General features: G+C 46.2%; 2 protein-coding genes across 2 annotated transcripts in view; one reads left to right on the forward strand and one right to left on the reverse strand.

Moving 5' to 3' along the window:
• Nucleotides 1-260: 260 nt before the first annotated feature.
• Whamm (WASP homolog associated with actin, golgi membranes and microtubules) lies at nucleotides 261-31,760 on the reverse strand. Its single transcript, XM_057756317.1, has 10 exons — nucleotides 31,123-31,760; nucleotides 28,254-28,427; nucleotides 25,130-25,280; nucleotides 11,730-11,899; nucleotides 10,587-10,752; nucleotides 7,892-8,079; nucleotides 4,828-4,914; nucleotides 4,602-4,697; nucleotides 2,570-3,038; nucleotides 261-929 (listed from the first exon to the last, which is right to left on the reverse strand). Exons 1-10 carry the CDS (start codon nucleotides 31,747-31,749, stop codon nucleotides 640-642), a joined length of 2,418 nt encoding a protein of 805 aa, XP_057612300.1. The 5' UTR covers nucleotides 31,750-31,760; the 3' UTR covers nucleotides 261-639.
• Nucleotides 31,761-41,608: 9,848 nt separating this feature from the next.
• The window catches only part of Fsd2 (fibronectin type III and SPRY domain containing 2), a 27,499-nt gene continuing 12,908 nt past the window's right edge, over nucleotides 41,609-56,199 (forward strand). The window contains exons 1-8 of the mRNA XM_057756454.1: nucleotides 41,609-42,265; nucleotides 42,637-42,732; nucleotides 46,536-46,766; nucleotides 47,956-47,978; nucleotides 50,092-50,213; nucleotides 50,577-50,732; nucleotides 54,543-54,677; nucleotides 55,542-55,692. Of these exons, the coding sequence (XP_057612437.1) occupies nucleotides 41,651-42,265; nucleotides 42,637-42,732; nucleotides 46,536-46,766; nucleotides 47,956-47,978; nucleotides 50,092-50,213; nucleotides 50,577-50,732; nucleotides 54,543-54,677; nucleotides 55,542-55,692 (1,529 nt within the window). The 5' untranslated portion in view covers nucleotides 41,609-41,650. The remainder of the gene's footprint in view (nucleotides 42,266-42,636; nucleotides 42,733-46,535; nucleotides 46,767-47,955; nucleotides 47,979-50,091; nucleotides 50,214-50,576; nucleotides 50,733-54,542; nucleotides 54,678-55,541; nucleotides 55,693-56,199) is intronic.

Below are 56,199 nucleotides of genomic sequence, written 5' to 3' on the forward strand. Positions count from 1 at the left end.
AGGGTTGATGTCCTGAGAGTTGGGGTGATGAGGTTAAGGGACACCTGGGCAGTCTGAGCAGTGACTAGGCCACTTGGTGTTGGTCCCCTCCCCACTCCTGACCAGTCCGTGGTGAGCAATGCTGTTCCGGTGTCCTCAGCACTTGCTCAACTAAATGCTGAGCTGAAATCCTGGGCAGTTTCCAACCCACCAAGGCAGAAAGAACTTTGCTTTCATAGTGGCCCAGAGACCATTTCCTCATGACACAGACACATTATAAACACTGTTTATTATGAGTTTTTGTAGTGCTGATACACAAAATAAATTTTATTTAAATATTTAAAGTAATTCTGGAATATATGTAATTTATTTGGATTATTGCTAAAATCATGTTCACATTCAAGCCGTTAAGTCTGAAGAACCAGTGTCCAAGCACATGGAAAGTACATTGTCTAATGTATACCACAGGGCTGCACCTCCAGCTCAGACAGTGCCCCTAGAGTGGACACAGTACTGTTCCCATGGCCAGCCTACCCACCTGTGGGCAGTGACAGCCACTATGCCTCCACTCTTCTCCCCAGTGTTAAGCTACAGAGTAGTTTCTCAGGGAAGCCTTGCTGGTCTAGTTATGGACATGTCTGCCTTTGTCACCTGGAGACCCTAGTGGTCCCACGCGCCAGGGTTCTGCTCATCACTGTCGTCTGAGTCAGCAGACACTTTCTTGATTCTTTCCAGGGCCGCCTTGATGCTCCTCTCCAGGTCGCTGGTACTCGTCTTGCTGGGCTTCACTCCTGCGTCTGGGTGGACTTTCTTCAGCTGCACCCCCTGCCTGATGGCCGCCAGAACTTGCTCATTGACTGAGGTGCGAGGAGGGGACAAGGGAGGCGCTTCTACTTTCCGGAGAGAAGCCTTGCCCTGCCGTATGCAGGCCAGCACATCATACATAGAGTCTGAAATTAAGCAGACAGCAAGTATAGTGAAGAACCAGGTTTCCAGGACACACATCAGTTCCTGCCATGATTTAACCCACAGTGCAGCGAGCCACTGCCAGGACGCTAGTCAGCTGTCAGCAGCACCACGATCCCATGTCAATCAGTTTACCACCCCTTCTTCAAATGCACTGTAACTCCGAGCCACGGCCACCCCGAGTTTTGCTGAGATGACTTCAGACACCCTGCAGTGGTATCTCCTCCATCTCCTTCCCACCAAACATCCTGATCATGCACCTGCATTCTCTACTAGTCTTGGTGGTGAGTCAGTAATGACTCACCCTGACAACAGGCACTCAGAGTTCCCACACACAAAGGCTTGAAGTGTGATATACTTATCAACCGCTCTGTGAGCCCAAAGGGAGGCGCTGGCGCATTTCCTGCACAGCGTGTTTAATTCCACCCACCTTACCTGAGTGGCTAAGGGCTCTGTTTCTGAGAGTGAAATGCTGTCAAAACACAAATTAGCTCAGAGTTCTAAGACAGTAGTGAGGAGCTGTTTTTACAACTCTGAGACCCTGAGGGTAAAACCTTTCCTTGCTTAGGAAGGGCATGAACACAGCCACTAACTTAGACGTCTACCAGGTAAGCCTTCAAGATTAATGGTCATTTCTGGTTGGGGACTGAAGAGCTGGGCGATGGCTAACTAGTCTCCTCCATTCTGGACTCAAGGCCTCACCTGATTATAACCCCATTGAGAACTGCTTAGGCAAGTTCCATAATCAAGTCCACCCTTCTTACTCTGCGGTGCTATACAGTGTTTGTGAGTAGATCAGAGCTCCCCCCCCCCCAACTGTGCATTCAACCCAAGCTGAGAATACTCCTGCATCCAAACTCGAATCTAGGCAAACAGGAAATCGCTCTTCATTGCATGGTGTTGCAAGCCCTACCGATGGCTTGCCACCTAAACCTGCAGGCGTTTTCCTTCACAGCATGTTCTGGGCACAGTGAAGGCCTGAACTCAAAATAAGTGGAGTGCTTAATTAACCAAAACCAGCATGTACGTTCCATGGGCTTCGTCCCAGGAATTGTGTGTTCTAGGTGGAGCAACATACTCAGCCAGAGCATAGCATTTTACCAGGGCTTATCTAAGACAACCCTCCTAAGCAGCAGGCTCTGAGTCTTGGCAAGTTTAGGCCAGTTTCCCCAAAGGCCAATGTCTGAAGCCACAGTTAGAATTATGCATGAGAACTGTGGCCCTCACTAAACAAAAACTTGACCGTATTCAGTAGAAAGAGAAAAGCTGGCCCAATTTTCCAGTATTCTCGATTAAATTCAACACTTAGTTCTGTGGATGACTCAGAGGTGTAACAAACACCATTTAAAGCTGTATTGAGAAACACTGGCTGAACTCAAATCCATGCTGAAGTGGGGGCAGGCTGAAACAGCTTAGGGTGTCACACTGTAGGACCAGCAAATGCAGAGATGTGTTTTCAGGTTCGTTAGCATGTCAAATTCAATCTCACCTACAACAGTCACAAAAGGAGTACTACCACGGCAACAAATGTGGGATATTTTGAAAAAGATTCTAAATTGAAACGAATGAGACTTCAGCAGCATGAGAACCCACAGGGAGCACGAGCAGGACCGTAGTGAATTACCTGTACGCTGGAAGCTGTCCAGACAATCGCATGGTCTTTCAGCAGCCGCCTCGCACACTAGAGAGAGTGGCTGGGCCTCTGTTGCTGAAGTCCTCAGTCCTAAATTCTGATGAGCGGTGACTTGAAAAGAGGACAGAGTAGGGAGAGGAAGTGGTGGAGGAGGAGGGGGTGGTGGAGGAGGTGGCGGCGGTGGTGGTAGTGACAGATCCTCACTGAATCGGGACAGTGTCTGGTCACCAGCTGGAACAAAAACCTGAAGAGGGACACTACCACAGGCATCTTGATGTTCCAGGGTTCTCATATTAGCTTCAGGTAAGGGGGAAGCAACACTTCCGTTTTTGCTAGTGGCAGGATGATCTGTCTTGTGATGAGCTGTTGAGGATCTCTTCCGAGAGCGTCCACCTGACAGGTTTGGCACCCTGGTTTCTGAGCAAGTCGTTTTCAGTGCGGAATGAGTAGCTGGACACCTCTGAAGATGAAAAGCTAGTAAGAGACTGGCCACAACGTGGGGCATCAAAATGATGCAACTCCACAGACGGACCCCTAAAGCAACACTGCTTAGTGCACGGGGCATCCTATCACAAGAACTCTGGCCGCCCACACAACCCATGCTGCCGAGCCTGTTTTCACAAGCTCAAGGAGCACTGCTCACATGGCAGCGGGAGCACCAGTCGTGCTGCCTTGAGGTGGGGACCACCCTGGGCCAGAGTGAAGCCCTATCTTTTTCAAAACAAAACCAAAAGACAAACAGAAAAAAAAAAACCCACATTTATACTGTTCAACTAAGTGACCATATAATACTTAATCTCTTAACAGAATGAAGATGAAAAAGATGAATACGGATGAAAGTGTTCACCATCATCTCTTGGAGAGGCAGAGAGGAAAGGAAAAACCTTGGCCTCGGCAGAGCCCTGGGGTTGCAGCTGCCACTGCTTCCTCCACAGCAATAGTTAGACATTTGTTAAAAAGAAAAAGGAAGCTAGGTAAGGTGTTCAAACAAGACAACCTGTGTCCAACTCCCAGAACCCACACAGGAAGCTGGAGTTGGTAGCAGTGCCTGTAACCCCAGAGCTGAGGGGGGAGGCTGTGCAGCTCCTGGAGTTTGCTGGCCAGCCAGCATGGCCTACTTGGTGAGTGCCAGGCCAATGAGACATCCTGTCTCAAAAACCAAGGTAGAGAGCTCCTGAAGAATGGCCACCTGAGGCTGACCTCTGACCTCCACAGGCATGTGTGTGCTCACATGGACACACTAAAAATAAAAATGAAGAGAAGCCAGCTGAGACTGAAGGCAGTTCAGAGAAAAGAGAGCAGAGGCCCAGATATGTTGTGATATCAACAACAGCAGCTGTAACCAGGCATAGTAGCACACACCAGTATAGATAGCAGCTGGGGGCCAATGCAGGATTGAATTCTGGGCTACTCTGGGAGTCATGGTTTGGAAAGTATGACTCACCTATTTGAATGCTGGAGCGAGTGTTTAGGAAGGAGTAGGTGTGTCGCTGGAGGTAGGCTTTGAGCTGCAGCCATGATGATAATGGCCTAGCCCATGAAAGTGTCAACAAGTTAAATGCTTTCTTTTATAAGTAGCCTTGATAGGGGTGTCTCTTCACAGCAAAAGAACAGTAGCTATAGGGTGTATCTTAAGAACCTACCTCAATCCAAAGAAAAGAAAAGCCAGCAGTGGGTTCACATTGTGGCTTCCCTAATTTTTGTTCTTTATCAATAATAGCATTTTTTAAAATTCTATGTTATCAGGTTGGAGAGATGGCTCACAGGTTAAGAGCACTGCTCTCTCAGAGGTCCTGAGTTCAGTTCCTAGCAACCACATGGTGGCTCACAACCATCTATGAGATCTGATGATACACTCTTCTGGAGTGAAGGCACGCATGCAGATAGAACACTGTATACATACTAAATAAGCAAATCTTTTAAAGAATTTCTGTTATCTGTTCATAATACATTACTCTTTTCTAGGGTGGGTGAGGCTCATTTATCTCCCCAGATACGGTAAGTGAGTTTTTCTAGAACTTACCTCCCTATATGCTTTTAGTCGCTCAAGCGTCTTCTGGCGTTCATGGCTTATCCACTCTTTTTTCTTTTGTTCCTCTTCTTTTATTTTGTCTCTTTTCTATATGTGAACAAACACATCCTTGTAAAGGCGCAGGGTTCGTCGTGTGTGTATGCACAAGGAAAGGAGGCCCACCCTCATCGGCCCTGGCTGTGTAGTTCCACAGGCTGACCCAGCGTCAGGTACTCACCATCTGAATACTGTGGTGCTGGTGAAAACGGCTCACACTTTGTTTAGCCTGCTGCAGTCTGAGCCGATGATTTTCTCGGCAGTGATCCTGGGCAGATAACACAAGTCACATACATGGTTTTTTAGTAAAATATGGGCTGGAGTAGAGTTAGAAGCACTGTATTTTTGACTAACATGTAAGGTGTTCAGTTTCCAAAGAGGGTCAATAGCAGGTCCTCCCCTATGTGACAAGGACTGCCCACAGGTGTCACCTGTTCCCAGCAGAGTGTTTTGAGAGATGAAGTGTCTCGGCCATCTGTTTCATTACTTTGTTGGGGGGGGGGGAAGCACACATGCCATAGTGCACACAAAGAGGTCAGGGGACAACTTGCTGGAGTCACATGGGTCCTGGTTGTCATGCTCGGCAGTGGGTGCCTTCATAGGGCAACCATCTCAAATCCGTCCTAATGCAGCTGTTTAACCCACTTCCCCATGTTATAAATACTAATTATATTCCTAAACACATCTGCAAAATGGTAGCCCACCTAGAAATACTTGGAAATTGCATTAAAAATTGTACTTCTCCCGTGCTCAACCACTCCTCATGACCCAAGAGCAGTAACGCTAACATGCACCGAGTGTTTTCCGCCTGAGCTGCAGTGCCCTTTATCCGTATGGTTGCAATGAAATTTGTACCATCAATGTTACTAGCTTCCTTACACATGAAAAACTTAGCTTAAGAGGAATTGTAGGGGCTGGAAGATGGCTCAGTAGAGAAGAGGGCTCGAAGCTCTTGCGGAAGAACAGGTCAGTTCCCAGCGCCCTGTAACTACAGCTCTAGGAATCTGATGCCCTTCTCTGGTCTCTCCAGGCATCTGCGTCCACGTGCACATACATGCATGCAGACACACATGCACAAACATAAAAACTAAATCTTAAAGTTGGCAATTTGCCCTTGAAAGTGGCCAGGCTGTGATTTCAACCGATAGTGGCATCTGAAACGGGACCTCAGCCTCCACTCTGTTAGCCAAGTGTTTTCCAACCCAGTGGAGAGCTGCCGGGCTGCAGAGGAAGGGAAACCACCCGCAGGTTGATGGTCAATGCTCCAGTTCAGTTTAAGACAGTGGTTCTCAACCCGTGGGTTGCAACCCTTTCGGGGTCAAATGACCCTTTCACAGGGTCACCTAAGACCATTGGAAAATAGATATTTACATTGTGATTCATGACAGTAGCAAAATCACAATTACAAAGTAGCATAAAAAATAATTTTATGGTTGGGGTCACCACATCATGAGGAACTCTGTATTAAAGGGTCCCAGCATTGGGAAGGTTGAGAGAACCAGTGGTCTAGAGGACACTGTCCTGACAGACGAACATCCATCCATCCGACCACAGTAGCACTGAACTGGGGGGCTGAACCACATGGCCCCAGCTTGGGCTTTCTGAAGTGTGGAGCAAAAGGCAACAGCCTGTGAGTTGTCAGACCATCTGAAGAACAGCCCCTAACCCAGAGACTACAGCTCTGGAGCACAGACCTGCAAAGACTGTTCCAGGAAGTGACATTTGCATGGAGGGCACAGCTGGGCATCTGCCTGTGATTCAAGCCACTGAGCACGCACAGAGGCCAGCAGGCAACTTGGCAAGGCCTTGCCTCAAAACAAAGCAGTGAGATATATAGCTCACTGGCAGAGCACTGGCCTAAAAAACAATCCCAAATGGCAAAAAAAAAATAATTCCAATAATAAAGCACAATAAATACGAGCAATTAATGAAATATAGGAACTTTCTCTTCTATTGAAAAAATTATTTCTCAGTGTTTTTATGTAATTATATTGTTTTAGAATTAAGGGAGCAAATGAGTTTCATTCTACTTCGTTTTTGCTTTTTTTGACTTTATTGGTCTTTTGCTTGTTTGATTTTTGGGTTTTTTTTTTGTTCTGTTTAAGAGAACATAAAATTGGGAAGGGGGTGGGGAGGATCTAGGAGGAGCTTAGGGATCAAAATATATTGTATAAAAAGCTTTTGTTTTCCAATTAAAAAAAAGAAAACAAGCCAGGCAGTAGTGGTACACACCTTTAATCCCAGTACTTGGGAGGCAGAAACAGACATCTCTGAGTATAAGGCCAGTCTGGTCTACATAGTGAGTTCCAGGACAGTCAGGGCTCCACAGAGAAACCCGTCTCAAGTAACAAAACAAAACACACACAAAGAAGAAAAGGAAAAAACCCACAAATCTTTGGGTTTTGTTTTTTAAGTTTTGTTTCACGAAACATAAGGTCTAAAGTAAGACGAATGTTGCATCTGTGACTGGCTTCATTATCTATAATTTAGCTTAAAATTTATCCTGTACAGGTGATTATTAGTTTCTCCCTAGTGTAGTAAGTTTATTTTGTGGCACCAGGGACTGAACCAAGAACCTTATGCACACCAGTCAAGCTTCTACTGCTGAACTGCAGCTGCAGCCACTGCTTATTTCTTCACTGGAAACAAGGTCTCCCCATGAGTTACACAGACTGGCCTCGAACTTGCCTCAGCCTCTCAGGTAGCTAGGATTTCAGGCCTGAACCAGCAGTGCCACACCACACTCCCCCTAATTTGTTTTTATCTATTAATATGCGAGGGCAGAGGGCAACTTCGGGTGTTGGCGCTTTCCTCCCCCCATGGTTTTGGGGACTGAAGTGAGGTTCTCAGGCTCCTGCCATAAGCGCTCTTCCGAGGCCCCCACCCTTATTCTGATTATAAAAGTACTATGCACAGAGTAGGAATTCAATAAATAATTACTAAATGAACTAATTAAAAATCTAGATATTATGGTAAACACTTAAATCTCAAACAATTTTTTTTAGCATTTTAAAATGGGAACCTTGGGGGAGGGTTGAAGGGGAGGGGAGAGGCAGGAAGGGGAGCAGAGAAAAATGTAGAGCTCATTAAAATCAAATATATATATATATTTGGCTCTAACCACGGAGACAAAAATACAAAGAACATTAGTCACGGTGTAGGTAAACCTTTTCAGTGCCCTGTGCCCTTTACCCTCCCATTAAAGTGAAAGCCTAGAAGAAAGGAGGCCGGCTCGTGGAACGTACCTTTCTGTTCCTGAGGCGGGCCCTCCTGGCAGAGATGCGGCCCCGCTGAGCCTCCAGCCGCTGGCACTGCTGTCTTAGTGCGCTCAGGTCTCCATTCTCACCTGGGTGTAGCTCCAGACCGTAAGCCAGGCTCTTCAGCTCCTCGGGACTTTCACACGGGTCGTAGTAGATCACTTCATCCTGTTTCTCTAAACAGGTTAGTGATTTTCTTAGGAATGTCTTTAAATGTAAAGAAAGACTAGCTGTATCACACCATGTAGAGGAGAATAGCATTAGAATTACATGCGCACACTTCTCACATAGCTGCACATGGTAACAGTTTTCTACCAGACATGTTCCATGTGCTGGGAAAAGCATTTTAATGGCCACATTGTATCCACTAGTTCAAACATTCTCAGAATGTCCCAGTGTTCTTTCCGATTTCACAGTGATAAACATCTCTTCGCACCGTGTGTGTGTGTCTGTGAGAGAGAGACAGAGACTCCTTCCTTAGCGAATGAAATGAGTGCTGGGATTCTTCACGCCTCTCCCCGATGCCCCAGCACAGCACACGCTGTCTCGCCTGTCTTCACTCTAGATTATACTGATTTTTAAAAACCATGCCTGTAACAATCCCGAACCCTGCAGAAGCACAGACTACAAAGTTTTCTATGTCCTCCCCAAACCAGAGTCCCATCCCGAAGGAAAACACCCTTCCAGGTTAACTACTGAAAAGTAAAAGTTCCCCTAAATGTATAAAATGTTCACAACTGAAAAGAGCTGCAAAGGTTTTGGATATCAAGATTAAACCAACGAAATGCTGAGGCCCTGCGTGAGGATCATTAACTTGAAGGGGCCTGAAGAGAGAGACTGAAGATACGGAGGGACCTACCATGATCTTGGGTAGGAGGAATCAAAACTGCAAGATGACCATTCTCCCCAAGTACTAATTTTAAGCACAATCCCAATCAAAAGTCCAGTGAGTTTTGTTTGTTAGAAGTTGCCAAAGTGATTCTAAGCTTCATCTGGAAGAATAAAGAAGTGAGAGCATCAGAGGACATGGAGCAGCAGGGTCCCGGGGGTAACACAGGAGTGCAGAGCCCATACCAGGAGGGCTCAGACCAACCCACTGTGGTCAGGAGGCTCAGGGCCTCCAGTTTTTTAAAAAAATCATTGATCGAGCTGGGCAGAGGTGGCACATGCCTTTAATCTCAGCACTCAAGAGGCAGAGGCAGGCGGATCTCTGTGAGTTTGAGACCAGCCTGGTCTACAAGAGCTAGTTCCAGGACAGGCTCCAAAGCTACAGAGAAACCCTGTCTCGAAAAACAAAAAAATCAATGATCTGGACCAATTTGGGGAGAATAGTATGACCAACAACTGAATACAATCTGTAGTGTGGAAAGGATACTAAGATAAAATATACAGCTGGCATGACTTTTCTCAGATGCAGAATCTGGGGACAGTAGTAAAGCAGGGCATGGTGGCGCCACCTACAATCCCAGCACCTGGGAAGTGAAGACCGAGGATTTAAGGCCACCATTGACCACAGAGCAATTCAGAGTCCAGGCTGCGTCAATTACATGAGCCCATTAGTAACGTGTGCGTGCGTGCGTGCGTGTGTGTACACAACAGCAGGAGAACTACAAACTACTAGGAGAGAAAGGGGACACGGTAGGCAACAACCAAGGGTGGTGGGTGTGAATATGAGCAAAGCCCAGGACACGCGCATATAAACTGGGTTATAAAGTGTAAAGGTGTGCGGTGTGGTGGCGCACATCTGAGACCCGACCCTCGGGGCTGAAGAAGGAGGCTGCAATGGGCTTGAGGTCAGCTACAACTACATGGCAAGACCCTGTCTCAAAACACCAAAAAGATGAGAAAAATTGGGGGGGGGGGGGAGAAAAGGGAAACATCTCAAAGGGAAATAGCCATTAAATTATTAAACTGTTTTCACTATCAATTTTAATGAAATAAAGACTGTGTGGTGCCATCTTCTCTCCCAAGTGTCTGGGATGCAAAGAGAACAGCACGGACATGGAAGGCTGGCCCTCATCTGCTGCTGGGCGCCCTTCTGTGCAGCCTCTCTACAGGCTATTAGGAAACTCAGAAGAGAGAAACAATGGAGGGAAGAAGAAGAAGATGCATTTCAAATTTCTACCCTAGCCATTTTGGTAGCTACATATTAAAGTGTTAGTAAGCATTGCCCTTAACCCAACCATTCTCTTTTTAGATATTTATCTCATAAATTATCTGGAATCTGTGGACAGGACGTGTACAAAAAAGATTTTCTGCTGCACCAATGTTCAAGACAGGGAGAGACCAGAAATCACAGTATGCCTGGAAAACGAACACTATGTGGCCATTAAAATTCAGAGAGTTCTCAAAATTATTATACTTAAATGAGTCTATTGTATATTAGGTAAAAATGAGGTAACTTGATAGAGTATATAGTTTTGGTTTTAAAAACTGAATTTTTATATTATGTAGCACATTTAAAACACTAGGTTATTAGCAAGTTTCTTCCACTAAGATCCCTACCCGATGGTATGAGGTTCTCTTATGTTTGAATATACTGTCGAACAATAAACATCATAAAGGGAAACTAAAAACAGTCAGTAGCTGTAGCGGGTCATTCATAAGATGAAACTGATAACTGGTCTACATGTCCTCGAACATGTGACTCGACATTTCATTCTGACATAAACGTGAATGTTACCTTTTATAAGTCTCTTAACAGAGTCCAACCGTGTGACAAGGATCGTCTCCTCACTTCTCAGGATCTCAAGTTTAACCTCATACAATTCCAACTGAATCTCATAATACTGTATTTCCAGCTCATCTACAGCATCTATGGTCTTTCCCTGGTCTGGAAGTTCCTCCACCTGGTTTGTGTGCAGAGAGGAATAGATGATTAGCATAGTAAGCATCCTGGCCTTGTTCTGCTCTTCCAACTGTAAGAAAGGAGTCAGGACAAAGCACTCACATCTCGAGACAAACTTGAATTCATTCAGTGTTCTCTACATACACTCTACCTTAAAACAAGGCAACACATTTGCGGTCTAGAAACATAACAGCAATGAGACCATGTCAGGGATGGAAGGTGTCACCCCAAATTTAAATGTTAGCACTCTTAAGCACCAGTGTGGCAATATTGAGGGGGCCTTTGGAGGTGATAGGTCTGATGAGGTCGAGGGGTGGGACTGTGTGGTGGGAAGGCTCTTAGTGGTGCTTCCTCTCCATGGACAGGAGAGGCTGTGAGCACACAGCAAGGATGGCCACAGCCAGGAAGAGAGCCCTTGTCAGACGCTGAATCTGAAGGCATCTCAATCTTCAGTGTCTATCTCCAGAGCTGTGAGGAATAATTAAATATCTTTGTAGTCAGCCCAACTATGGCATCTTCTTACAAGCAGCCTGATCTAAGGCAGCTACTGACAAGATTCTGCTCTGAAGTCCCAAGACTATGGAAATTCTTACCTGACTATGAGCCTATGAAGAGCCACTTAGATTAAGACAGTGGAGCCCTTGCTTAGCTACGCTGGGCTGGGGCTCAGTGGTGGGATACATGCTTAGCACCTGTATGCATGATGTTGGCTCCAGGACACTGTCACACTGTTCACAAGCACAGGCATGCAGATACACACACGTGTATTTACTGAACATACTGCTGGACTGGTTTTTAAAGTAATCTCCCACTTCAATCCTAAACTCAGTGTTACAAGCAAATCCTGGGCTATATTCAGAAACATCTTGAGAACATATCTACTGGAAGCCTGTGTTGGACAACACAAAGGGAGCTCGTTACCAACACCTAGGACGAAAGGGCAACGCGCCTTGAGAAGGTTGTGTTTGTCTGTCTTACCTTCCTCTGGATCTCGGCTCGCCTGTGGCTGAGACACAGCTCTTTGGCTCGCATGAGCTGCAGAGTCTCCCGCGCTAACATGAGCTGGAGATTTTCTAGTCTGGGCATGGCTGTGGCCCAGGCAGCCTGGCCAAACCTCTTCCGATCCTGCTCCATTTGTTTCTGCATTCCTGAGTTTGTAATTAATAAAATAAAATGATGGAGGAAGGTCATTTGTCAATAAACAAACTGCCTTGGCCCATTTGATAGGCTACCCCTTAGGTGGGTGGAGTAAACAGAATAGAATGCTGGGAGGAAGAGGAAGTGAGCTCAGACTCGACAGCTCTGCTCTCTGGAGCAGACGCCATGCTCCCCTCTCCCCGGCAGATGCGATAAAGCTCCGACCCAGGATGGACGTAGGCTAGAATCTTCCCGGTAAGCGCTCCTTGGGGTGCTACACACATGAATAGAAATGGGCCAAGCAGTGTTTAAAAGAATACAGTTTGTGTGTCATTATTTTGGGGCATAAGCTAGCCAGGCAACCATGAGCCGGGCTGTGGGAAGAGGCCCGCAGCTCCCTACTACAGATGGCGCCCAGACATTGGGACTGAGTCCACAGAAAGCCTGAGAAAGCTTGGGAAAGAATAGAGTAAAGCATGTTTTCTTGGTAGCAACAATTTCTCGGGTCTGCTCTGCCTGCTAGAGGCAAGCAAGCGCTCTCATCTAAGAGAGGCTTCCTGACTCAGCTTCAGCTGCAAAACCCTGCAGCTCATTAAGAGGTCCTGCCACAAAACACTTAAATGGTATTAATAAAAGCTGACTGAATGCTTGTTTGTTTTCGGCTGTAGCAAAAAAAAAAAAAAAAAAAAAAAGTTGTGCTGTTTTAAAATGCTGGCATTCTGGTCCATCCTGCCAGGGCAAACTCTAACTGTTTGAGGCAGGAGGGCCGACTACAGAGAGAGGACTTGATTGTTGTCTGTGGACGTAATGCTGCAGTTTGCTTGTTGGCAAAGACCTTGAAACGCCACAGAGTTGTGATAAACATGGCTAGAGCTGGTATCTCCTCCATGAGGCTGGAAAGCTAAGGAATGTGCTGAATCCAGCCATCAAAGGCACGGCTTTCGTCCTACTGATATTGCTTGGTAAATTAAAGACTCATGTGGTCAGAAAAAGAGAGAGAGATATACAGTAAAGAGAGATTCAAAGACAAAGAAAACTTTAAATGATTTACAGTGTGTTTAAAAATATATGCAGGCTGAAAGATAAAGTTCTTAAAAGTAAAATAAGGAAGAAAGAGAGTAATTGGGTGTGGTAGTACACACCTTTAATCCCAACACTTTGGAGGCAGAGGGAGATTGACCTCTGTGACTTCAAGGTGTGGTAGCACACGCCTTTAATCCCACTGCCTGGGAGGCAGAGACAGACAGATCTCTGTGAGTTCAAGAACAGCCTGGTCTAAAGAGTTATTCCAGGACGAAGATATACAGAAAATACAAAATAAAAGTAAAAGTAAACAAAATAGAGTTAAAATAAAGCTGCACAAAGATGGAAAATACACAGAGAATCTTGATACTGTATGCTATTATGCTCTCTTTGAATTGTTTGAATGCTGAGGAAGGAGCAACAGATGCTAAAAGATATTTGTTTATAAATGCTGCTGAATTAATCCAAGATAGATATTTTCAAAATACCTTGACTTCAGAATTTGAATCTAAGGACATGATGCTTTGGAAAGGAGTTTCTTCTTTTGTTTTCACAGAGGATGAGACCCTGTCGATTTTTTCTATTCCAATATGGTATGATAGACCACGCCCTCCTGAAAGGTTGCTGTGAACACCTTCAGAAAATTACTTCACTCAACTGCCGACTGAGATGACCCTGGCACACAGGTTATTCCATGAAAGATCTGAATAACAGCGCCCCCATTCAGCAGGAAGCAGTTTGGAGAGAAATAACTGCGCCCATATTCCCAAATATTGTTTATAAATGTTCTTTTACATTTAAAGGGGGTTATGATATAGGTATGAATAATTTGCATTGATATGGATTTTGCTTTAGTGATTTAGATTTAAGGTCAATTTTGTTATATGTATATGTATTTCTGATCTTGATTGAGGTATTGTGATTGTGTAGTTCATTTAAAAATGTAATGTCTAAGGTTGTTAATGGATAATTATCAATAATAGTCAAGTTTGTAGTCATGTTAGTTAGATTTTCTAGATGTGCATGCATATATTTCAGATAGGCATTCATCATGTCTTTCAAAGGCTAGAGAATATGGTATTTTAAATGTTTTAATAACTTAGGGTTTTTCATGACAATGAGACACTCTGCTCCTGGCAGCACCAATCTACTTCAAGAAGAAGATGGGCATCGAAGAGGATCCTTATGGAGTTTGATAGCCATTTGGGCAAGAAACTGCTCTTGCCTGGACTATTTTATAAACTAGACACAAAGAACCCGCAGAGAGAGGACTGCTGAACTTGCCTAAAGGTGAGATGATCTTTCGGGGTTCCTGATTCATGAAAGAGTCTGCGAGACATTCTGCAGGACACAGCAGATAGTGACTGAACTGCCTTTAAATTTCCTGCTTCATGGAAACGTCTCTGGATACTATGGACCTTTAGGCCGAAGATGGATGCCCCAACGGTACAGAGGAACTTTGGGTGACTGTCCAGGCAGTGAGATGTCTCTGTCATTTCTAGAGTTTAGAAGTTGCTTACTTTTTGTTTGCTTAGGTAATATTGTATTCTTCTCGAGTCTTTGATGGAGTTGAATAATAGATAGATATAGTTTTCCTTAGTTATGATAAAGATAAAATAGATGTAAATATTGTAATTTTTACTTGATAACTGTTTTGTTATATGTAATTTTGCTATGTTAAAGTTAAAGCCTTCCTTTTTTTTTTTGTTTAAACAGAAAAAAGGGAAATGATGGAGGAAGGTCATTTGTCAATAAACAAACTGCCTTGGCCCATTTGATAGGCTACCCCTTAGGTGGGTGGAGTAAACAGAATAGAATGCTGGGAGGAAGAGGAAGTGAGCTCAGACTCGACAGCTCTGCTCTCTGGAGCAGACGCCATGCTCCCCTCTCCCCGGCAGATGCGATAAAGCTCCGACCCAGGATGGACGTAGGCTAGAATCTTCCCGGTAAGCGCTCCTTGGGGTGCTACACACATGAATAGAAATGGGCCAAGCAGTGTTTAAAAGAATACAGTTTGTGTGTCATTATTTTGGGGCATAAGCTAGCCAGGCAACCATGAGCCGGGCTGTGGGAAGAGGCCCGCAGCTCCCTACTACAATAAAACAGAAGTACAACTCATTAATGAATCCTGGGTTGTTTCTTTGTTGCCCCTTCTTCAAACTAAAACATCCTTTCAACACCGGTTGGTCACTGATAGGAACTCTAGGTATTCAACTTAAAAGCAGGCCCGTAACAGCTCATGATCCACCTCACGAGCCACCCGCTTTTATAGCGTGGTCCAGACTACTTCTGTGACTGACGGGTGGTGTGGACAGTCTGATCAACATTAAACTCATTTCTCGGCTTTCAACCGAATTTCAAATCCTAATAAATGGGTGTGCTGCTTAGTTTCTGTCAACTTGATGCAAGCTAGAGTCACCTGGGAAGAAGATCAATTGAGCAGTTGCCTCCATTAGGCTGTCCTACAGACATGTCTGGAGGGCATTTTCTTAAGTGTTGATTGATATCAACAATCAAGGGCAAGAAGGGCCTAGCCCACTGTGGGTGATACCACCCCACCCTGTATGTGGTCCCCAGATGTGTAAGAATGCAAACTTAACTTCAGCCAGGGAAACAGGTAGGCTAACTAAAGATCTTCACCTCTTTGTAGGCAGAGACTGCTTTCATTTCCAGGCTGCCCAGACCCAAATAATCACACAAAAACTATATTAATTACAACACTGTTTGGCCAACAGTTCAGGCGATTTCCTAGCTAGTTTTTATCTTAACCCATTTCTATTATTCTGTGTATCACCACAAGGCTGTGGCCTACCAATAAAGGTTCTGGGCATCTTTCTCCTTTGGAAGCTACTGGCATCTCTGACTCTGCCTACTTTCTATATATCTTCCAGCCTGGCAATATTCTGCCCTGCCATAGGCTGAAGCAGCTTCTTTATTAACCAATGGCAGTAAAACACATTCACAGCATACAGAGGGGAATTCCACATCTCCTCTTCTCCTCCAATTCCAGTGCTGCAGACCACCGGCTGAAGTGAACTCCCCAACCTCCACCCTGTCTCCAGTGGGCCACACAGATCTTCCCCTCCAAACACTCCCTCTCAGCCTACCCCAAATCATGTCTTTATCCCAGTCCCCAAATATAACAGGCACTCCCTAGGAGCCCACAGGCCATTCCAGACAGGGAAGCAGGGAGCTAACTGCAGATCTTCACCTCTTCCTCAGCTCCTCTAGGTCCCTTCCCCAGGTTTCATCCCCACTCTGCAGCAGATCACCTGCTGTGGCCTCTCCTCACTCTCTGCCCCCATTCCCAGGGGCTAAGCAAATCTGGTGAACACTAGACTTTCCTCCCTCTGGGGAGCCCCTCTGCATCCCCCTCCTAGCCCATTCCTATTACTGTTAGCTCCCACTACCTAGAAACACCTGGAACCCGCAGTGAGTGGCCACATCTGTCTCAATCCTAGATGAATTTCCTAACAGGCAACACACAATCACCACTCTCTCCAAAGAACCAGAGAGGGCAACAGAAACCAAGGAAGGAAACCCTCACCCAACAAAGACCAGTATCAGCTCCTAGAACTACAATCTTCCCAAACCCAGATGCCTAGATGCCAGCATAAAAACACAGTAACAGCCAGGACAATGTCTCCACTAGAGCACAGCAACCCTGCCACAACAGGGCCTTAGTATTCAATATAGCCAAAACACAACAAAAAGACCTTAAAATAACCTTTATGAATATGATAGAGGTCCTTAAAGAGGAAATTAATAAATTCCTTAAAGAAATCTATGAAAGAGGCCTAGACAGTGAACTCCACAGAAACAGATCCAGACCAAGGACATTTACAGAAACAGGACTCAGCCAGCGACCTAGGCTGGAGCAGGCCTGACACACAGGAACTCCACAGGAATAGGAGTGGATCCTGACCAGGGACATTTACGGAAACAGGACTGAGCCAGCAACCCTAGGCCGGAGCAGGCCTGAGACAGCAAACTCCAAAGGAGCAGGAATGGATCCAGACCAGGGACATTTATGGAAACTGGACTGTGTCAGAGAACTCCACAGGAGCAGAGCAAACCCCAGGAGCACCAAGCAACCTCCAGGAACACAGAGTGACCATCGGGGTGACTGGAACCATGGCACTGACTGCACCACAAAGAGCAACCATTTGAGCCTTGGCTTCACTGGCACCTGGAAGATTGACCACCAGAGTCACAGACAGCCCCAACTACACCAAATAGAGGAAAAGATGGGTAGACAAGGTAAGAACACACGCAAATCACAACAACTCTGAGATTCCATCTCACACCTGTAAGAATGACCAAGATCAAAAACACTGATGACAACTTATGCTGGAGAGGTTGTGGGGAAAAGGGAACAACACTTCTGCATTAGTGACAATTTCTCAGAAAATTAGGAAACAATCTTCCTCAAGAACCAGTAATACCACTTTTGGGTATATATCCAAAGGATGCTCAATCGTGCCACAAGGACATGTGCTCAACTATGTTCACAGCAGCTTTCTTTGTCATAGCTAGAACCTGGAAACAACCTAAATGCCCCTCAACTGAAGAATGGATAAGGAAAATGTGGTACATTTACACAATAGAGTACTACTCACCAGAAAAAAATAACCACATCTTGAATTTTGCAGGAAAATGGATGGAGCTAGAAAACATTATTTTGAGTGAGGTAACCCAGACACAGAAAGACATTATCACATGTACTCACTCATAGGTGGTTTTTAAACATAAAGCAAAGAAAACCAGCCTACAAACCACAATCCCAGACAGCAATGAGGACACTAAGACTTACATAGATCTAATCTACATGGGAAGTAGAAAAAGACAAGATCTCCTGAGTAAACTGGGAGCATGGGGACCTTGGAGGAGGATTGAAAGGGGTAGGGAGAGGCAGGGAGAGGAGCATAAAAAAATGTAGAGCTCAGGGCTGGAGAGATGGCTCAGAGGTTAAGAGCACTGACTGTTCTTCCAGAGGTCCTGAGTTCAATTCCCAGCAACCACATGGTGGCTCACAGCCATCTACAATGAGATCTGGCGCTCTCTTCTGGCATGCAAGCATACAAGGAAGGAATGTTGTATACATAATAAAGAAATCTTTTAAAAAAAAAAAAAGTAGTTTTAAGCTTGTTTGCACAGTTCTTTTTTTCCATTGGAAATGGAATTCATTGCCTTAGGTCTTTTTAAATAGTGTATTATTATCGTTGGGGCTGGCTCTATGCTTGAAAACCAGTTTATTTATAACTTGTTGTAAGTGCTATATTCTGTTTGCAGTTAGGAAATGCAGAATTCAAAGTGATCTCCTAGCTTGTAAGCAAACTGAGATGCACTATCCCTTTTCTATTAAAAATGAGCTGATGTGTCTGGAAACCAACGCAAGCAAAGTGGATTTGATATCCCCTTCCTTGTGTGTCTTATCTTATTGTTTTGGTTGTTAATATGGTAATAATTGAAATTCAAGTTGAAATTTAAATATTAATATTTCTGATTTATTGAGCTTTGAACTATGCCACCATGCTTATGTAAAAATGAAGGTGGCACCATGGTGAAACTTAACAAGAAGTAGTGTTTCAGCTCTTACCAGTTTTGATTCTCTTTCCTGTGACCTCTTTCCGGGCTGTCTGGAACCATAGCAAAAGGATACTGCATCTCTTGTTACTGTAGTGCCGAGGTTATTGAAGTTACAGAAACACATCCAGTCTGTTTCTTAGAAAGGTGTCTGTTAAGTCTTGCTAGGTGACTGACAAGAAAAGTAAATGTGTTTCATGTTTCGCACACCAGTGCAGCAGGATTTGTATAACCATATGACTTCATAGTTGTGATCTCAAAGGAACTTCTTTCCTTTTTCTTGCAATTAATGTAAGAATACTCTAAGTCTCTAAACTTCTGAAATGTTAGAGGTAGAGATGGTCTAGTAAAGATGTAATGTTTATCCATTTAGCATGTGTTTATTTCTCCTTCTGTTCTCAAGGTGATTTGTTCCCTCAGCTCAGTGATACCGTAGTTAAAAATGATGAGCAGCAGTGCTCTCCACCTAACAAATCAAATGATTCTTTTATATTGTGTTGAGTATTTGACTAACACTTTTTTACATTGAAGTTTCTTGAAGGTTCTTCATAATTGCATCATAGAAGAAATTGTGTCATAAGTAGTCAATTGACATCCAGCTGAAGCATTCATATGTTGCTTAATTTCCCGACAAACCCCATGATGGAAAGACTTAAAAATGAACTTGGAAAATACTGAAATTAGATTTATCAGGTTCTGTTAAATTGTTACATATGTCTTGCTTAATTTCTGTTTATTAATTTATATCCACCCAATTATAAAGTAAATTTGGAGGAAACAGCTGAAAAAAAAATGTAGAGCTCAATAAAAATCAATAAAAAAAAAAACACTACTACAGCTAAAATCACATATTGACCCTCACTCACTAATAGTGGGGGACTTCAATACTCCAATGTCACCAATATAGGTCATTCAGAGAAAAACTAAACAGAAATGCTAGGTCTAGGGGGCTGGAGAGATGGCTCAGTGGTTAAGAGCACTGGCTGCTCTTCCAGAGGTCCTGAGTTCGATTCCCAGCAACCATATGGTGGCTCACAACCATCTGTAATGAGATCTGGCACCCTCCTCTGGCGTGCAGGCATACATGGAGGCAGAATGTTGTATACATAATAAATAAATAAATAAATCTTAAAAAAAAAAAAAAAGAAATACTAGGTCTAACTGGTGTTATAAACCAAATGAACCTAACAGCTATTTACAGAACATTTCACCCAAATACATTTCTCCACAACTCAAGGAACTTTCTCCAAAACTGACCATGTACTCCAATACAAAACAAGTCTCAAGAGATGCAAGAAAATTGAAGTAACACACTGTATGCCATCAGACTACCATGGATTAAAGTTGGATACCAACAACAACAAAAACAGAATGCTTACAAACTCTCTACTGAATGAAAAATGGGTCAAGATAGAAATTAAGAAATTAAAGACTTTCTAGAATTGAATGGAAATTAATACATAACATACCCAAACTTACGGGACACAAAGAAGGCAGTTCCAAGAGGCAAGCTCATAGCAATAGATGCCAACAGAAAAAAATTGGAGCAATCTCCCACTAGTGACTTAACAACACATCTGAAAGTTCTAGAACAAAAAGAAGAAATCACATCCAAAAGGAGTAGACAGTAAGAAATAATCAAACTTAGCTGAAATCAGTAAAATAGAAACATTAAAATACAAAGAATCAATGAAATGAAAGAGTTGGTTTTTTTTGAAAAATCAGTAAGATTGATAAACCCTTATCCAAATTAATTAAAAGGCATAAAGAAAATACCCAAATTAACAAAAGCAGAAACAAAAGAGGGACATAAAACAGACACAGGAAACCCAGACAATAAGGACACACTTTAAAAAACTGTACTCCACCAAATTTGAAAATCTAAAAGAAACGATTAATTTTCTCAATACATACCACTTACCAAAATAAAATGAATTGGACATGTTCCTTCTATTTCTATTTTGTGGAATAATTTGAGGAGAATTGGCATTAACTCTTCTTTGAAAGCCTGGTAGACTTCTGTACTAAAACTATCTGGCCCTGGGATTTTTTTGGGTTGGGAGACTTTGTATTTGTCCTGCCCCATCCTGCTGTGGCTTCTAAATAATCATTCAAAGGCTTAATATCAATTACAAACTGTTTGGCCTATAGTCCAGGGTTATTACTAACTAGCTCTTACATTTAAATTAACCCATGTCTGTTAATCTATGTATTATATGTGGCCATGGCTTTTACTGGTCTGCTGGCATCTTGTTTCTTGGGTGGCTGGGCTCTTTCGGCTCTGCCCCACCCCTCTCTGTTTTCAGTTTGGCTTTCCTGCCAGCTATATTCTGCTTTGCTATAGGCCAAAGCAGCTTTTATTATCAACCAATGAGAGCAACATATACTCAGAGCACAGAAGGGTTACCCCCACAGCACTGTTTCTATTTTGTTAGAGGTTATAGATCAGTTTAGATTGCTTACCTAATGTAGAGTTTACTTTGGTAAGTGGTATGTAAAAGTGGATGACTGTATGCAGAAGAATCCAAATAGATACACACTTATCACCTTGCACAAAACTCAACTTCTGATCAAATGGATCAAAGACATCAACATAGAACAGATACACTAAACCTGATAGACAAGAAAGCAGAGACAGGCTTAAACGCATTGGCACAGGAAAAGACTGTCTGAACAGAACACAGGCAATAAGGTCAACAATCAATAAATGTGATCTCATGAAACTGAAAAGTTTCTGTAAAGCAAAGGACACCGTCATTCAGACAAAGCATCAGTCTACAAAATGGGAGATTTTCACCAACTGCACATCTGATGAAGGACAAATATCCAAACTATATATAAAGAACTCAAAAAAACCCAAATATCAAGAAAACAAATAATCCAATTTTAAAAAATGGGCACAGATTACAGAGAGAATTCTCAATAGAGAAAATTCAAATGGCCGAGAAACACTTAAAGAAATCTTCGATATCCTTAGCATCAGGGAAATGCAAATCAAAACTACTCTGAGATCTCATCTTTACACCTGAGGATACTGGTGAGGATGTACAGTAAGGGGAACACTCATCCATTGCCGATGGGAGTGCAACCTGTACAGAACTATGGAAATCAGTGTGACGGTTCCTCAGGAAGATGGAAATCTGTCTATCTCAAGATTCAGCCATACCACTTTGGGGCATTTTACCCAAAGGAGGCTTCATCCTACCACACAGACACTTGTTCAACCATGTTCATTGCTGCTCTATTCATAATAGCCAGAAACTGGAAATAACTTAGATATCCCTCAACAGAAGAATGGGTGAAGAGAATATGGTACATTTACACATCAGAATATTTCTCAGCTGTTAAAAAAAAATGGCATCATGAAATTTGTAGGCAAATGGATAGAACTTGAAAAAAAATCATCCCGAGTAAGCTCAGATCCAGAAAAAACAAATACATTATGTATTCACTTATATGTGGACTTTAGCTGTTAAGTCAATGATAACCAAGCTACAATCTGAAGAACCAGGGTTAGTTATAAAGGAGGACGAGGGGAGACAAATAGATCTCATTAGGAAAAGGAAATAGAATAGTTGGATGAGACGCTGGAATGGGAGGATCAAGAAGTGACAGAGAAAGGAGAGGAGAGGAATGGGAAAGAGATAAAATTAAGGGCCATTTGAGTGGTAGTGTGGGATCCTAATACAGTAGAGGCCTCCTAAAATATTTACACATATAAAGGTGATCTAAATAAAATTGCCAAATAATGGGGAGATAGCCCCAACTGGCCATCTTTAGTTATCAAATAAATCTTCCAATACTGGGATTGGGCTACATCTAATTGAATTTTTGGCCAAAGGGGTCCAGAGGGAATCCTCAAACAACCGGGCTGTTGCAAAGACTATAGGTTGCTCTCCACAAACTGACGGTATAGTGGTTAAAATAAAAATGGTCCCCATAGGTCCAAAGCCTGTGGCACTATTAGGAGGTGTGGCCTTCTTGGAGCAGGCGTGGCTTTGAGCTCTCAGACACTCAAGCCCAGCCTAGTGTGGCATGTCTATTCCTGCTGCCTATAGATCCAGATGTATAACTCTCAGCTCCTTCTCCAGCACCATGTCTACCTGCATGCCACTATTGCTTCCCACCATGATGATAATGGAATAAATCTCTGAATTGTATGTAAGCCAGCCCTAATTAAATGTTTTCCTTTATAAGATATGTCATGGTCATGGTGTCTCTTCACAGCAATAAAACCCTAACTAAGGCAGATGGCAAGGCCCCATTACTGAAGACAACACCTATACGACTCATCAAACATGGAGAAGTCAAACTGGTGCCTACACAGAGCCTTCACCCCTATGTTCTAGTGTTTTAAATACAGGAGGGTACTCTGCATGCTACAATAAGTGCTGCAGAATTATCCTTCTGCACATTGTGAACATCTGTCACTCCAATTGGTTTCATAAAAAGCTGAATGGCCAATAGCTAGGCAGGATTTGGGGGGCAGAGAGGATGCTGGGAAGAAGGGTAGAGGCAGGGAGTTGCCAGCCAGATGCAGCAGAAGTAGGAGATGAACATGCTGTGCTGAAAAAAGGTACCGCCATATGGCAGAGGGTAGATAAGAAATATGGGTTAATTTAAGTGGTAAGAGTTAGTTAGTAACAAGCCTAAACTATCAGCAGAACATTTATAATTAATAATAAGTCTCTGTGTGGTTATTTGGGAGCTGGCTGGCAAGACAGAAAGGTCCACCTACATATAAGAAAGATATAAACACCAACCCAGCCACAAACCTTTGATCTACAATGGTGTCCTGACTGCAAGATACGCTAGGGTAATGACAGCACACAGCTTGTGGGCGCAACCAACCAGTATTTGATTTGACTTAAGGTCCACAATGGAACTCATATCCAACATTGCTTGGGTGATCAAACCTAAGACTAGATAGCTCAAGGTCCTAGGACAAAACCAAATACTACTGTTCTCAAAAAAAAAAAAAAAAAAAAAAAAAAAGTAGCCAGGTGGTGCACATCTTTAATCCCAGCACTCAGGAGGCAGACACAGGTGGACCTGGACTATGGAATGAGGCCAGAGCTACACAGGGAACTCTGACTTGAAAACAAAAACGTAATAAAATTACTTCTAAGGACATTCTGCTATACTCATAGATCAGTTCCTTGCTCAGTCATCTTTAGAGAAGCAGATGGAAAAAATACAGAGACCCAGAGTCAGACATTACTTACAGAGTGAGAGACTTTGGAATGCTTAGCCCTAAAAGGGATGTCGCCATCAAACCCCTCCCCTCAGGACTCAGGGAACCCCGTGAAGGAGGAGACAGCGTACAAGCGCCAGAGGGCATGGAGGACACCAGAAGAACAGGTCCTCTAGATGAACACGATCAATGCACATACGAACTCAGAGAGACTGAAGCAGCATGCACAGGGCCTGCACAGGTCACACCAGGTCCTTTACATATACATGATTTCCATTTTAGTGTTTCTTTGGAATTCCTGAGTGCGTGAACAAGTAGGTCTCTACTTGTGCCTTCTCTTGGGCTTTTTCTTCTGTTTGTTGTTTTGTTCAATTCTGATGTATGAGTTTTTGTTTTGTCTTATTATATTTTATTTTTATTTTATTACTAACCCTTAGAAGCCTGTTTTTTAATGAGAGATACAAAGGGGGTGGATCCAAACAGGAGGTAAGAAGAGGAGAAACTGAGAGGAGTAGAGGAAGAGGAAACTAATCAGGATATATTGTGTTAGAAGAAAATCTATTTTCAATAAAAGATACAAAAAAAGGAAGGAAGGGAAGAAGGAAGGAGTCAAGCTAGCGATTTGAGCAAGCAATGAAAAGACAGTAAGCAGTATTCCTCCCTGGTCTCAGCTTTAGTTCCTGCCTCTAGGTTCTTGCCTAAGCTTCCCTTGGTGAAAAACTTAAGATGAAAGAAACCCTTTCCTCCCCAAGTTGCTTTTGGGTATGGTGTTTATCACAGCAACAGAAAGTAAACTAAGACAACTGGAACTTCTACCATTCGTTTTAAAAGATATTAAGGGTCACAATTTTATATATAAAAACATATCATAAATGACATATATACATGTATGTATATATGTGTGTGCGTATGTATGTATGATGCCTTAACAAGAAGATTGACAGACGTGAGGTTTCCTATTTAGGTCTAGTGTGACCCCTGCCTAGCTGGCCAATATTCTTGCTCACAAAAAGCTCCCCATGTTTTCTGGGACCCAGCCCATGGTCATGCTTTAAGTTCTCCTCCTATTTGCCAAGTTTTCTTAAGCACAGAGCCCTTGTAAATGCCCAACTCCTCTCCACTCCCATGTACTATTCAAGTATGGGGCAAGTATACCTCTCAGAGGCCTGTCATGAGCACTCCAATCAGACCCAATGCTTTCACAGGATCTCAGAGCCCTGCTTTTCATCTTCAGGGTTGTTTGCTGCCCCTGCCATTTACCATGTGCTGAACAAACATATCACAGACTTCGTTCACCAGGCTGGAAATTGTCATGCTTATCCTTCTGCTGAATTCCCAGTGCCCAGCAAATGTGGTTCCTGATACTGATGATGCATGCCAATGTTTGCCGAGTAAAATAAACGTCACATATATCTTAGTACAGTAGTTTTAGTATTACCTGTTAATGCTGCTACTGTTTCCTTAAAATAATTCACAGTGACATCTTGAATAGAAACCACTGCTTCTTCAGCCCGTCTGGTCCATTCATTGGCTTCCTTCTCCAGGGAAAGCACCCTTTTAGGACCCAGGTCATCCTCACTCAGGGACTTCTACAAAACAGTGATGTACCGCCATTAGGAAATTGGAAGCGGCTGTGTAGACTACTGCTTAGCCGCTGAGTAGGTGGGCTCTGTGCGGGATCCACTGACAAAAGCTGTCCTCTGGGGACGGAGGAAAAACTCTGTGTGTTACTAGGACTTTTCAGGGCACACAGGGTGCGAGTGAGATGTCTGCTGTTCGGTACTCAGCTCATGCTGCTTTTGCTGTAGTTCCTTTTAGGAACCTTAAATACTTAGTTCTTAATGCAATACGGTCACCTAAAAGATACTGACATCTATGTATTCGGAGCAGTGCCATTTACAGCTATGGGCTGAATGTTTGTGGGCCCTGAAGTTCATATATTGAAGCTTAAATCCCCAGCGTGAGGGTAATAGCCATGAGGATACAGCTCTCATGATTAGGACTGATACCCTTATAAAAAGGAAGAGGTATACTATCTCTCTGCTCTTTACCTCAAGACAGCCGACCACTAGCAAGCAAGTACTCATCACCAGGTCTGCCAGCACCTGACCTTTGACTTCCCAGCCACCAGAACTGCAAGGACAAAAGCCTGTGCGCTGTTCTGACAGCCTGAACCAGGGGCTCCTGTGCATCCAGCATCCAGCTTCCTTCTACAAAGCTTAAGACAGTGACGCTGGTGTCGGTTAGTGTTACAGAAATGCAAGTCAGTGCTACAAGATACCACTCCCGCCCACTAGGATAAAAAGACAAATAGAACAAGCGTTGAAGGCAGGCATGGTGACACATTGTAATCCCAGCATTTGGAAGGCTGATGCAGGAGAACTGATATGAATCAAGGCTGATATGGCCTGTATAGCAATATCTGATCTCAAAAAGAAACAACAAAATATACCAAGTGCCCACATTTAGGTGCACTAAGACGGTACACTTGATTTGGGAAACAGTCTGGCAGTCTTCAAAAGGTTAAACTTAAAAAAAAAAAAAAAAAAAAAAAAAAACCAAAAGATAAACATTATCAGGTCCACTTCCCAGTACATACACAAGTCAAGTATAATTCCACACTCAAGAGGCTGAGGTAGGAATTCTGCTGTGAATTCAAGATCATCCTAAGCTACATAGTGGGTATCAGGTCAGCCTGAGCTATAGTTGAGATCCTGACTCAAAAAAAGGGGAGAAGGCAGCACAGGCATGCATACACTTATGTTGATGGCAGCATTATCGTAATATCTAAAAAGTGTAAATGACCCAAATGTCCGACAAGGGAGACTGGGTAAGCAAGACACAGTATGTTCTTATGATGACAGTTATCTGCCAATAAAAAGAAATGAGGTCCCAATGGCTATGGCCAACTCTTAAAATATGCTAAGTGAAAAAGCAGTCACAAACCCACATCCGTTGTATAGTTCCACAGACATGACTTTTTTTTTTTTTTTTTTGAGACAGGGTTTCTCTGTGTATCTTTCTTTGGCTGTCTTGGAACTCATTCTGTAGACCAGGTTGGTCTCAAACTCACAGAGATCCGCCTGCCTCTGCCTCCTGAGGGCTGGGATTAAAGGCGTGTGCCACCACTGCCCAGCACTTTATGTGACATTTCTGTGGACTGGGGAGATAGCTCACAGGGAAAAGTCCTTGCTTTGCCCAAATTCAGATTCTAGAACCTACCTAAAGTAGATTCCAGAATCCATCTAAAGCCAGACACAATAATGTGTTCACAATATAAATGTTGTGCCAGAATAGGCAGTGGAGACAGGAGATCTCCAGCAGCTCACACACAAACAAGCACATACACACACATCAGATACACAAAGATAAAAAAATAAAAATAATAAAATTTCCACAACAGTCAAATACAGAGACAAAGTAGATTAGGGACGCATGAAGCTGGAGAAGGTGAAGGACGACTGCCAGTGGGGATGAGGCTTCTTCTGAGGGTCGACAGTGTTCTAACATTATTGCTGCCAAGCCTGACGACCCGAGTTCAATCCCGGGAACCTACATGGTGGAAGCAGGAAACCTATTCTCCACAAGCTGTCCTCTCACCTCCACACATGCGCTACACACACACACACACACACAACCCGTCCGTGGGTTAGACTTCCTGCCGAGGTCACCAAAGCACATATGCAAAGATGGCCCAGTGCAGGAGGAGAGCAGGGATCTGTCTGCTGTCTCCTGGGTCTAGCTGGTTGGACAAAAGGCAATATTAACAATGCATTTTCTAAATAGGGTCACCCTAATGGAGTCAGAATGACAGCAAAGACTAAAGTTTAAATTACTGAATTACAGTCCAGGGCCCATTTCTAAGAAATCTCCGTGTGTTTTTAGAGGAGAAAATAAGCTAAAGGAAATACACATCACATCAAACCACCCATCAGCAGGGACAATGTCGATGCTTCCATATCCTCGGGGGACTGATAAAATGAGCAAAGTAATCTCTCTCCTTTCAATCCGTGACCTCCCCTCTTGGGGGAGAAGGCTTGCACGTGCTCAGCAAACACCACCACACAGCCACAGTCCCAAGCCCTTTCTCACTCTTTGTTTTGACACTGGGTCTTACTAAGTTTCCCAAGCTGGCTTTGATTCTCATTGCCCAGGCAGGCCTGAGCCCACCTCCTGCACGGCTGGCTAGATTTACAGATCAGTGCCACCAGGCCTGGCTGCTGCTGTTGTTGCTTGTGGTTTTATGTCCAGGGCCTTGAACACACTGGCACGAGTTCTACCACCGAAGAACGCTGCCTATAGTCCCAGCACTTGGGAAGTGGAGGCAGGAGGATCAAGCACTTAAGGCCAGCTTTAGCTACATGGTAAATCTGAGGCCAGCTTGGGCTACATGAGACCCTTTCTCTAAATAAATAAAAATTATACGTGTGTGTGTGTGTGTGTGCACGCGCGCATGTGTATCATCTAAACGAAGAACTCAAGTGAAGATACTGACTGAACCTTGGATGTGACTGGAAGGATAATACACGACAGGTATTATCACAAAGTATCAGGGAACATACCAAAATATCAAGCTTACATGAGGTCGCAACTTCCCGCATATCTCTAAATGGCTGCAGTAAATACTGGAAGAACATGGTTGCCATGGTAACTAATTCCTGATATGCTTCATCTTCCTCTTGATAAACTTTCATTAACTCTACCATGGTGTCGGCTTTTCCGTGATCTTGAAGAACCTAAAAGGCAAAAGTGTAAATAATACTAGGCATTTAAAATCATACCAAAAAAAAACCCAAATAAATAAAAGAAACCCAATATTCTCAACTTTAAACCATCAATTCTAAACATTAAGTAAACATGAAAATGTTCTCCAAGAAACCCAGCAACACAAGCGTGGGTAAGATGGTTTGTTCATGGAACACTACCACTACTATGTTCACATTCATCCAACACTGCTGTCTTAGGGCTCTTTAATAACATGAGGACTCAGTATAATGGCTCAAGCCTATAATCCCAACACTTGGGAGGCTGAAGCAAGAATTTTACTGAGTTTGAGGCTAGCCTGCCTGGGCTAAATCACTATTTCCAAGTCAGCCTGAGCTACAAAGCAAGGCCCAGTCTCAAAGAAAACACACAAGCAAAAACACAATATACACTTCCGTGGACTCTAACCCCATGTGTAATATCCAGATGGACAGGTGATTTATGCCCATGAGCAGCTCAATTGTATGAGCTAGGTTAGAATTGTAATAGCTGGGAAGGAACTTGAACTTGGGGGAAATACAAATGTTAAGAGATTAAGTGGAGGGGGGTTAGAATCTAAGAAATGAGTGTTAAGAATCAATTCTGAGCTGAGTCTGGTGGAATGGACCTATACTATCAAGCAGTGAGTGGCTCGGGCCTTAATTACAACCACTTTGGGAGCTGAATCTGGTTTATCCTGGAGCTGAAAGCTTCTAAAAAGCATGGGACATCAGAAAAGTAGAATAAGGCCTACGAGGCTGGAGTGCAGGGTGCAGGAGGGGTGAGCAAGGCTAAGCCTGCCTGAGCTACCGAGAGTTCAAGGCTGCCCTGGGCAACTTCTGCCTGAAAATAAAAATGCCGAGGAGGCAGCTTCGGTGGCAGAGGGTTTGCCTCGCATGCCCGAGACCCAATCTCCAGCACTGACTGGTATAAAATGATCAGTTAAGGTTCCAAACCTGGCTTGTCTAAAAAAACCTCCCACAGCTTCCTCATATTATAAAGTGAATTATCATCACGGGAAGCAGGTGTGTGAGCCACACAGAATACAGTGATCCCAGATAAGCTAGGTGGGGTGGCAAAAGCCTATAATCCCAGCACTTCAGAGGCTGAAACAGGAGGGTCACCGCGGTCTGAGGGCGGCCTGGGCTACACAGTGAGTTTCGGAACAGCCTGGACTAGTATGTGAAACCCTGTCACAAAACAAAGACCCCACTAAGAGAATCCTTTTATAAAGCCGTTTTAGCTTTAAAGGGGTCCTTCTATATTTATCTTAATATATAACAACCAAGATTTCGCTATGTGACTAAATCTTCTCACACCTCCTGTTCCTCAAAACACAGCAAAATCATTGCTTACTAATGGCTGTCATAATTAGCTTCGGTTCTCACCTGACATACCTGGGAAAAGGGACCCTCAAGTGAACAATTGCCTCCAGCAGAGTGGCTGTGGGTACATCTGTGGGGCATTTTTACTAATTGCTAAATTGATAGAAAAGGACCTAGGACTGGGCGGGTGGTCCTGGACTCAGAAAGGCAGCTGAGCAAGCCCGAGAGAACAAGCCAGTAGCCAGCCTTTCCGTGAGGATGAACTGCAACCTGTAAACCAAATAACCCCTCTCTGCCTCCAGCTGCGTCTGGCCAAAGTGTTTTTCACGCAGAGAACAAACCCAGAAGGAGAAACGGGAAATGTCCAGGGAGTGCCCGTGCACAGAATGAAGCTGACTCTGGGCTCTCTTTGGAAAAATGTTGCTGTGTAAGACATACATGCTCCTTAAATCTCTCAGTGAACTTCTCAATGCCTCCCTCCCTTTAGGGTCTAAGTGTACCACACAAATAATGAATTGGTGTGTCTCAGACTACCTCCTTCTGGGCCAAAAGAGCCTTTCTATGGTTGCCACTCCAAACTGAGGAATGAAGCCTCACTTGCAAGGGCTTTCCATTCGATAGTTATTGCTTAATGAGTAACAATAAAGCTACCTTTTAAAAGCCATCCATCCTCTAAGATACTTTTTACCCACCTCTCACCTTCCCCAGAGGACCTGGAATTGGCATTTAGCTTATGTTTTTATTTCCTACGGGAATGCGTTGTTTTCGGTTTTGCTTTCAATATCTCTGGGTTTTCCCCATTACAACATCCTGCTCCGCTAAGATCAGGGAAAAGGTGAAGGGCTGAGCCTGGCTCAGATCTGCAAGTAAACAAATTTCTTTCTAAGTCAGTAATGGTGGCGCTCGCCAGTAACCCCAGGATTTGAGAGGCTGTGGCAGAGGACTGTCGTGAGTTCAAAGTCAGCCTGGACCACAGAATCAACGAGTCCATGTTTTTAAAGAGAGAGAGAGAGAGAGAGAGAGAGAGAGAGAGAGAGAGAGGGAGGGAGGGAGGGAGGGAGAGGGAGGGAGGGAGAGAGAGAGAGAGAGAGAGAGAGAGAGAGAGAGAGAGAGAGAGAGAGAGAGAGAGAGAGAGAGAGAGAGAGAGCGCCAGGCGTGGCGCGGAGTCACACTCTGATAATCCCAGCATTTGGGAAAGGGAGACAGAAAGGTGAGGAATTCAGGTCACCCTGAGGGTACCTAAGACCCCGCCCCAGAAAACACACGAAAACTACTCCGCTGCAAAGTCTCGGGCCTCCCCGCTCCCAGCCAAGGTGCAGGTGCACTACCGTCACCCGGTTCGCCCTGTGTCAACGCCGCGTACCTGGCGCAGCCGCGCGGCCGCCCCGTCCAACCGCGCACGCATCGTCCTCTCCCGGAACTCGCGCAGGCCCTCGTAGTCGTTCGGGTCGCCCGGGGCCGGGAAGAGCACGTCGCGCACGGTGGCGCCGCCGCAGCCGTCGGCCGCCTGGCCCAGGTAGCGCTCCAGCTGGTGGCAGAGCTCGTGCATCGCCGCGTCGCCGGGGTCCGCAGGCGCCGGCCACACGAGCGGCCACACGAGCGCCCACAGCCCGCGCCCCAGGCTCCAGCCCCCGCCGCCCGCCGCGTCCAGCTCGGGTGGCAGCGGCGGGAAGCAGCACTCCAGGGCCGGACACAGCGCTGCCAGCTGCCGGTGTGCGCCCCGGAACCCGGCGGCCGACAGCAGCCCGGCCCAGCTGCACCCCCCGCCACCGCCGCCCTCCGGCGGCCCGCGTCGCCGCTGCGCCGTGCGGTCGTGACAGGTGACGGCGAACTGGCCCTCCGCGGCGTTCCAGGCCACCAGGAAACGCAGCTGGTGTCGCTCGGGCTCCCGGAAGAGGTCCTCACGCAGCGGCACCCAGCCTTCCAGGCTGTCGGGCTGCTCGCAGGCCATGGCCGCCGCGGACCCCCAGACCCCGACGGGCCGCGACATTTTTCGCGAGCCGCTAGTGCTCTGGGCCGCGCAACTGTTCCCGCCCCCTTCTCTCTGATTGGCTGTCTGAGGAAGGACGCCTCGGGTTGGTTAAGTGAGAGCCAATGAAAAGTCTTTGGGGGGGGAGAGGGGGACCGGGTTTCCCTTTTACCCCAGGTTAACCTTGAACTCACCAAGTAAACCAAGCTTGCCTTGAACTTTTAGGTCTGCCTGCCCGAGGCTCTCGAGTGCTGGAATTAAAGGCGTACCCCGTCGTGCTGGGCAGAGATTTTACTTTTAATACGTGTGTGGGGACAGGACGACGTTGCTCCTGAGTACTGGTACCAGAAGAGGGCGTCAGATCCCCTAGCTCAGGATAAATTTATGCAGCTGTGAACCCCCTAAGTCAGTGGGACCCAAACTGCAGGTGCTCTGTATAAGCAGTAAGTGCTCTTAGCCTCTGAGCCATCTCTCCAGCCAGTCTTAGTTCTCTACACTAAAATGACAATTTCCTTCAGCAGGACCCTGTTAAGGATGTGGCTCCTGCCACAAATATGCTGGTGTGATCAAACTTTCATTTGAACTCAGCAGTTATTGACTGCCTGTGGGTGTTAAGAACTGAGGGTAGCTCCGGGCGGTGGTGGCGCACGCCTTTAATCCCTGCACGGAGGAAGGTGGATTTCTGTGAGATCGAGGCCAGCCCGATTTACAAGAGCTAGTTTCAGGACAGGCTTGAAAGCTACAGAGAAAACCTGTCTCGAAAAAAAACAAAACAAACAAACAAAAAAAGAACTGAGTCGCAGGCACATTTATTTTTGCCAAGTTTGCAAGCCTTTACTGAGTGTCCGGGGTGGTTTTGGTATATTGAGGATTTCTGCTTTCCAAGCGTCCTGGCTGGCAACTCAGCGTGCTTAAATATAATCTATTCCAGTTTTATCTCGACAGCAGGAAACTGAGACCTAGAAAGGGAGCTTATCTACAGTACACCTCCACTAGGGCTAAGCAAGACCCTTTCGCTACTGAAAACCTGCTTTCTGGGGTGTTGTAACAAGCCTGAAGAAGTGCTTTGGCTAAACATTTCTCACGCGGGCCTGCAAGGCCCCTAACGATGCCTTGTCTTTAACCTGTCACCTTAGAATCCAAGAACAACAGACAGACCCATAAACACCTTTATTATATAAGCAACAGTAAGTCTTATTATTTTTGCTGAGGAAGCTTCACCACCCTTCACAAGTAATTTACTCCATTTGATAACACGATCTGTTGGGAAGGACCTGGAGATAAGGGTCAACCTGGCCACACCTTGATCAAGACTGCTGCCTGATCACACGTTTTGTTTTGTTTTTTTCCCAAGGGGGAAAGGTCCTTGTCTATCTGGACTCTATATAGAGCCTTGATGTTGGATGCCAAGTTTTGACCTTCCTTCAGATTCAAACTAGGATCTTTGCCTCCTTATTTTTGACCACATCATTTTCACCACCTCCTTATTTTCACCACATCATCAGCCCTCCTAGGTCCTCTTTAGCTTGCTAGCAGCAGAAGCCTTCATAATCATATGAGCCAATTCTTCAAAATAAATTTCTCAATTATATAAACATCCTGTAGGTTTGTTTCCTCTAAAGAACCTAGATGTTAATACACTGTGTGTGTGTATGTGTGTGTGTGTGTGTACCTGGAATGGAATGATATTTTTCCATTTAATATGTATTTTAACATATCATGGGCACATCCACATTAAAGAAATGCAGGCATGAGGCTAAGGGTATGTAACCTGGCGCTAAAGATGTGTTTAGCATGGACCCTAGGTCCCAAAACAGAAGGCACCTATGTCATTGCTTAATACTTGCAAATATTGAGTTGGCTGTATCACAATTACCTAGTAAATCATATATTAATTAAAAATAGATTCATTTCAAGTTTCTGTTCATCTAAACAAAACTATATGGGGCTGAAGGTAGCTCATTGGTATGGCATATGCTAAGTATACTTCAGGCTTTAGGTCAATCCCCGGCCCCACGTCAAAAATCAAAAACATAGCAATATGAAGTGATGAATAGCTTGTCTAACCTTCTTGATGGGTTTTTTAAAACTTTCTGGGCCGGGCAGTGGTGGTGCACGCCTTTAATCCCAGCACTCGGGAGGCAGAGGCAGGCGGATCTCTGTGAGTTCGAGACCAGCCTGGTCTACAAGAGCTAGTTCCAGGACAGGCTCCAAAAAAAAAACTTTCTGTTTTATCTGTTTGGGTTTTTCCACGTAGCCCTGGCTGTCCTTAAACTTCAGTGATCCTCTTGCCTCGGTCTCCCAAATTCCCAGATTACAGGTGGCAAGAGCCACCAAGTCCAGATAATTTTTTTCATTTTGTTTCTAATATTTTTGGATATACTGAAGTAATGGCATATTATATATATACTGAAGCAGCCAAAACCATAAATACAAAACCCTCAGATCAAATAACCACATACAGACTTTCAAAGGAAATCATTCTTCCCATAGTCTCAAACTCTGCATACGTCTCGACAAACTCCTATAGACTCAGAATGGCCATTCTGAAGACATGAAGCTCTGCTTAGCCTCTTCCCCTTTCACTACCAATTACATGCTTATGCATACTCACCACAGCAAAAGAATAGTGTGATGGATTCGGAACGAGAAAGACAGTCAGCTTGATAGCCTCTGTCATGACTCGAGTGTTCTTTTGCCTGAGTCCCGTCTTTCATCGCCTAATGGTACTCAAGGCAAAGGGTTTAGAGCCTGAGTCACACTTCTTGGGCCTCTCAAATGATTGGGGAAAAAAATTCTATCTGGGATAGGGGCAGTGAGACAGACTCTCTGGAGGGAGATGTCAGGTTGGAGAAGGTAGGCCATGCTTCCGCCACCCTGTGCCCTTCTACCCATGCCCCCAATCCTGTGTCTTCTCCACTCCTGTGCCCCCTCCATCCATGGCCCCTCCACTCCAGGCCCCCTTTTCCCCATAGCCCCTCCACCTGGTGCCCAGAGATTGGTCCTCAAATGGCCCCTTCAGGGAGCTGTGTTTGCTCCTGCTGGAGCAAGAGCTCCAGAAGAGAAAATGAGCTGTGTTGGCGGGGGCGGGGAGACTTATTTGGTTCACTTGCAGCTTAGGGTTTGCTGGGAGCAAAGATGGGGCCAACAGAAGAGAGCGACAGCAAGGAGTGACCTAGTTCGTGTTCCCAAATGCCACCTCCACAAAGGAGAACTCACTGGTGGGGGCACCAGGCGACTCTGGAGAGGAATAAAGCAGACTTCTGGGGAGAGAAGGGCTGTCTGCCAGGTTGTGGGGACTTCAGGGGAGGGCTCTTCACAGTGGGGTTCTCTAGACATGAGGGCATCATGGCTGAGAGTGAGACAGGCCCCACTGCCATGTCAGCATCAGTTGTGACAGCCACTCAAACAGCCAGCTAGTCACCTTCACCCCTGCTCTCACATCCAGGCCTCTGCTCTCAGTGTGGGGAGGAGAGGACCCATCTCACTCTCCTGAGACAGGCATCCTGCTAAAGAGGACCAAGCTACAGAAGAGAGATGTTGATGCACCATTAACTAGGTTTGACCTTTAAATAAATCTCTAGAACTGGACGCTCAGTTACTGACTTTGAAGAGACTTAAGAGTGTATCACCTAAGAAGGAACAGAAATCACAGGCTTTACTAGTTCTTCATTCAGAGAGAGGGGAACACTTCCCACACTGCAAAGGATGATGGGAGAGAAAACAAACTGCCTGATTGTCTCCAGAGCTGTCTACACAAAATACTTTGAGAAAAACCAGGTGGAAGTCACATAGCCACAGGACACACAGGCATTTCCATTATGACCTGGCCTTAGCAACTCTAGCCCTCTACACATGACCAGCCATCTGAGTCCTGGGTCTCCACCCCCACAGTAAATGAAGTCCTTCAGAGCACAGCATGTGACTGCTCCTGGTGACACTGGAGTGGTGGGCAGTGGCCAGGCTGCTGTGACAGGTCTATATTTGGACTGCCACTCACGGCAACCCTGTTGCTATTTGTGGTGGGAGCTAGCTCATATTACCGTCCAGCTTTGGCACCCCACATTGCGGGGTGGACTAGGCAAGGCCAGCCTGCAGAGCAGCCAGAGGTCACCAGGAAGGGGAGCTGGCTGAGCAGAGAGACCCAGTTTTCCAGCAGAAACCTAGGACCTCGGAGTTAAAGGACACGTGTGTGGGCCCCTAAATGAGCAGGCAAGTTTGGGGATGATTACATTTTGTGTGTAAACCGTATTACCTCACTGTGCTAACACAGTAGCTGTGTTAATGCGCTGTCTTTCCCTTAGCTGGGAAGGGCTGTCATAGGACGCTACGAAACTGCACCGGACAGGGGCAATGTTTTCCATGCCTTCGTAAATCTGCAATATTCACATTGCCTGGAGATGGTAACAGGCATGAAAAGTCTCTTAAAACTTGGGAGAAGCTGATGATTCTTGACCGGTGTCTCTCAGGTGTTTTAAGTGCAGGGCCCACTTGCTTGAACGCTTTGGAGCTCTGGCTATGGTACTGTATTGATAAATACTTTTAAATTGGACTCTGCCAATGCCTTCTCAAATCTTGTTATTTCCATGCTTTGATTTAAACATTGATGTTTTCCGCGTGAGCTGTAGGCAGCCTGTCCTTGAGGAAAGCTTGGGGTCTGCGCTAGGCCTGGGAAAATGGTCAGAACCACCTTTGCTGTCCTATACAGCTAACACTGCAAGGCAAATTTTCTTTAGCTGCACTTGGGGGTTCGCTAGGAGCTGTGCAGACGAGCATTTATAATTACATGCAGGATGATGTCCGTCCCGTTACGGTGTCACCCCTAGGGAGTTATTTTCAGTAGATTCACAGATGTGACCAGGCTCCCTAGAAGGTTAAAAGAAAAAAAAAAGCAAGGAGATTTTTTTCCAATTAAATCATCTAAGACACATCTCACACATAAGGCTTAAACAAATGTCTTTTTTTGTTTTTTGTTTTTTTTTTTTTGTTTTTCGAGACAGGGTTTCTCTGTGGTTTTGGAGCCTGTCCTGGAACTAGCTCTTGTAGACCAGGCTGGTCTCGAACTCACAAAGATCTGCCTGCCTCTGCCTCCCAAGTGCTAGGATTAAAGGCATGCGCCACCACCGCCGGGCCCAAATATCTTCTTTTTAAAGAGATTTTTCTTCGAGGCCAGCCTGGTCTAGAAGAGCTAGTTCCAGGACAGGAACCAAAAAGCTACGGAGAAACTCTGTCTCGAAAATAAAAAAATAAAATAAAATAAAAATTAAAAAAAAAATTAAAGAAAAATTTCAGTGATGTGTTGATGTGTGTGTGCATGTGGGTATGTGTACATGAGTACAGGCCAAAGGTGTCAGAACCTGGTCAAACTGGAGTCCCAGGCAGTTAGAGCAGCCTGGTGTGTGTGGCAGGAATCAAACTTGGATCCTCTGCAAGAACAGCAAACACAATTAACAGCTGAGCCAGCGCTCCAGCCCACATGCAGAGAGAGAGAGGAAGAGTCTCCAATACCACGTGCGGTATAGACTGTTTATTGGTTTATTGCTTCACTACCCTATTTCAGACATTATAAAATGGTAATTTGTGGTCAGTGCCCCCCATTCTGACTCCATTAGGAGATTTAAGAAGTGCAGGAGCCGAGGGGACCTGTGTGCTGCGGGATTCGTGCTTCACTGCTGAGCATGCAGACCAGATGACATTCACACTCAGAGAGCAGATGCTGGCGTGGAAGGCTGCGCTCTTATTAGCTTGTGTGTTACGGAATGCCTGTCTTGTTGGAATCTTCTCCACGCCTCGATGTGGTACTTTGAGCTCTATCTTCGAGTTGCAAATGTTTCTGGTCAAGACCTCTGAATAATACAAAATTCTCTCTCTCCCTCTCCCCCCCCCTCTCTCTCTCTCTCACACACACACACACACAAATGGAGGTGCAAGGTTTATTTTTAGAGCGCTTATCCTCCATGCATGGGAAGCCTAAGGTTGGCTCTCGGCTCTCACTGGACTGGTGGCTAGCACACAGATACAGAGGAGCCCAGACAAACCCTTGTTAAATTGATCATAAAGAAGCCCCTTGTCCTCCCCCAAACTCAGTCTTGACATATTAAAATCTAGAAATTGAATTAGAGGCCCTCCAACCCTAGAAGAGCACATCTCTGCCTAGGCCACTGGGACGTTTTTGTGAGGTTAGTGGTGATCTCATTAGGCAATGTCTCTAGCTGAACATGAGGGTACTCAGCCTCCTCCAATCAGCGACTCTCACGGGTCAAACATGCAGTCAGCAGCTCACTCCCCACTGCTGTGGCCTTTCAGTCCCCATCCCTGGTCCTCACCCTCCACAGGTGTCCAGGTAGGAGGCTTCTGAATTGGCCAAGGTGGGAGATGCTGGCCCAAACAATAGTAATTAACAAGAACAAAAGCCTTGGATGTTTGCAGACAGCTTAATTTGAGCAAAGCAGTATATACAACCGTTCACATACTTACATCACTGCATTGAATGCCAACCTTCTGGGGTAGATCACTAATTAACCAGCCTGGCTTATAGCCATGTATTATAGCCCGTGAAAGTTAGGTCTAGAGAGGTAGTTTTGTGACGTCACACAGAGTCTCAGAGACAGAATCTAGAGAGCAGTGGCTTTGGGAAAGGGAGAAGGTGTGTGTGTGTGTGTGTGTGTGTGTGTGTGCGTGAGAGAGAGAGAGAGAGAGAGAGAGAGAGAGAGAGAGAGAGAGAGAGAGAGAGAGAGGAAGATGGCATGTCCAGCTTTTAAAACCTGCCTGGCGCATGTGCACAGGGAGTTGACATGGCTATGTCATACGCAGATGACGGGGCTCATGCATGCACGCAAGGGCTTAGCTGAGTCATATGTGGATGTAACCATTCATGCGCACATGTGGGTCATGCGTGGGCCATTAGACACTTCTGCCTGAGGGCTTGTCTGTACCTGCATGACTCCCAGAACACGGAAGTGTCAGTCTTATGTGGCTGAAATCATTACAGCTGGTCTTCGTGAACAATGAGGCAGGCACTGGCTGGATAGGGAAGGTAGGTGGCTGAGGAGCGGCAGAGAAGGAAGAAGGAAGCTCTCAACAGGAAGACCCTGGGTGAGATTTAACCGGGAGATACTGAAAGGGGTCGAAGGAGCATAGAAGTCTGCTAGCGATGGCGTGTGCCGTCACTTTGAGAGTGAAACACTAGGAGACGGGGATTGCGTCAGGGTCCAGAAGAGCTGAGACCCGCCTGTGATGGAGCCTTCAAGATGGCTGCCTACACATCTAAGTGCCTATGTCAGGCAGATGCCCAGTGCCAAGAGCCGTGGGGCCCACAGTCAGAAGACTGGAGAAAAGATGGCTTCAAAGAAAAATTCTGCCTACAGAGCGACACACAGGTGTGATACTGGAGCCTCAGGGAGAAACTGTGATTTTAGTCTATGGGACTTAAGTCTCAAGGGGAGAAGAGACCTGGGGCGCCAGGAGAGAGTGAAGGAAGCATCTCCGAGAAGTCAGGCCCCAGCCTCAGATGGCGTGATGATCGCTTGATTGTCTGGGTCATCTCAAGAGCAGGACCGGTGTCCCGGGCCTTGTGTCTAGTACCTGATGGTGTCCTGTTCTGTGGCGTCCACACTTTGCCAGCCCCAGGCACAGCCAGTGCCGAAGCAATGGATGAGACCCAGCACTATAGTCTAGGCACACGGTGAGACCAGCAGGGCTGGCGAAGGGTCCCAGGATCCCCCTGAGAGTGAGGACTTCCAGTCATCCTCCATTGCCCTGAAAGCCAGGGGCCCAGCTGGAGCAGGGCTCGGTGCTCATCCTCTCGGGTTCATTTTCAGATGACGGGCCCCTCTTCTTCATTCTCCCCTTTCCCCATGAGTCAGAGCTCACAGCAAGTATTCAACTAAAAATTATGTTGGTAACTTGATTCAGTAGAAGAATGAGCTTACTATTTAGAGACTTGTGATTATAAGAAAATTAGGTCCCAAATCCTATGTGCATATCTTTTGAAGACAGTATCATAGATGATCAACAAATGACATTTCTAACATAAAACATGCTTTGACATACCAAGTCTTTGAGGGATCAGCAGCACCTCCAGGCTGCCGTGCACCTCATCTGTCTCTAAGTCCATTTCTCCCTTCAGTGGTTTCCAAGGCCAAAACTGCCTCCAAGACTTAACTTCAGTCCCCCTCACCACAATCCATCCTGGCTCGGTTTACTCCTCATTGTAGTGAAGGATTCTCAACAGAACCATTCAGTCTTTTCTAAGAGGCTGTGAGTTCTGTTTTCTCAGTCCTGCATGTCTGAATGCCCAGCTAACCAGACGTTCCTACTGCAGGAAAATAAGGTCTCACTAATACTTGACATTACAAATTTTGGCAAATAATTTAAAAATAAAATGGAAACATGTGGGGGTGGGTAGGTTTATGTGTGTGTTTATATGAGCAAGGAAACATATACGCATGAGTGTGTAAGGCCAGATGCTGGTGTCAGATTCCTTCATTGATTGCTTTCCCCCTTATTTTTTGAGACAAAGACCGTCACCGAAGCTGGAGCTCATCGACTGGGCCAGGCTGGCTGATGACTGAGCTCCAGAGATCCGCCTGTCTCTGTCCCTTTGCCACCTCCCAGTGCAGGGTTACAGAGACATGTAACTGCTTCCGGTTTTTACCTGACCTGAATGAGCTCCAGTCCCCGTGCTCCTGTGGCAGGCGCTTTACTGACCAGGCCATCTCTCCAGCCCAAAATGCATCTTTCAATGAGCGAGTTGGACTTGATCTGTTTTTTAAAAAAACTCAAACCCAAGTTTGAAAATATCACCCTCTAGAATGTAACAGGAATGAGAGTTTATATTTTTTTAAAATCTTGTCCATGCAAGCACAGAGTGATCATACATCTGTATAAGTAGATGGAAAGGGAAGCAATTTATAATAATGCCATTCCATTCTGCCAGCTCTTTCTGAAATGTATGCCAAAATTATATAATGACCTACCATGAACATTTATTTTAAATAACGTATCAGCTGACAACTTGATTAGATCCTCTTGCAATTTTGTTGGAAGCAGAGAGCTGGAAAGCACTTACCTTGGGAAAAAAAAATTGTTCTTACCCATTCATTAACGTCACTCACTCTCAGCATCGATACCGAGACTTCAGACTGCCCTTTCATCTAGTCTCCTGGAGCTCTTATCAAATTCCCAAGCAATGAAATCTTACTGTGCAATGGAATAATCAGAATGAACAGGAAAGATATTTTTGCTTTTATAATAAAGAAGAGAAGGACTGTTGAGAAAAGAGAACCTCAGATACTGCCTCATTCCCGGGCAAAGCAGCTCCGAGAAAGACTAAACACAAACCTGAGGATCTGAAAGCTGATAACTCCTTAGTGTCCGTGCCCAAATTCCCCGTGGAAAACCCCATCCATACACATGTGCCGTGGCGTAAAGATCGGTATTATCAATGCCGTCTTTTGAAGGAGCCTGAACAAGAGAGGGGGTGTGATAGCAGAAGGGAAAGAAGGTTATTTTGAGGCTGGTATCATGCATACTATTATTTTATAACAAATTATTCCACAGCTTGATTACTTAAAATAATCAGTATTTATCATCTTACCTGGTTTGTGAGGGCTGAGGATTGAGACAAGGGGTTCATGGTGATTCTGGTTCAGGGTGGTGCTCCCCACTGCCTTTCTGCAACAGGGTTTCAACTTCCTGTGCTTTCTAGCCAGCCTTGGCTCACCGGTGCCTCGTGGGTTTTTCCTGATTGGTGAGCAATTGTGAGTCACCTCCAGCCCGGGCAGTTTGGTGAATTAGCTTGCCATGATGTGGACTGGGACTATAACTCCTTCAATGCCTTCTTGGGAACTGACGTTCATCTCTTCTGTGTGCTAGGACTCAGAACATTCACTGACCGCCTGAGAAGGACTGTTCGGTGTCAATGGAGGAGGACGCAGGGGAGGAGCTGGGGCTGGGCGGGTCAAGGGCCCCCACAGACTTCCACTTCTATCACATGGACCTGTATGACTCTGAGGACAGACTGCAGCTCTTCCCGGGAGAAAGCGGCAGAATCAGGAGCGAAGTAAAGCAGGCTGAACTGACCAGTGAGCCGAGAGGGGCAGGGGACAGCAAGAGTCTCCCGAAGGAAGTGGACGAGCTTGTCCACTTATACGGACTTGAAGATGACCATGAGTTAGGGGATGAGTTTGTTGATGAACACAGACTAGGGACTCTGGAGTATCCTCCTTATAGCCCGAGGAGGCCAGTCAGGGAGCAGAGAGACTGGGGGCTTAGCGAGGCAGCCGAGGCCGAGGACCTGGGCTATGGCCTTCCCGGTCAGTGCCAAGACCTCCGGGAAGCCTACAGGTACACGCACGGCCGTGCCAGCGAGGAGTATGAATGCTACGTCATCCCAGAGGAAGAGGATGAAGAAGAAGAACCTGCTGATGTCTTCTGTGCCACTTGCAAGACGCCAGTAAGAACTGCTGAGAAGGATGTGGAGGCACACGAGGGACATGAAGTCATGCCACTCAACAAAGCGCTGGAAAGCGCCAAGGTAGCAGGTCTCCTTCCATCTTTGTCTGCAGAGGGTATGTGTGTCTCAAGGAGGCGGGCAGATAAACATCCTATATGCCTCTACAGGCATGGAATGGGGGGGGGGGGATGGAGATATGGCTCGGCGGTTAGGAGCACTGGCTCCCCTTGTAGAGGACTTGGGTTCAATTCCTAGCACCCACACGGTAGCTCACAACCACCTCTAACTGTGGTCCCAGGGTATCTGATGGCCTCTTCTGGCCTCTGTGACTGCTACACACACACACACACAGCGTACAGACATACATGCAGACAAGCATCCATATACATATTTTTAAATTTAAGACATTAGAGCAAGCATAGCATTAATGCCTTGTTTGTTCTGCTCCATAGGATGAAATTCACAAAAACATGTGCAGATTGGAGCAGCAGATTATTGAGATGGAAAATTTCGCTAGCCACCTGGAGGAGGTGTTCATCACGGTGGAGGTGAGGACATCCTTGGTGACTTCGCCACACACGTAGCTTCCGCCTGTGGCTACTTCGAGCAGGGAGTCCTAGCGAGCTCCGGAAGCTATCTCTTAGAATGTGAGGTGTTACCCATAGGCCTCCACCAGCTATGGGCAGCCACAGAGTTAATGGTCACTTGTCTGCACCCCCTACTATGCCCTCTGTGTCCTCTAGGTGGGGGAGGCTGGTGTGTGTGTATCTCCAGGCCTACTGCATGGGATGTTTCAAAGCAAGTGTGTTATACATGCTTATTGCATAGATAAATATAGCAGAAAATTTCCAATCAAAGTGCCAGTTGCACAGGGTTTAGATTTTTTTTTTATTCTAACAATGACTCCATGGTAGCACATCCAGATGGTGAAATGAACATTTTTTTTGTCCTTGGAGTTGGGATGGGGTGGGGGAAGGTATGTGTGTGTTCGTGTGCACCTGTGTATACAAGTGTACATGTACATGTATGTTCATACATGTGAGGGTCAGAGGTCAAGTTTGAGTGTCTTCCTCAGTCACTCTGTACTTTATTTTTTGAGACTGGGCCTATGACTGAAACTGGAGCTCTCTAATTTGGCTAGCCTGGCTGACCAGCAAGACCTGGAGATTCCCCTGTCTCGGCTGCCCTCAGTGTTGGGATTACATAGGATCACTGCTGCACCTGGTTTTTTATATAGGCTCTGGAGATACAGACTTAGGCCTTCATGCCCACATGGCAAGCGCTTTACCAACTGAGCCACTTCCCCAGGCCCCTGCCCTTGGTGGGCTTTGTGTTTGGTTGCTTGTTTTTGCCCTCTTTTTCTTTTCCTGCTCTCGGGCTCAGCCTGAGATTCCCATGGGTACCATCTGATGGCCTGCTGTATCATCAGACATGGCGGGACATGTGATTGTCTTGATCTCTGTAGGTTTTCATTTTAGGTCTTTAGGGTGGCGTCATGTCGCCGTATTCAGTCAGGGTTGAGCCTCCCCTTTGAAAATACTCATTGTACATTTTGTGTTCCATCAGGAATTCTCACACGTTTATGATGTGTGTTGAGCGTACTCCCCCAACTCCACTCCCCTTTTATCTTCCCTGTTCCTCTCCCCTTAATATTCTCTGTTCCCCAGACACTTCCATGCCATATGTGCACACATGATTTTATGAACCTACGTAAGATGTAGGAACCACGAATGGGAGAGAATGTATATTTGTCTTCTGAGACTAGCTTAATTCACTTAATTGGATTCTCTCCACCAGCATCCGTTTTCCTGTGAACGATTCCATTGTATATATGGTCTACAGAATGAGTTCCAGGACAGCCAGAGCTATGTAGAGACCCTGTCTCAAAGATACAAAAAACCAAAATGTTGACAACAGGGAACATGAGCGAGAGTACTCAAGGACCCTGATTATTGTTTGGGGGTTCCCTTTATGGGGCTCAAGAAGAGGAGTTTGGGCATTAGGGGTATAATTTGGGCAATTCGCTATTTCAACAGACAGGCTTAGATTACATGAACCCTTGCTTGCTGCCCATATCCCTGCCCATGATGCATCTGACTTTAATCATTATGCACGCCCAATTAGGTGAAGCGTAAGATGGTAACACAGCGCTCTCTCTTCTCTGAAGGTTCACTTTGAGGACACAGTTCTGACTTTATATGCTTGCACCCAAATCCAGTCTAGGACAGACCAGCCCACTGCCCATAGTCCTAGATTGTGTTCCAGGGTGTGTTTGCAGGGAAATGGGGTGTTATCAAGGATTGCAGAGAAGAGTAACTCTTTCCATTGTTTAGAGGATGTATACATGCAGTTCTATGCACACAGGGGTCCTAGATTGCTAGGCTGCTAGGTGCATTGTTTGGAGTCTAGAAGTGTGCAGAGCCCAAGACAAATGGAGTCCAGGGTTGCTAAGCTATTCCCTGTGTCTGCATTGCCTCAAAAGGGACTTCTCATCATTCAATGCCAGCTCTCTTCCTGTCCTGAAATGGGAAGAATGCAGGTGCTTCATCCATGGACCAAGAGTATTGAGCTGGAAGCTGTTCTTAGTTGCCCAGTTGGGCACACTCTAGATCTCCACAGAGCAAGTGTAAATCCTCTGTCCTGGCCAGCTTTAGTTAAACACTGCAAGACATTCGTTCTTCACCCTCAGTCTTAAAGGGGAGAGAGCTGTCCCACTATTCCTGTGGGAGGAGTGGGGAGGACGGGAGCTCTTCTACTTCCAAACACAAGGTGGTGGGGGAGACAGGAATGAGACAGTCAAGGCAGGCTTGCTGTGCTAGGACTGGAGAGATGACTATAGGGTTAACAACACTGTTGCTCTTCTAGAGGACCTGAGATTGGTTACCAGGTGGCTCACAATAGCCTGCAATTCTAGGTCTGTGCATCCAATGCCCCCTTCTGGCCTCTGTGGGCACTGCACACATGTGGTGTGTGGACACACATGTAGGCAAAACACCAAACTTTTTCAAGCTCCTTACGCTCTATTCTCTCACCATGTCACCTGTCACACTCTTAGATCCAAGCATCTTCATCTCCAGTGAGGATACTGGGGGCCTCCTGTTATCCCCACCAGAGATTCACCTACTGCTTGACCCTCTCACCATTCTGACTGAGTCTTATGCACACAGTAGGTGCTTGTAACAGCTCTGAGAGACATCCTTGTTATTGCATGAAGGTGGCCACAGTCAAAGACCACTGCACTCCTGTGTGCTTCCAGTGTGAGGAAAAGATACTGGAAATCTGTCTCCTCTACTCAGTGTTTCCCAGCCTCTGAGCCTCCAGTTTAAATACTGTAGGTATCAGCCAGGTGTGTAGATGTGTGTCTGTAATCCCAGCACTTGCAAAGCTAAGGCAAGAGGATTGCTGTGAATTCCAGGCCAGCCTGGCCTGCACAGTGGGTGCCATACAGGGATACCTAATAGGGTGCTATGTCAAGAAAACCAACACATTCATAAATGCCGCACACGTGAGAGTCATTGTCTACACATCTTCCAGCATTTCCTCATCACCAGGCAGTGCATTTGCCACAACCCTTCCTTCTCTGCTTCCTAATCTCTCCTCGTCGCCGTGAACAGACTTGGCACACTCCTGGTGTCTATCCATCCATGTCTCCGTTAGTGAGGACAGATATCGTGAGATGTGAGAGCACAGGGGGGAATGGCAGGCGGACCTCTCTCTGCCTCCAAGTCAAAGCTCCCAGCAACAGGCTGATTAACCATTGATGAGCTGCAAGGCTGGTTGCTATGGTAATAGGAGGTAGCCGAAACAGGGAGAGGTTTGCAACATGGTGCCAGGAAAGGTAGCAGCACTTTCTGGTGAGGCCATTCAGGGCTGGGGAGCACAGATCTCACTTGGTGAAGTTCAAGGACCTGAGTTTGACCTTGAGAACCCACATAGAAAAGCTAGGTGTGGCGACACATGCTTGTAATCCCAGTGCTGGGGGGCAGAGAGAGGAAGATCTCTGGAGCACACTGGCCAGCCAGCCTAACCTAATTGGCACACTCCCTGCCAGTGAGAGACTCTGTGGATGACACCGGAGGTTATCCTCTGACTTCCACATGCACAAACCTGTATGTACACACACCTGTTCACATGCATTAATTAAATAAGTAATTAAAGACCATTTGGGGGGATGTCAGAAGGAATCTCCTCTGTTTTCACGTCCCCAGCATCCACCCCAGCATCTTGCTAAGAGATGGGATAAAATGAAGGGGTGAAAACAGCTCGGGGTGGACAGAACTTCAGGTCCCCAGTGACTCGAGCCAACACAGCACATGCGCTAAAATGATGCCTGAGGTCAAATGTCTTGCAGGAGAATTTTGGTAGACAAGAGCAAAACTTTGAGTCACATTACAACGAGATCTTGGAAACCCTCGCTCAAAAATATGAAGAAAAAATTCAAGCCCTAGGGGAGAAAAAGAAAGAGAAGCTGGAGGCTTTATACGGACAGCTGGTCACCTGCGGAGAAAACCTTGATGCCTGTAGAGAGCTGATGGAAACCATAGAGGAGATGTGTCACCAAGAGAAGGTGGAGTTCCTGAAGGTCTGTGCTGAAACAGAAAGGGAAGGGACAGAAGTGTGAGATGGAACCCCAGGTCTAGCCTAGAGTAGGCTAGCCCACCCGTGCTGAAACAGAAAGGATCAGAACCCTGAGATGGAACCCCAGGTGTAGCCTAGAGTAGGCTAGCCCACCTGTGCTGAAACAGAAAGGAAAGGGGCAGAACCCTGAGATGGAATCCCAGGTCTAGCCTAGAGTAGGCTAGCCCCTCTTTTCCTCCCAGAGGTCCACATCTATCTTATGTTCGTGGTGGGAGGCTGTCCCCCCCATCTCTCCACATCATTTCATTGGTGGAAAGCAGGCAGAGATACCTACCCCTTCCCTTCCCCACTCCCCAGGTAACTCCAAGCCTTGTTCCTCTGTCCCTTGCTCGTGGAGGTGGGCAAAGGCAGTGCCATGAGAGTTTCTTGGTTGCCTTTGCGGCTTCTCTTGGGTCTCTGGGAGAAAGTTGGTCCAGGTTAATAAGGTACCTTAAATTGGCCTGTGCCAAGGATGGCAGTTGTAAATCTTGCTTTGTAACTTCATACAAATGCCAAAACACAAAATATCCAGATCATATTAAATCTGGCCCAAACCCCATGTAACGAAGTTATGAGAATATCAACCGCATTTAGAGATCTTGCAAGGTCCCATGGGACTATGGCGCAGATGTGGTTTTGCAAAGAGGTCCTCAGGGTCATCTTAGCTGCAGAGTATGACCCCCTCGTTGTCCAAGCTCACAGCTACTCCTCAAAGCCAAACCTCCTTTCAGCCTGATCATGGTAAGAGACCCCCAAATAAAGGTGGACAGCAATCCGGCAAGTGCCCTAAGAGGACCCAGTGCTCAACTTCTTGAGCCCGTGGTCCCACGGTGCCACTGCATCTCACATACAGAGTGTAGAAAACACGCACTATCTATGATGATGGAAACCTGTGATGGGTCCTACAGCAGAGGAACCATTAAGTAAACAATAGCGTCTCTAGGCAACGATCCCTTGCAGTTCTTTGTAGTCAGTGGTCCAGAGGATCCTGTGTGATCCAGGAGGTGCAGGGGTGTTGAAGGAAATGCACAAGGATGGTGGGATTGTTAGGGTGATTCCCCCCTTTTTGTAATTTCCAACTTTAAAAAAATTACATTATTATATTGCTGAGAAAAAATATTTCCTAAACCGGTTTAATATTTTTTCTTTTTCAGGATGCAGTGGCTATGACTGACAGGTAATAGTTTGTCCTGACCTAGTTTCTGTTTCTACTCCTTTCCCTGCTAGACTCAGTTCCACTGGGTTATCGGCTTCCCTCTTCAGCTCCAGTGACTCTAGAAATAAAATACTACCGACTTGGGAATGGCAGCGTGGGGCCAGTAGGGCCCTTTTGGAGTTGAATCTTAGAATCTCTGGGCTGGAAGGGAACGTGTGTGGTGAGGCCCACTCAGCAAGCCTGTGCTCGGGTCCCCCTCACACACACACACACACACACACACACACACTCACACACACACATACGGGAACTTTGTTTCACTGGGAGAAACTAAGGACTGGAACGTGCCCCCAGCTCTCCTCCTGCCTTGATCATGCTGTGGAGGAAAACATGCGTGTTTTAAAGTCCGACACAGCAGAGCAGAAACACTGCTTCCACTGTGACCGTGGACAGCTCCAAGACAATGCCCCTCCTTCTCTGTTTATAAAGAGGGCTGGCTCGGTGCAAACTTAGTAAGACAGCGTCTGGGAGCAGCATGGGAACTTAATAGTGCCAGGGCCTACATACATATGTTTTGGCAAAAATGGAGTTGGATTTCAAATTCCACCTTCACCACTTAGAAGCCTCGCGTCTGCTGGGGAGCAGACGCAGGACCATCCGTCTAGAGCCTCTGGAGAAGCAACGAGAGGGCTCCTGAGCATGGGGAGTGCGAGGCTGCAGAGTAGAACCCCCAAGTACCTGTGGGGACAGGATGGGGTGATGTGGGAGTAGATGTGGATCTGCATCCTGCTGAAGGATGGACTTCCCCTCATTCTTAGGCCCAACCCTTCCCCCTGTCCCTGGGAAGGGTTAGACCAATGTCTCTCAACTGTGGATCGCAATCCCTTTGGGGAGGGGTCAGACAACCTTTTCACAGGGTTCTCCTGAGACCATGGAAAACACAAGATATTTACACTACAATCTGTAACAGTAGCAAAAATACAGTTATGAGGTAGCAACAAAATAATTCTATGGTTGGGAGTCACCACAGCACGAGAACTGTATTAAAGGGTCGCAGCGTTGGGAAGGTGGAGGACCACGGGCCTAGACAGAGACGGGTGGTTTGGATAGGAAGTGTTCCCTAACAGGCTCGTGGGTCGAAGGCTTTGTTCTCGGAGCAACTGTGTTCAGAAATTAGGGTTCTGGGGAAAGGACTGGATCAGTAGAACCCCAATCTCACGACTGGGGATCCTCTGATGGGTTTATAATTCTGTGGTACAGTGAGGAGTGGTGGAGATGAGGAGTTGGGGCCTAGTGGAAGGAAGTGGTCACTGGTCACTAGAGGTTTGCCTTTGAAGCGCAGCCTTGTCCCTGGCCCCTCCTTCTTGCCTCTCTCTGCTTCCTGGCTGCCCACAATAAGCAGCTTTCCTCCATCTTGCCCCTCCCCCCACCATGCTTCCACACAGGGCCCAAGAACAATGGAGCCCCTGACTGTGGACTTAAACCATGGGCCAAAGTAAACATTGCCTCCCTTCCAGTGCTTATCTCTGTGATTTGTCAAAGTCACAAGATTATGATGAGGTAACCTCCTGGTCCATCATCAAATCAGATAGCAGAATCCAGAAGCACGGGAAGAAACACAAGTTTGGCAAAGGGGCCCCCATTTCCTCCTAGAGACCTAGCACTATAGATATCCCCTAAGAAGAAAGCCCCTCCATCTTTGTGTGGATTTGTGTTGGTTTTTTTTTTTTTTTTTTTTTTTTGGTTTTTTCGAGACAGGGTTTCTCTGTGGCTTTGGAGCCTGTCCTGGAACTAGCTCTGTAGACCAGGCTGGTCTCGAACTCACAGAGATCCGCCTGCCTCTGCCTCCCAAGTGCTGGGATTAAAGGCGTGCGCCACCATCGCCCGGCGATTTGTGTTGTTTTTTAAAACCACGCATGAGTGTTTTGTCTGCATGGTCTGTGGACTGTGTGTGTATCTGGTGTCCACAGAGGCCAGAAGAGGGTGTCACATCCCCTGGGTTTGGGTTACAGAGGGTTGTGAGCTTCCACGTCAGTACTGGCAATTGAACCTAGATCCTCTGGAAGAGCAGCCAGTGCTCTTAACTGCTGAGCCAACTCCCTAGGCCCTGGCCATGTCTCTTTTATACCTCCAGACTGGGGAAATTCCTGAAAACCAGAACAGACGTGGAGCTCTCTGCACAGCCTGAGTTTGAAGACCAGACCTTGGATTTCTCGGATGTGGAGCAGCTGATGGATTCCATCAACACCGTTCCAGGTGGGGATCTGGGTGTGTGCATCTCCACAGGAGAGAGAGAGAGAGAACATGAATGGACCTAAGTCTCTCGCTGACCCTGGAGCTCCCAGGTTGTGTGGGCTGTCTGGCCCGTCTGCTGCAGGAATCCTATCTCCAAGGTGTACATAACTGCACCTGGTTCTTTACGTGGACACTGGGGCTCCTAACTTGGGTCCTCAGGCTTGTTTGGCAAGCACTTTGCTGACTGGGCCACCTCCACAGACATGCATGCAGTCAAAACACCCATACACACAAACTCGTACAATACAATAGAAGGTGGCTATTCCCATCCCACACCTGCACATACGGCTCCTCAATGTTGCTTTCTCTTTTTTCGATTTTCAGCTCCCTCTGCCCCAGTGATAAATCCTCAGGCCCCCAACTCGGCCACAGGGTCCTCTGTCCGTGTGTGCTGGAGCTTATACTCCGATGACACCGTGGAGAGCTATCAGCTGTCCTATAGGCCAGTGCGGGACAGCTCACCTGGCAAAGACCAAGCAGGTAAAGTCTAGACCCTGAAAGAACTCCCGCTGACCAGAATGCTTCTAGGAACGGCCCATTGTTCTGGGCAGCTCTGGGACTATCCTCACCGCCAGGGAAATGGCTTGGGTGGTACTAGGGCTGGGGGCACCCTTCCCCCAATAATCCATCAGCCTGTCTCCTGTGAGCAATGTATTTGTATTAGCCGTCAGTTACTTTTCTTGTTGCTGTGAATGGGAAACAGCTTTAGGAGGGGAGGGTTTATTTTGGCTCACAGTTGGAGGGTACAGCCCAGCATGAAGGGAGGGCATAGTAGCAGGTGCACGAGCAGCTGGTTACATTGTATCCACAGTCAAGAAACAGCGATGCATGCTGGTGTTCGACTCGGTTTCTCCTTTATATTCAGCCTGGGACCTCAACCCACAGAATAATGGCACTCACATTCAAGGTGGGCCACCCCTCCTCAGATAAACCTCTTTGGAAATGCCTTCATAGACACCCAGAGGCCTGTCTCCTTGGTGATTCAAAATCTCATCAAGTTTGAAATTAAGATCAATCATCAGTCAGCTTGCTGTAACCATAGCAACTATCAAAGATAAATCTACTTTTAAAGAAGAAACTTTAGTAGCCCATAGTTTTCATCCTTAATGACACAGCATATCACAATAGAAGGTGGCAGAGAAGCTGCTCACCTGGTAGCATCCACGGGGCCAAGAGAAACAGGGAGGGACTGGGGCTACCAATATCCCTTTCAGAGTCATGTCCCCAATGATCTAACCTCCTCCCATCAGGTCCCCCTCCTGAAGTTTTCACCACCTCCTGGGGTATTTATTGGGTTAGGGACAACCTCAACACACAACTGTTGAGGGCCACTTCTTTAAACCATAACAAGAAGGGCAGATCAGAGTGCAGAAAAACTACCTCCCAAGCCCCACAAACCTGAAGTAATGAGGGTCTGGTCATACTGACAGGTCCGTCCAGTATGAGCCGGGTTAGAGCCGGACCTGGAGATTTCTATTTAATAGATGCAGGTGGTGGGGGCTCAGAGAGAAATGAGCTATCTGTGGGTCACAGTGAGTTGTGGCGGAACCAGGATGACAACCAGGTCTGTGGGCAGACTCTCTGCTCAGAGCACTGAACACTGTACCAGGCTGTACAGGTGGAGGTTCTGTGTAAGGGAGGTCAGGGTAGCATCTGTGCCCAGGGGCTAGGAAGGAGACTTTTAAAGACTCTTTTCTTTATCATTTGAAAGTTTCATACATTTATACAATGTATATTGATCATATCTTTCCACCACTACCACCATCCAGTTCTTCCTAGTTCCCCCAGCCCATCTCTCTCCCAACTTTTTGTTCCTAATAACTCCAGTTCCAACTAGTGCTGCCCAGATGCACATGGGCACACGGCCTTCCACTGGGGCATGAGCAGCCTACAGTGGCCACATCCGCAAAGAAGAGAGACCCTCCATCACTCACATGCCATCCACTGCTTGGTGGGGTCTCCAGGGCCCTCCCCCGCCCACACTGGAAACTTGACTGGCTTGATGTCGTGGGGGAGCCACGGCTGCTGCCAGTTGATATGCGTACTGGCCACACCATGTCTAGATGCCACATGATGTCTAGACGCCACATCATGATGTCTAGACACCACATCATGATGTCTAGACGCCACATCATGTCTAGATGCCACATCATGTCTAGATGCCACATCAAGTCTAGATGCCACACAAAGTCTAGACATCACATCAAGTCCAGACATCACATCATGTCTAGACGCCACATCATGTCTAGACGTCACATCACAACTAGACACCAGCATTTCACAGCTCTTCTCCCCATGTGCTCCCTTCATCCTTTCTGAGCACTCTTCTCTGAACCTCCCTGAGCCCTGGATCCACAGCTAACCACTCAGGGTCATTATACTTGGCACTTTGACCAGTTTTGAATCCCTGTATAAACCACTGCCCGCTGCATAAAGAAACTTTTCTGGCCAAGGCTGAGAACAACACAGATCTATGGATGTGATCATAAATGTTTATAGAGTGCAGTTTGGCAACATGGCCACTTATCAAACAGTAGTCAGTTCCCCACTAGGGCCTATGATCTCCCCAATCGTGGACTTCTAACCAGGTTTACAGTGCCAGGCATCAAATCACTCCTGTGGAGCAGACCTCATAACCAATTAGAATGTGGTTGGTTACCCTCGTAACTATCAGATCACTATTGCATCACAGCGAGTAGATTTGCCACCAGTAACTCAGGGATGTAGCATGAATGGTCCAGTGTGGGAAAGATCACTGATGCCTTTTTCCCACGGTCAGGGCATGAATGGTCCAGTGCTGGGAATGATCACTGATGCCTTTTTCCCACGGTCAGGGATGCAGCATGAACGGTCCAGTGTGGGACAGATCACTGATGCCTTTTTCCCACAGGAGCCTGCAGAGTGCCCACTGGCACTGTGAGGGCTATCCAGCAGGAAGAATCTTAGTTCCAACTTGAACTTTCTATGCTCTGTGAGCGGGTCATGTGTTGTTTTCAGCAAAAGGGTGTTACCATCTAGTTCTGATGGGCAGCCAGCAGCGATGGCAAGTGCCTGTATTGTTTAGCGCGGTCACGCCTGCCTTCTTCTGAGCCTCCTACCACAAACAACGCTTATCCCCCTGAAACCATAAGCCCCAATACACTCTGCCAGGAGCCACTTTAGTCACACTGTTTTATCGTAGCCAACACAGCAGTCGATTCCTAAAATTGATTTTCATTGATAACCTCTGGCTTCTGAGAGCAGATTTACCCACGCACACGGGGTATTCGGTTTTGCTCATTTTTAAATTATTATTAGTTTAGCAAGTAACAGATTTCTTTAACACTTTTTCATACCTTTCAATTGGTTAGATTTCTGAGAGAAGGTCTAAGTAACCCAGAGTGGCCTTGAACTCACAGCTATTCTCCTGCCTCAGCCTCCTTGGTACCAGGATTACTAATGTGCACCACCACGCATTAGCTTTGTGCCAGTTAATTTTTGCCCTGTGGCAATTCTCCTGCCTCCAAATTTGGTGACTTAAAATAACACACATTTATTGTCTTACAGTTTTATGGGTTGGTTATTGTCTCAGGCAATTCAGGTCTGAGACCCCCTTGAGTGCACTATGACGGTCCAAGGTGGCCTTACTCATTATGATGGTTTATCTCCTTCGTCAGCTTGAAAGATTTAAAATCACCATGGAAACACATCTGTGGGTGTGTCTGTGGAGGTGTTTCCAGAAAGGTTTAACAGAGCAGGTTTGACCCACCTGGTGTCTCAGAGGGATTCACACAGGGAAAGCGCGGTCAGCAGAGATCAGCTCTGCTTCCTGAGTAAGAACACTTTGTGAGCGGCTGCAGCCGCCTTGCCTTCCCTGCCCCTCAGCAGGAATCCTTCCTTCCTCAAGTTGCCTCTTAGCAGGTAAAAGTAATTAAAGTCTTCTCCCCTGGCCTTAGTTGGGCCAGCTGGTGCAAGGGTCAGGGTGAGGGGCTTCCTCCCCAGGGCCTTGAACTCTCTCTCCAAAGGGTGTCCTCAGACTTACTCACATGTAGTGAAAGCATTCCCGGGAGGTAGTAAGGGGGCAAGTCTGCCACTGGGTCACAAGCCTCCCCTTGCATCTTGTTCATCACTGAACCACTGCTAAGCTGTCACCTACATAAGCCTGACTTCAAAGATTGGCTAGGATTGCAGAGCCTCTGAGCACAGGGATAGGGGAGGGGGAAATCTGCAGCCCTGTCTTTTACAAGGGGGACACAGTAAAGCCATGTGGCCTTGGAAGGTTTGAATTCTGACCTTTCCTTTTTCTTCCAGAGTTTACCAAGACGGTCAAAGAGACATACTGCTCAGTGACAAATCTTGAGCCAAATACCCAATATGAGTTTTGGGTGGTCGCTCAGAACAGGACCGGCCCCAGCCCCTCCAGTGAGCACGCAGTGTACATGACAGGTACTGAATGACTCATTCTCATTCGAGGCGACACGGGAGTTGCGGGTTTCTAGACGTGACTGGTTTTCCATTTCCTTTGAAAGGACAGAAAGAGCTGCGTGTGGTTGCTTTTCTTCTCTGTGTGATCTACATGCCAGTGTTGTAGGACATTTTCCCCGCATAGTTGGTCCATCACCCAGTTCACTGGCACTCGGGACTTGTACTAAGTGCTTTTCTATGGCTGTTTTCAAACACCATGCCCCAGGCAATTTAAAGAGGGAAGGGTTTATTTAGGGTTACAGTTCCAGAGAGATAAGAATGATGGCAGAGCCAGGCGGTGGTGGCACACACCTTTAATCCCAGCACTCTGGAGGCAGAGGCCAGCAGATGTCTGTGAGTTCGAGGTCAGCCTGGTCTACAAGAGCTACTTCCATGAAAGCTAGGACTGTTACACAGAGAAAACCTGTCTCGAAAAGAGAAGAGAGAGAGAGAGAGAGAGAGAGAGAGAGAGAGAGAGAGAGAGAGAAGAAAGAAAAAAGAATCATGGTAGACACATGGCAACAGGTACAGTAGCTGGAGCAGGAGACTGAGGGCTTAAACTATATATCTTAAACTACCAGTGCTAGCAGAGCGTGAATGTGTGTGAGCCTTTACATTCTCAAAGCCACCTACAGTGACACACTTCCTCCAACAAGGCTACACCTCCTGAGAACTCTTCAAACTGGGGACCAAGCAATCAAATGCCCTAGGCTACGTGGGACATTTATTACTCAAACCACCACAGCCCCAGGAATGTCTGAAAGGGTGACCAGGTATTTGCATTGCTGTGGTGATGGCCTGGCCGGAGCCTAATGGTTGGTCCTGTCTCCTTTCTCCTGCACTTAGCCCCCTCTCCCCCCACTATAAAAAGTGAGGCGATCAGAAGCTGTGAAGAGGCTGCGCTGATTTGCTGGGAGTCTGGGAACCTGAATCCTGTGGACTCCTACACAGTGGAGCTGATCCAGGCAGAGACGCCAGAAGCCTCGGGGGTAACTGAGTGAGTCTGGAGGCCTTGGCTGGGTACTACAGCCTATGTAGTGTGGGGACAAAGTCACAATTTGTGGCACACGGCAATCTTAATTAGGTTACTTAAGGTGCCCAAGAAGTAGCTAGAATACTATTGATCATGAATGAGGAATATAAGAGGCAAAACCCCGTGTTAGTTCTCTCTCTCTCTCTCTCTCTCTCTCTCCCTCCCCTTCCTTCCTTCCTTCTTTCCTTCCTTCCTTCCTTCCTTCCTTCCTTCCTTCCTTCCTTCCTTCCTTCCTTCCTTTCCTAATACAAAGGGCTGGGAGGGTAGTGTTTGTTTGTTTTGTTTTTTGTTTTAGAGACAGGGTTTCTCGGTGTAGTCCTGGTTGTCCTGAAATTCACTTTGTAGACCAGACTGGCTTTGAACTCACAGAGATCCACTTGCCTCTGCCTCCAAGTGCTGGGGTCAAAAGCATGTGCCACTACCACCTGGCTCTGGGTGGATAATCAAGGGCACACTGGGTAAGTGTGCTTG

Source organism: Chionomys nivalis, chromosome 23, assembly GCF_950005125.1.
Source record: "Chionomys nivalis chromosome 23, mChiNiv1.1, whole genome shotgun sequence".
Lineage (NCBI taxonomy): Eukaryota > Metazoa > Chordata > Mammalia > Rodentia > Cricetidae > Chionomys > Chionomys nivalis.

Bases quoted from the DNA above. Each gene is read 5' to 3' on its own strand.
- Whamm (XM_057756317.1), bottom strand. From the start codon at position 31,749: ATGTCGCGGCCCGTCGGGGTCTGGGGGTCCGCGGCGGCCATGGCCTGC. The intron at 10,753-11,729 runs GTAAGACAGACA...CACACAAACCAG, and splicing joins GAGCCGAGATCCAGAGGAAG to GTGGAGGAACTTCCAGACCA. The intron at 3,039-4,601 runs GTAAGTTCTAGA...TTTCATCTTCAG, and splicing joins GACTAAAAGCATATAGGGAG to AGGTGTCCAGCTACTCATTC.